The sequence below is a fragment of the Triturus cristatus genome, chromosome 10 (genome assembly GCF_964204655.1).
Source record: "Triturus cristatus chromosome 10, aTriCri1.1, whole genome shotgun sequence".
In the NCBI taxonomy this organism is placed as follows: Eukaryota; Metazoa; Chordata; class Amphibia; order Caudata; family Salamandridae; genus Triturus; species Triturus cristatus.
This window is the reverse complement of record NC_140593.1, coordinates 1,165,354,776-1,165,426,864: the sequence shown is the minus strand read 5'-3', so window position 1 is coordinate 1,165,426,864 and position 72,089 is coordinate 1,165,354,776.

Below are 72,089 nucleotides of genomic sequence, written 5' to 3'. Positions count from 1 at the left end.
AGTTGGGGAAGTGTGCTTTTTGGGGGTGGCCTTTCTGATGTTTTTGGGCCTGGCCATGTGGCTGGTGGCCATTTTGAAGCCTAGGCCTGCAAGCTTGCCTGTCCTTGTCTGCGAACAGGCCTGCTTTCATCCACTAGGATCAGAGCAGGTAGCCACAACTTTATTACTTAAGTGTTTTCTGTGTGGTCTGTTGAATTTAGACTTCATTTAGGGCATGGATGGCATTGGATTGAGTTGGGGAAGTGTGCTTTTTGGGGGTGGCTTTTCTGATGTTGTTGGGCCTGGCCATGTGGCTGGTGGCCATTTTGACGCCTAGGCCTGCAAGCTTGCCTGGCCTTGTCTGCCAACAGGCCTGCTTTCATCCACTAGGATCAGAGCAGGTAGCCACAGCTTTATTAATCAAGTGTTTTTTGTGTGGTCTGTTGAATTTAGACTTCATTTAGGGCATGGATGGCATTGGATTGAGTTGGGGAAGTGTGCTTTTTGGGGGTGGCCTTTCTGATGTTGTTGGGCCTGGCCATGTGGCTGGTGGCCATTTTGAAGCCTAGGCCTGCAAGCTTGCCTGGCCTTGTCTGCCAACAGGCCTGCTTTCATCCACTAGGATCAGAGCAGGTAGCCACAGCTTTATTAATCAAGTGTTTTCTGTGGGGTCTGTTGAATTTAGACTTCATTTAGGGCATGGATGGCATTGGATTGAGTTGGGGAAGTGTGCTTTTTGGGGGTGGCCTTTCTGATGTTGTTGGGCCTGGCCATGTGGCTGGTGGCCATTTTGAAGCCTAGGCCTGCAAGCTTGCCTGGCCTTGTCTGCCAACAGGCCTGCTTTCATCCACTAGGATCAGAGCAGGTAGCCACAGCTTTATTAATCAAGTGTTTTCTGTGTGGTCTGTTGAATTTAGACTTCATTTAGGACATGGATGGCATTGGATTGAGTTGGGGAAGTGTGCTTTTTGGGGGTGGCCTTTCTGATGTTGTTGGGCCTGGCCATGTGGCTGGTGGCTATTTTGAAGCCTAGGACTGCAAGCTTGCCTGGCCTTGTCTGCCAACAGGCCTGCTTTCATCCACTAGGATCAGAGCAGGTAGCCACAGCTTTATTAACCTAGTGTTTTCTGTGTGGTCTGTTGAATTTAGACTACATTTAGGGCATGGATGGCATTGGATTGAGTTGGGGAAGTGTGCTTTTTGGGGTGGCCTTTCTGATGTTGTTGTGCCTGGCCATGTGGCTGGTGGCCATTTTGAAGCCTAGGCCTGCAAGCTTGCCTGGCCTTGTCTGCCAACAGGCCTGCTTTCATCCACTAGGATCAGAGCAGGTAGCCACAGCTTTATTAACCTAGTGTTTTCTGTGTGGTCTGTTGAATTTATTTTAGACTTCATTTAGGGCATGGATGGCATTGGATTGAGTTGGGGAAGTGTGCTTTTTGGGAGTGACCTTTCTGATGTTGGTTGTCTTAAAGAAATGCTTTTGTTGTATGTGTCTGGTCACTGGTGTGTTGGTGTGGAATGCATGCACCCTGCAGACCTTTTTGGGGCTTGTTCGTATTTACATTTTGTTGCATTAAAAAGGCAGAGCAGTGTGCTTTATCATGCATCCTTTACCTGGCTTTTATAGGCCTTTTGTCAGCTCAGGGTGTTTCCCAGGCCCCCGGCTTGTTTGTGATTTGTGAGTGTCCATGTGGGTGGTGGCCTTTTTTTGTGTTTGGACTGGGAGTTATTAGTGTCCTGCTTTTGCCATAGGCCTGCATGGTTTTCCTATTGGCTATTTGGCTTACTGCCTCCATCCATCCACCCACTTTGCCAGCAGCAGCTCCATGGATGCTGAGATGCTCAAATAATTTATTGGCAAATAGGGTCCACCCCACTTCAATTACATTTTTATTTTGGTGGGTATTATTATTAACTTTCCTATCCTTCCTGAGAGTGTAGTGTGTGGCTGTACACAGTAGTATAACATAGCCCTAGTTAAAAAAGTCATAAATGGCTAGACTTTCTTTTGTTTGCACTAGTACAGTACTAAGTAACTGAACCACAACAACAAATGCAACATTTCACTGATGTTCTTCTCCTGGCTTATTTGCTTTTAGGTGCACAAAAGACAGAGTAGGAGGTGTCATCAGCATCACCTGGCTACCCGTTGTACTGCCAGCCAGACAGAAGTCCTGCTGCGCATCACGTCCACGTGTGACCAGAACTTGTTGTGCATCTGCATCCTGCCTGACATCTGAAGAAGATGGCCCCAAAGAAAGGTACCAGGTCCAGTACCAAGAAAGTTGCCGGTGAGAAGAAGGAACAGAAAAAGGAAGTGCAATTAACCACGACTGGTGGTGTGCCGGCCAATGTTTTTTTTGGCACCAAAAAAGTTACGCCTGCAGCAGCGTTGTCCGGGAACCAAGCTGGGAGCAGCACAGCGGTCCAACCCCACCAACCTAGGCCCAAGGGCTTTAGTGTCGCAGAGGTAGCCAGTCTACTAACGAGCAGCGATGTTGAAGAAATGTCATTACCGCAAAGTAGTACACAATCAAGTTCAACCCAGGCGCAAACTCAGCAGATCAGTGTGCAGCCGCAACAAGAACAGCAGCAGCCGCCGCAACAAGAACAGCAGCAGCCGCCGCAAGAAGAACAGCAGCAGCCACCGCCGCAACAAGAACAGCAGCAGCAGCCGCCGCAACAAGAACAGCAGCAGAAGCCGCCGCAAGAAGAACAGCAGCAGCAGCCGCAACAAGAACAGCAGCAGCAGCCGCCGCAACAAGAACAGCAGCCTCCGCAACAAGAACAGCAGCAGCAGCCGCCGCAACAAGAACAGCAGCAGCCACCGGAACAAGAACAGCAGCAGCCGCCGCAACAGCCAACCATAGTAGTTGTTGCTCCTGACGTAGGGGCATTTTAGGAAATCGAGCTTCTTTCAGACAAAGTGGAGCAAAGTGAAACCACTGTTTCAGAAGATCTATTGTCTTCCAGACAACCAGCAAGGAAAAGGAGGCTTAGTCCATCATCTTCTTCTTCAAGCCCCGCTTCTGATGATCGTGATGCCACTTGGCTACCACCAGCTCAGTCTGAGAGTGATATACGCCACAAGACAATGCTTCTGAAAAGGAAGGTCCCAGAAAAACTTAGAGTTATGGAGGTAGATGTAGACGAGGGGGGTGATGATGTTGATGAAGACGAGCCAGTCATCACGCACATTACGCCTGCCCCAAAGGGATTGGAGACCAACATTCTCACCCTATCCAGAAAGTCTGCTACTGAGCGGGATGTAGCACGGATATCACCAACACAGGTTGCACCACCACTACCTCCAGCTGCCATATTTTCCAAGGCCCGGCAGGGACCTACATCCAGCTCAAGCATCTCAGTAGGTAGTGGTAGTAAAAGTCACAGTCTAGGTGCACAGGGTCACATTTCAAGCACCCCCTCCAGTTCATTTGGTGTTGAAAGTGGAATATCTAGCAGTGCCAGAAAGTTCTCCTCCCCAGTTTGGGACTTCTTTGCTGTTAGCACCAAGGAGGAGAACGTTGCTATCTGCTCAATTTGTCGTCAAGGTGTCCGGCGTGGTAAGCTTGGTACAAACTATGGTACCGGAGGACAAGCAAGTCATCTAAGAATACACCACACTATCGTGTGGGAGCATCACCTACTTAAGTTAAAAGAAAGTAGAAAAACTCAACCCATTGAAGTTGGTCAGGATGAATCAGGGAGCAATATTATAGTGGTGGCAGGTGAAGAAGAGGGAGGCATTTCTAGCCCTGTCCCCAATAGTGGAGTGGTAACGCCCACATCCTCCTCAGTAACATCAGAGTGGCACCGCAGTAAGAGCCATACTCAGAGTTAGGGTGAGACACCAAGGTGACCGATTACCTCAATGAGACAATCTGTGTCGTTGAGCCCTAGTGGGTTAATGAAAACAGCACCACAAAGGAAAGTAATCCAGCCTACCATTGAGGGCATGTTTAGGTTGGAGGGGCAGTTCCAACGCAACCACCCAACGGCACGATTGTACAATGCGAAGCTTGCTAAAATGTTAGCGCTGGACCTTCTTCCTTTTTCATTTGTGGAAGGGGTGGGTTTTCTTGAATTTGTGTCTGCCATCTGCCCTAAATGGAAGGTTCCCAGCCGGTCCTATTTTGCAAGAATTGCTGTTCCGGCACTACATCATGATGTGCTGGAATTGGTTGGATAAGCTTTGCAGCAGAGTACTGTGCACAATATCCACCTGACAACAGACATGTGGACCAGTTGCCAAGCCATAGATTACATGTGCATCACTGCACACTGGATCTCTTTTGTAGGGGTTAGAGATAAGCTATCTGCACGAGGTGTTGTTGACACAGCTGCGATTTTTGAAGGTACTCGGAAACATGCAACTGTAGCCATGTTCGCCATGGAGAAATCTCATACGGCTGAAAACATTTTACACGAGTTTCGCACCAAGGTTTTGGAATGGCTGCGGCCCAGAGGGCTTGGTTTTGGTTTTGTTGCCACAGACCATGGCAGTAATGTACTTAAGGCCATGGAACTTGGTTCCTATTTCAGGGTTCCGTGTTTGGCGCACTGCATAAACATTATAGTTCAAGACTTTCTTAAAAAAGAACCCATAGTCAGCAATTTACTGGCCATCTGCCGAAGAATATGCACTTATTTCAGCCATTCTTTTAAAGCTCGGAAGCAGCTGAGGATCATCCATCGTGAACAAAGGATGCCAGTCAAGGCACTCATCCAGGAGGTGGCAACACGTTGGAACTCAACGTATTACATGCTTGATCGTCTGTACGAACAGTACAGGTCACTCCATGAATATGTCTGGAACAGAAGCGGGGATGCTAGTGTTAAAGGCATGAACCTTGAGATGGATCAATGGATCCTAATTAAATGCCTGACTGAGATGCTGTCTCCTTTTGAGGTCTTCACACGTGAAGTCAGCAAGGAGGACTGTACAATGGGCCAAGCTATCCCATTATTGCAAATGCTAGAGCATGAGCTGAATAATGTGTCTGAATCATGCAAAGGTGTAGAGGACAGAAGGCAAGCCCATGACTTGGTGGAGAGCTTATCCCGGCGCTTAGCTGAAAATGTAAGGATACAAAATAAAATTTTGTCACAAGAACATTACATTTGTGCCACAATTCTGGATCCACATGCAAAATTAGCACTGAAGACATTCTTTGCTTTTTCCGACATTGATGTTGCCCGCTACAAAAGTTGTATAGCTGAAGCAGCCAGGAAGTTGGAAAACGAACGGCAGCTAATTAAAAGCCCGCAAGATCAACCCACAAGAAGTACTGAAGCAGGCCATGCAGGATCAAGTGCAACTTCGTCGGCTGAGGGCAGTGCGTTTGTATCACAATCACAACACTCACCATCACTATCGACCACAGAAACAATAACTGGATCATTAGGCCGAGTACAATCATTATCATTACAGGATTGGTATCTAAAGTTAGGCTTTAATAAGCACAGTGCTGATGCACAGAAAAAACAGCACACAAGCTTACCAGCAGCAACCATGAACATTGAGCGGATGGTCCAGGCCTATCTGGACGACCCAACAGAGGTGTACATTGATCAAAACCCATTGCAGTATTGGTATAGGAAAAGGTCTGAATGGCCACAGCTCAGCAGGCTGGCGATAAGCTATCTGGCTTGCCCTGTCGCAAGTGTCTCTTCCGAACGTGTTTTCAGTGCTGCTGGTTCCATTGTAACATTGAGAAGGACCAGTCTATCGCCAAAAAACGTGGAGAGGTTAACAATGATAAAAATGAATCAGCACTTCATACCACCGAATTACACAATACATGAAGCAATGGAGGAAGATGAGGACAGCGGCTCAGGTGACGGAAGTATTGTATCAGATGATTACCTACTACTGGCTGAACCCCCAGAGTTTGAGGACGAGCTATACTTCCCTGACAATTAGGCTCGCACTTATTGTCTTCCTCCCTTTTTTCCCCCTTTGTTTATGTGTCTGTCGTTCCGGTTATAAACTTGTGAATCACAACAAATCCATTACCACTGTCTTCTACTCTTCTAATTTAATATACAAGTTTCAGGTGTCTGCTATTTGACAGTACAGTCCTCCGAATCCAGCTCCTCCGCTCCATCATACTGAATCTCCTGCTCAATTCCATTTCCCTCATGAATGATGATTGGATGATGGTAACAACAAATTCAAACTTTCCTAGTCCTTCCAAAAGAAGTGGAGCATGAATCAGATGACTACTATAGCTATCCTCCTTTCAGAGCCGAGAGAGACTGGCCATTAACTGAAAATAAGATGAAACAGGTAATGATTGATGCCATGCATTGGACGCAGAGTCGCAGACTGAATGATTTAGATTTTGTTGTGTTTGTTGTGCATGAATTTATGTAATTGTGCACTGCCACTAATCAACTTTCTTCAGAACACACTAAACTTAACTCAAGGTGAATTAAATTTTCCCCTTCTTGCAAATAAGAAATTTGTACTTCTCCTGCAGCTTGGTGATACATTGCTTTTAATTCAATACAGGAAGGGCACTCACTCAATCTGCGCAATGAGTATGATTGACACAAGAGACCCGTCCATCATGATGATGGCGAAATAGACGGCCCGTTAACTTAAGATGAGAAGGAACAGGTAATGATGACAATTAATGGCACGCATTGGACACCTGACTCTGAGCGATTGGTCTTTGTGTTTCCGATGTTTGTTTGTTGTGCACAAAGTGATGTCAAAGTGTACTAGTAATCTATCTTTCTGTACACAATAAAGAATGACTCAAGTCAGAAATATTTATATTTCTACTCTTGTTGTGTCATAAAAATTTTACTTATACTGCAGGCCGATCTTCACAGTCAGTCAGTAAAAGTATCGGAGATGATGATGAAGTCAGGAGGACGTTTCATGAGTGGCATAAAACGGAAAAGCATAAAGGTAAACACGTCAACAACAACCACAGCAGACACAAATGTCTGTGTAGAAGTGGAATAGAGTGTAGCGGTGGGAGGACTGCAGTGCATTGATTTTACTAACTGAAACTGCGAAATGCAATGTTTGGAATGGATAATGTGCTTTGCGTTTGTCCAACTCTTTGAGAGAGAAAAAAGGACTCTAAAGTGTTAACGTAGGATGTGCTACTGCTAAGCACTGTGGGCCTGCTCTCTCCTGTTACTGTTGAAGGTCAATGCTGTAAACAGACTAGAGTAGTAGAGATGATGCATACATGCCACCTCGGAAAGTGTTCTTGTTGCACTACACCATCACTTGTGCATTTGTTGTAACTTTCTGTCTCAATATCCCCTTTGGTTTTCCATCTACAATTACAGGCCGGGCCTTGCCCTAAACTTTGTAAAACATTACAATGCATATTAATTACCTTACCAATAAATCACCTTTTTTTTCCAGCCGGTCAGTGGCGAGTGGCGAGGCGACACACCCAAGATTGATGGACGAGAGGAGCAAGAGGAATGCCGAGATGCAAATCCAGTCCACATTTTTGACCAGGATAACACAGTAACAGTATCCACTTTTATCTTCTTTTAAATCATTTGATTAATATTTTGTATACAATCTTTACAACAGTGTGTTCTTGGAGTTGTTATTATCATCATTAGGTTTGCTCTGTGTTTACGATTCTTCCATACCAATATTTAAAATTTCTATTTGCTATCTGTAAAAGTATTAAGGCCGGAACAGAACAAGAACTAGAAGTGTATGTAATCCGGGTCTCACATCATCATGCATGCATTGCCTTTTTCTCCATTAACATATGGATATGGTAGTCTTCAATGATTGTCGTTAGTTTGTCTATGTATGCATACTGCTTTTCTATGTCAAACCTTTCCCAAAAAAACCCTTCCCATCCTTTCAACAAACCCTAACCCTCTTCCCCCGGGCTGTGTGACTTATTGTCGAGGTGTAACTAAATTAAATGTACACCAATACTTAATCACACACTTGCTGGGACGGATGTGGTGAAAGCAACATTACTTCAATTTCAAGGCAGAGCGATGATCTTCTTCTGCTTGCCCACCCATGAGTAGGATATTTCAGAGGTTATTTTATTTAACAAAGGGACATATACCTCAGCATGAATTGCCGGCATTGATTGGATTTGTTTGTTCTCATTCCTCATATACAGCACTAACTGTTAGGCTGTAGGCCTAGTCAAGTGACTCGACACAACTATAGTTTGTAACTCTGTCTAGTAGGCTATCCCAACCACCATTCTGTTTTTTTGTCAAATATTTGAGCATATTATTGTTGCTCGGTAAGTTCTGTACTGTACTTCATTCTACTACTCCTCTAACAGTCTCTCAAAGGCGATTGACTGTCTCCTTTTCTTTTTTTGCAAATGCTGCCGTCCTGCCAGTGTCTACTACTAATACTATGCTACCACCACCACCACCACCACCCCAATCATGGCATGTATGATAAAGGAAACCATCTTCACCATGCAGCCAGTGCTGTGCCACAGTTGGACATAAGCACCGGTAAGAGAGAAGTTTGGGGGAGGCAGAATTAATAATGGAGATGTTGTCAATGATTTCATTTTCACACACCAGTACAAAGAATGCATAGACTAGAGGACAGACTGAAAGTACTAGAAGGACAAGTCAATGGGGGAGGTGTGTCGCATCTATCTGTTTATGTCTTATACAGTCAGCCAATTATTTAAATCAAACACAGGCTATGGGCGGCCATGCACCAGCAAGGAAACAGTGTGATGTAAAACAGTTACCCCACCTACAAAACATTAACAACATTGCATGTAACATAGAAAAATATATTTAATTTACCCTGACAAAAATAAACTAAACCCACAAAAGCTGACCCACCCCCCTTCCTAACCCCAACCAATGTCCATAGGAGAAAAAAGTCTGTAACGCCCAAACAAGTTCCCACCCACCCACCCAAACAAGAATTAAAAAAAAGGGCAGAACAGGATGACAGGGACTAAGTGGTGGGGCGGGACTCGAGGAGGACACGTATCTGGCCCTCTAAACGGGCGACGCGGCGTCTAAGGCCGCGTCAGTTGCAGCCACAGTGGGGGGGCACCGGAGATGGCACGGTGGCGGCGGGCAGCCTCCAGACGGTGGCGCCATAACGCTGGAGGGCGGTGGCTGGGGCCGGGGCCACTGGAGGAGGCATCAACAATTGCAGCCGCAGTCTCCTCCTCCTCCTCGGCTAAGACCACCAGCCGCCGGTATTCTCGCTGGATTGCCTCCAGCTTCCGGCGCCGTGCCTTGGCGGCCAACTCCTTCGGATTTTGTTTCGGAGTAGCTGTGTATCAAAAAGAAAAAAACAAGACAATTGTAAAATATACTCTTAGAAAAACAGTAGGACAAGGTAATTATTTATACACATAAAGGCATGGTAGAGTAGCACTATAAAATAAAGCACAGTAGTACATAACATTTTAAATGACGCCCGTCCTTCTTCCTTCCACCCGTCTTTCACTTTTTAGTTGAACAGTGCACCAGGTGCTCTTCTCCATAAAACTTTCAAAGCGCAGTTGAAATCAGATAGATGAGGCCATTGGTTACTCAATACTCCGGCTCCTAGTCCTATGCCAATTAAAGGGAATTCTAGTCTTCTAGTTCACTCTTCAAACGTCCCAAACAACTCATACTTACATACGACATCGGAAAAGGGTGGGGGTCCCGTGGGGACAATTAATTAGGATGATGCGCCCGGCACAGTGGCGGGCGCATCCTGTTTTTACATTCTGGTTGGCGTTGCCGAAAGCAATGCTAAAATATTGTGCAGCTTTTCCAAGCACAACATGACGGGCCTCGCACGGAGCCTGTCATGTTTTGCTTTGAAAGGCGGGGGGGTACCATAGCATAGGTAGGTACCCTCCATGGGGGCACCAAAGCATACTCTGCAATGCCTGCATGCCTTTCCGTGGCGGACGGCAATGCCGCCACGCAAAGGCATTCCAAAATGCAGATTATATGGCTGGCGGTGTGTTCAGAGAGACACCACCGGCATATTGAACCCTTTTCCGCCTGGTCCGGGGGGTCTGAATATTTTCTACAGGGATGGCCGGAGGTTTGCCCCTGCGGTGTCGGCAGTGAATTCCAGCCGGCCCGGCGGGGGCAATACGCCCACCATCCTAATGGGGCCCTAAGTCACAACTGTAGAGTATACATATACATACAGTACACCCTTGCAGTGAGTGTACTGTCAAGTTCAACAATAGTTAAGGATTATGAATCTAACTTACCACCGCCTACCACTGGTGCTGCCACTCCCCCTAACACTCCATCGTCGGTATCGGCAGCAACTACCGCATCCTCGCCCTCCGCGTCGCCTTGTTCGCTGGCCCCGGCAATGGTGGTCGGTAGTGCGCCTAGAAAACATTACACATTTATTAGGCGTCATATACACCTCCCCCCTATTGATCAGTAGCAAGGTTGAAAAATGAGTTAATACTAACATACATTACTAGTACAAATCAGGTAGTAGTAGAGTAGACACTAATAGTTATATATGATCATCGTAGCCTTTGCTTAATAAGCCCTAGCCATGCTACCATTTTACCTTTGTGTCTTTTATTTTTGCACATGTGACGTTACCTTGCAGCTTCTTAAGACACCTTTGAGCCCACATGACCTGCCTCACACTGCTACTGTCTAGTCTACGCGCTGCGTACAAGCGGTCAACAAAAACATTAACAAGCCACTTTTTTAGGAAGTACTGGTGTACTACTGTTACTGTTAGTCCATATTGCTTATCCATAAATGCTACACTTTTTGGCACGGCTGAGAAATGCTTGCAAGTTGCAATATACTAACGCATACCATTTCATTTTTCGCATTGCAGACGCAAGATTCCCTTCTACGAACCAGAGCTTCTGAATGATGCAACAACTACCAGTACTAGGTTCTTCTAAGGTGAGGGGTCCCTTCACTCACATCTTCATTTATAAATTTATATCAACTAAATTCCTAGGGGATGGTGGTGCTGCCTTCCACCACTGTTCAGTTATCATTATTTAATTCCCAACTGTAAAGGTGTAACAATGTATATTGTTTTAATATTATTGATTTTCCGGTTGGTGCTGCATTTATAAGAAAACAGTGTACAGACCTTCTCAAATTGAAATAAACATTTTGAACTTACATAGACTTGGTGGTATTTGGTGTGGACTAACTTACACGAGTGAGCAAATTAAAGTAAGGGTGTGCATGTGCATTGCTTCCACGACTGAGAGGTTGGGTGTGTTATGTTCTGGGTTGTCTACTTGTTGGGTATCTTGGGGGGAGGGTTCTGAGACCTAATAGTTATGACAAGACAGTACTATAGTCAAGCAGTGGAATTGTGGTGGGTGCGGAATTTCTGATTGAGGTGTGCGAGGAAGGTCCAACCTACCATCACCAACATCCTATTTTCTGGTGCAAATGTCTGTGTATGTGCATGTGCAAGATCCCTACAACAGTAGTATGTCCTATAGGGTATCATATCAAAATAGTAATAAATCTGGTAGGGCTGTTGTTGCTGTGAATTTTCAAAGCCTCAAGATCAATAAGAGTAAAAGTAGTACAAGACGACGACCCAACGGATTGGACTCAATGGCTAGAGCTACTGGTGAATATGAGTTTTATATTACAACCTTACACAAAGAGTGGCACTGGCCAACTGGGCAAGACTAGCTACTACAGTACAGAGAGACTGATAGTATGTAGTAGTAGTAGTACTGAGAGTCATCATAGCGGAGGCAGGGATAAGATTTTTGAAACCGTACAGATCGAAGGTTAATTGGTGATAAAAAAATAGCATTTGGAAACAAACAATAGTTCGTGAAAAATATGGGGCAGTAAAATTATGGAATAAGAAATATTATTAAAAAGTAAAACAAGACTTACTGGGGCCAGCAAAGGAGCCCTCAGCGGTGTCCTCCTGGTGGTGTTCTGACTGTCCCGCCGACTGCCCCCCAGTCCATGTCGGTCTGCCCCTGGGTGCTGATGAACAGGAAAGATATAAGAAAGAGACCAACATTGATGGATGGTGTCAAACAAATACAATATTTTTCAACAACGGTCAAAAAACACTTATGTAAACAACAATTGCAATAACTAAATTGACCGATCTCATCTGGTCAACAAGTAATATCGGGGGATTCGCAGTTCGACTACTTAAGTTACTATTTATCAACAGTAATCCAGTCTTCCATTCTGATTCCAGAATACTAAGTTACAACTAAGCCTAAGTACAACGTACCACCCAACCTAGCCCACCTATTCCAGGGATGCCAATTGTACATTAAGTATGCATTTCCACTGTATTCCTCAACAATGCATATGGTCAAATCATGGAGGACACATGAACATGACTACATTTTTTGTATACACCAAATTTTGGTTTGATTGATTGATGCTGATCTGCTAGTGCTAAGTAACTGCTAAGCCTACCACCACTCATTGAACAAACTAGAAAAGGTTCTAATAAAGACTGCTGTACTAGCAGCACGTCACGTAACTGAGTGAGGGGGCATCACGCATACCACTAACAAATTAGAAGCTCATACAAAGTACCTAAACCTAAGTATCAATCCGCCCCTATCTATTAGTGACAGGACAAAGTAAGGAGTGGACTAGTCACTGTAGCATTACGTAACTTAATTTCTCTAAAATAAACTCGTAAAGAATCACGCTAAGCAAGCGCAAACGCAAAGCTGCAAACAAGTAAGATTAGTAATAGCGCAGAAGAGCACCTGTGTCAAAAAAATCACAGACTTTTAAACGTAATTACCTGGAATGTAAGCAGCAACATTCTAGCTGGTTGGAAGAAAAAAAAGATATTCACAATATATAACACAGAGCAGAAGAACAGACACAAAGTAGTAATAATTAAGTAGGTACTCACCAAGCCCCGGGACCTCCACTCCTAGCAGGTCCAGCAGGTCCTGCTCACGGTCCAAGATGTCGGACCACCGGTGCGTCAGCTGCGCCTGGGTGCGCCGGACACCAGAGAAGCGTGACACTGCCCAGCGCACCTTCCCCCACCGCTGCCGACTCTCCCGGAGGCCGTACCCGGACCCAGGCCTGCCACCTGCTGCCAGGGTTGAGGGGAGGTGGCGCTGCACAAAGAAAATTAGTGCAGCCAACTCCACCTCCCCAAATAAGGCCCGTGCCTGCACCCCTTGTGGGCGCCGCCTTCCGCAAGGAAGGCGGCTGCGGCTCTGGCTGCACCGGCGAACAGCCCTACCCTTAGACATGGTTCTGGGGACGGGGCGGGAAAGAAAAGGTAAAATAAATAAAGGAGTAAAGGAAATAAATAGCAGGCAATAGAAAGAGAAAAAGTAGCTAAAAAACAAAAAAAAGTAGACAAAAACAAAAAATATAGAAGCAGGAAAATAGTTAGAGAAATAATAAGTAATAAAGATCCAAAAAATAAACAAAGGATTGAAAATATTTTGGGAGGACTCAAAATCAGGCCCCAGAACCATGCAATAGACTGAAAAACAAGATGGCCGCGCCCATTGCGACCACGTGCGCAAGTTCGCGTGATATTTTCTCCCCGAGCAAACAAAAAGCAACGTGATCAAGTAAAAGCGGTCGCGAACAGGAAATATCGACCGCGAACGGGCGCAAACATGCATTGCGCGACCCGGAACAGGAAGTAAGCATCGCGAGAGGGCGGGACAAGTGAAAACAAGATGGCTGCGCCCATGAGCAACCGCATGGGTAAGTTGGCGACCCGCAATCACGCAAAAAATATCGCAAATAGGTGGGAAAAAAACTTCCGCGTCTTCGCGATATTTCCGGCCTGTTTGCGGTGATTTTTAGCATTTTCGCGATAATTTGCGAAAGTTAATTACGCAAATTCCGCCCACCCCTAATTCCCATATCATTCAAAAGGAAAAACTTGTATTTGTAGCAAAATGGGTGCCAGTTGGGGAAACCATCAAGTTTGCTTTTGCGGTCCACTTTGTTGCATTTCTAAAATATATATATAAGATTATATTTGGGTGCTATTTTATGCTTCACTGGAAGGACTAATTCCTGATGTTAATATACTGTTTCTCATGTGGAGGCATTTCCTCATCTATACTCCTGGGCTTGTAGGATTACATTAAAGTAAAGGATATTCTGACATCTAAAACTCGTCATTGTTATATTAAGGGTATCTCCGCTGTGTGAGCTCGTAATAGTGGTCTAATCTGAAGAATATCTCAGTTTCCTACCTCCTATGATTGTGAGATATGTGTAATTTCTAATTCTCCCAACTTGCATTTTCCAACGAAGTTCTCAGATATATAAATCAGAAAATACTTTGAAGGGTAGGATAACAAAATGAATGGGAGCAAATTTAGCATTGGAGTATTTTTTTCTAGAAACAGATAATCAGAGGGCATGTCAAATTACATAGAGACATGCTTTTGCCTCCAAGTAAAAATGAACTACCCATGACCCTTCTCGTTTGTAGTGTGGGAAAGGCTTACGGTTCATTGCACCATCCAGCTGAGCCAGTCATTCCTGGATGCCTATTTTAGGTGCAGATCCTTTTAATCATAGGACCATAAGTTGAGTGACCAGTATCAAAATAATTTACATTAGCAGGATCAAACACCTCTTGCTGATGGAAAACTGAAAGCAAGTAGGACAGGTAGGACAAGACTATCTGGGAGACTCTCTAACTTATCAACTCATAAATATTATTTGACCATACTGTGTTCAAAATATCGTGACTACAGAAATATTGTGGAAAAATGGAAGGTGAGTTTATCTTTTTTGTACTTATGTACAATTGTATTAAATAAATGTATGAAGATGCGCACACCTATATGGACTTGTCAACAAACTATACAGGTTAAAAAACATGGGTGCTGCTGTGTGACGCTTGCTGTCAGACCAAGCGTTTAGAATAAGACGGAAAACTACACAACCAACGAGGTTATGAACACTGCACACTGTTCCGGAAGGGTTACTCCCCTTGGTAAAGTGTATGTACATAAACAAATTCTTGCTTAAGAATTAGAGAACAAAATTATAATTCAAACATAACTTTTTAGTGCCATTGACATATTGATGCATATGTAGCGGTCCAATGTGAATACACTTCAGGCTTATACAAACATCGATGATTTGCTCATAATATAACGTTATAACATTGTAATGGCGTCAGAAAAACATTCTTTGTTTTCAAGATGACATTTTTTGAAATCATGCCCAATGCATTTCGGGACTGCAGCGTCCCTTCTTCAGGGGAAACCTATGAATTAAAAATCTCACATTAGTTGAAGCATGTGTGTGAATATCTACCAGGCACCAGGAGAACACCATGATGTGCAGGAGGTCGGCAAAGATAGGAATACAAATGACATGAGTGTCCAATATTCAATTATACCACATCTTTGGTCCTAGAAAAACCATTGTGAGTGCGGGCAGAAACTCTGGAGCCCCTGTTGGAAACGGAAATGTGGTAGTGCACAGGTTATTGGAGTTCACGGGAGTAGTGAAACAGTTATGAGGACAGATAGTGTTAAGAAGATAACAGACTGCAGAAGGATAAAAGCTAGTGCGGAAGTTGTCCAATCGAGTGAGAAACGTGCAATGCTGCTCGTAAATAGCAAAGAGGAGAACAGGTACTCATCAATTTCACTGTCCCATGTTTTTACGTTCCCATTTTTTGCAGTCCATCCGGCGATTTCTATTATATTTATATACTTTTCTATTTTTCTTTTTTTAAACCGGGATCTCATTTTGTTTGTTTGAGAACTACAGCAACTATTTTTCTATTTAACGGAAATCCGCCCTTACTGCTAGCTTTGTTCACCTCGTCGTTTCACAACTATTTTGGCATTAGCCACGCGTTCACTCATATAGTTTGATCAACACCACAAGGTAAACATGTTCAAAGATGTCTGACTGTTGACGCCACGTATAAGTCCTCTTTCTAGATTTACCAGCGTCACGCTTTAACTGAACCGCTCAGCGCAAGGCCAGCAAGATTTCTGGCAGAAGTAATGGCGTAGCGTCCAGTTTTCTTCTTTGCATCTCCTCAGGTATGCAATCATATTCACGACCTGAATCCATTGTTCCTACATTTTTTATTCATTGAATGTTGTTCACTAAGGCTCCCATTACCAGTGTTCATTTTGGTTTTCCCACAGAATTCTTCATGTTCGCTTGCAGTTTTCTGACCCGTTCGGTCACGTTGACTTTAACGGTGAGCATATACCGCACTGTCGCTTGTATGTTCAAGTACCCTTTGCAGACCACTAGAATTCATTATGATTGCATATTATTTCTTTATAGCTTTTTTTTTCCAAGAAGGCTGCCTATTCTCAACCCCCACAACCGGTGAGCCTTGACTCAGTACCTGTTCTCCTTTTTGCTATTTACGAGCAGCATTGCACGTTTCTCACTCGATCGGACAACTTCCACACTAGTTTCTATCCTTCTGCAGTCTGTTATCTTCTTAACACTATCCGTCCTCATAACTGTTTCACTACTCCCGTGAACTCCAATAACCTGTGCACTACCACATTTCCATTTCCAACGGGGGCTCCACAGTTTCTGCCCGCACTCACAATGGTTTTTCTAGCACCAAAGATGTTGCATAATTGAATATTGGACACTCATGTCATTTGTATTCCTGTCTTTGCCCACAAGTTTTTTCTCGACCTCCTGCACATCATGGTGTTCTCCTGGTGTCTGGTAGATATTCACACACATGCTTCAACTAATGTGCGATTTTTAATTCATAGGTTGCCCCTGAAGAAGGGATGCTCCAGTCCCGAAATGCAATGGACATGATTTCAAAAAATGTCAACTTGAAAACAAAGAATGTTTTTCTGACGCCATTACAATGTTATAACGTTATGTTATGAGCAAATCATCGATGTTTGTATAAACCTGAAGTGTATTCACATTGGACTGCTACATATGCAATTATATTAAAGACTAAAACATAATTTACTATAATGTTGATTTTATTTTGTTGTTTTATTGTATTACATTATGTTTTTATCTCATAGTTTATGTTATTGTGAAATGAATTCTTGTTGATTCATCCTAATTGATTTATTTGTCCTTCATTTGTCATTTGTTCACATGTCCAATAAATGTTTACAATATTTATTAAATTTTATTTTGATATGTAAGTATTAATCCATGTTTTTATTTGTAATATTCAATACAGATTTATTTTGGTGTTGAGCTAATAATCAATGTTTGCATTATTATTTATGTGTATGCCTGTTTATTAAATTTTTGAATTATTTAATACTTTTTAATTCTGTGTTTTGATGGTAAGACTGCCTTTGGATTGTGTAATCTTGCAGACTTATTGATGATATTGTTTGATTCCACTACAAGGAATTACATGAGTTACAGCCACATCTAATTTCAGTCTACCACACCAGATGGTGAGCCCAGTGGAGCAGTCTTTAAATTGTGTCCTCAAATCTGGGTCCTCAAATTGAGACAGGCATGAATTATGGTGTGCCAACTAATCTTATCCAATTCGATAAATGTTTAGGAGAACCTTGTTTGTTCCAAACATTTTTAGCACAGTGCCAAGAACTCTTTGAAGTTAAGGTAAATGTTTTCCTTTGGATACTTCAATAGTTATGTGTACCTTATCTCATTTAACAAATTACAGCCTAATATGGGCCACTCCACTTATCTTAAACCAGTCTTCAGTCATAGAATTAGCAATGAAAGAGGGTGAATTATTAAAACAACATCTGCAAGAAAACTTGGGAAAGAGGTTCATTTGCCATTCCACCTCACCTGGAGGTGCCTCAATAATTTTTATCAAAATCAAATGGAAACTAATGCCCATTCTTAAAGAATCACTTGTTAAAGGCCATCAAACTCAAAAACCACTACCCTCTCAATCTCAAACATTATACTGTTGGAATTGATTCCAAGGAGGCTAAAATATTTTCCAAGCTGAATCTTCGGGGAGCCTACAATTTGGTCAGAATCCATAAGGGATATTGAGTGTGAAACAGTTTCAATACACAATGAGGATCTTGTGATGCTATTCAGTTTAATGTAATGCCCCTGCAGCAATCCAGAACTTTGTGAATAACATTTTTAGAGATTTGTTATAACTTTGCTCCTAGGATATCCAACAGCATCAAACACATCTTCCAGGAAGGAATGTAGTCTCAGTTAATGAAATATTCATTCCACGCTAAAGCAGAAAAATGTGTATTTAAAACAGATCCGTTTTTGGGCTTTAAAAATTACCCCAATCACTGTCAAGGAAATACAAAAATTCTCAGGCTTTCTAAATTTTCATAAACATTGTATTAAATAGTTTTCTACAATATTGAGGCTAATCAAATTATTTGCTCTAAAATGGCAATTTCTTACTTGAGGCATGAAATCTGAGAAAGTCTTTCAGACCTTGAAGATGTCATTTACTATGGTGGCCATTCTCCAAAATGCTAATATGCAACTTCCTATCATTGTTGAATCAATGCTTCAGAATTTGCAATTGGAGTTTGTCCTTCCATAGAGAGATCCAACAACAAAAGCTGTTCTTCCAGGGGCATTTTACCCAAGAACCCTTACCATTTCTGAATACAATGATACCATCTATCATAGAGAACTTCTAGTGATTAAATAGGCTTTCACACAATGACGCCATTACTTTAAAAGACCAATACATGATATCACATTCTAGACAGACCAGAAAACCCTTTTATTTTTGATACCTATTAGGTTTTTGAATGCCAGACATGCAATATTGGTGTGTTTGGGACCTGATGTCAATGCACAGTCACCTGCATACCAGGAGATAGAAATGGCCAGGCAGATAGACAAGGGGAAGACGGAGAAGAACTGGTGCCTGCTCCTAATATTTAATTGGATACTATTCAAGAAAGCGGAATTTGACATCACTTAAAGAACCAAGTCTGAATCAGACAAGGACAGATGAATGATGAACAATTTCAACAGAAAGATGTGCAAAATTGTAGAAAAGAGGCAGAAAAACTATACAGGAAACATCTCTTATATTTGACTCATTGGGAGTTGCAATTTCAAGTCATAAAATGGTGCCACATTTATCCCTTTATAGTACACAATGGGCTAAGAAAGATGTAAGGGTTGCCTCAAATGCACCTTTGGTGTCCATATTAGACCAGATCTGTCCGTATTAGCCTGAAGAAATGTTCAGTTTGCAGTCAGGCAAAAACAGATAATGTTAAACCTGTATGATTACTGCAACATCTTGACACCTCCGCCCAGCTGTGGTTCATGATCTTTATGTTTTTTTTTTTATTGAATTACAATTATCACAAGGGTTTAATATTCTATTGGTGGTGGTTTGTGGTATATTTTGTGCCTCTAGGAGGATTGCCAACAGTTTTAAGACTAGCTCATCAAGGTTTATGAATTATCTGATGTTATCATCACTCACCAAGGAGCTCAAGCCATTGCCAGGTTTTGGAAAAAAACTGATAGACACTTTAAATGTTAAATATTTTCCATTTACCAGCCATTATCCAATTCTTGCCAGAGAGACAGAAAGACTTAACCAAGCTGTGGAAAGGATGCCTTCAGGAAGATTTACTAAGATTTTACGCCGTACAAAAGTGTTGCAAATCAGCGCAAAATCTTTTTTTTCCATTTTACTTTTGATGTAGCTCAGATTTCATCTGGAGTCAGGCATTGCTTTATTTTTGTGCTTCAGACAGACTGCATTTAAATGATGCAGAGTTTGGTGCAGGTGGAAAACACATGGCACATGAGATTATGAAATGAGGCCTAGTCAAATGCTTTTTAAAAGGTGCACTTCAAAATGAAAGACATGAAATGAGGCCTGGTCAATGCTTTCAGTCTGAAATGCTTGTGCTGAATTAACATGTGTTTTTGCAGTGTAGAGAAAACTCGTGATTTAGTGGCCTCTTTAGCTGTGAAAAATAATCATTGAATGTGTTCTCTCTTCCCAGCTCCTTTCCCTTATAAATTACACTCCCTATTCCTGTTTTAAGAGACTTTGGCTTTGTTGCAAATTTAGACCATGTATATTTAGTTCATAACACATCTTTTTCTAATGTGTGTTAATTAACCATGCACCAAACACTACATGCGGGGCTAAAGTATTTTGCATGAAAAGCCATCTAAAACATTAGAGCATGTTGCTATGAGTGTGTATTAACTGCTTGTGGTTTGAAAATTTGCACTGGTGCATGTTTTATGCTATGTTGTACATTGCACATTTTGCATGTTGTGCACAAATAATAGAAAAGCTGCTTTAAACTAATAGCTTTTGCTAGGAAAAATAATAGAAGGTATTAATTAGTATGGGGAGGTAAACAGAATGGGTTCTATTTCGGAAATTAAAACTGGTTTTGTGTTTGTTTTATTTTTGGGCCTAAGATAAAATGGCTGCCTGTGAATCCAGCAAGGCTGTGAATATTATTGAATGAAAGAGCATGCGCAGAAAACAGCTACATACTGCCAAGTGCCTCGAGTGAAGACCTAGTTCAAGGCCACTGTGAACTGTAAATTCTTGCTATTCTGCCAATGTACCAGTGTTTGTGGAATGTGCTTATCCTGCGTGCGATGTCACAGGATGCAGGAAGCTGGACTGAAACATTTTTTCCTATTAATTGTTGCTGAAATATATGATTATATTTATCATTAACACTTCTTTTGTTAAAACCAGTATGGTTTGGAATTTGCAATGAGAAAAGGATGGTGAGACACTCATGTCATCTATGGTAACCAATCACAGTGTGAGTTTCACTGAATTTGAAACAATTATTAGTGTAGTCTGCCGAGAATTAGAGTATAAATAATGCCCTCTTTGGGGGCGTGTGCTTGCTGCTTTTAGGAGGAGGAGAGAGGAGAGGCAGCAGATGAGGCCAGACATCATATGGGTTAGGTACGTGAAACATCGCGGGTGCAGCCTGGGTGGAGATTGCGTCCGAGGAGAGACAGAAAGCGGTGGGGGCCTTTTGCTCATATTTTTTCAGAGAGTCCTTGCACATCATATTTTTGGCAAGGTAGATCACATTCCTCTGATGGTCTGTGAAGGAGAGGCTGTCTTACTCCTTGTGTAGCACAGAGACACAGAGGATCAGAATAGGGCAGAGAGTGGAGCTGGATAGAACAGGTTTAGATTTAGATGCTAACTTTTTAACTTCAGGCTTTGACTAATTAATTAGTTTTGAAAAGATTTATTTGTCTTATGCATTTATTTCTCTTTATGGGAGATTTTTGCAAATTATCAATTATTGATTAGCCATGCATAACTCATTCCTGAATTATATTTCCTGAACTCTTCAAAGAATTCTGACTGACATTTGATACCTTATTCCCTTCTTTATGGAGGGCTTTGTATGCAACCTATAATATGTTCTCTATTAATTGTATTTTTCCTGTTTTCAAAATTCTGTAACCCGATTGATATTTGACTAATGAATAAAGGGTCAGAAAAAAATTCATGTTTAACTAAGAAAATAAAACCCTTTAAAATATTCACAACTCTCTTTATTGGCTTAAATATTAAATGCATTTTTGATTTTTCATGTTTATGTAAAGTCTCCTGAAGGTAATATACAGTGGCAAGGGTCCAGTACCTTTACTGCGGTGAATTAGAGGTTTTGCATTTAGAAATTACCGGGAAAGTACCGCTGCATCACTTTCTAGCGCTAAACTTGTTTAGCGCTGGAAATAATGTGAAAATGCAAAGCAGCTGTATGTGCTGCTTTGCATTACTTAGCGCTAAAGGGGCAAACCAAGGGTGGAGCATGGAATCACCCAAGGTTTCTGATGCTAAATTCAAATTACTAAATAAAGTAGACAGGGTCTAGCATCATAAAACTGCGCCCTTTTGAAGTGGGAGCAAGGAAGGAGAAATGCTTTCATTTGTCCTTACTTTTCAGACTTTGTACGTTTGCTGCGCTGTACAGTACACATAGAAAGTGGGAAAAGGGTTAAAGTCAGTTTATGCATAGTATTTGTGCTGGTGCAAAGGTGTCTCTGTGGTGCATTGCAGCTGATTTTAGTACCTGCGCTGGGGAAAGGGAAGGAGAATGCCATTTTCAGTGATCATATTTACAGGTGCTGCACGGTACTGCGTGCAAAAGTGGTAAATCCACCCCCTGGAGTCTTATGGGTCAGTGATTGAAAAAGTTCAGTGTGAAGATTGGGCTGGTTGCTGGAAATTTCTTCCAGTTTTTTTAGTTTACTTTGCTTCTGTCAGCTTATCACTCAGCATATGCGAGTCCTCACTATTTGTTATTTTTACCCTACTCATTTTCCCATCTTTGCTTGTGCTCTAAATTCCTGTCTCTCTATCCTTGGTTTTCTGTTTAGCCGTTGGTGTCTGCAAAGTGCTTTTGCTCCATTACTTATTTGTGCTCTGTATCCAGAAGCATGCTACTGCTCTCCATCTTGGCAGCACCTCTGTGGCATTGGTATCAGCTCAGTCAGTAATATCTGCAGCCATCCTGCAGACCAGGTGTGCTACCTCGCTACTTTATGGCACTTGTGTATCATCCTGTTGGCCTTTCGGCTCTAGGCCAGATTCCTGATAGAACTGGGGTTAGTCACAGTATTTTCTCATCAAGTGAGAGCTAAATCATAAATACCTTTAATGTGGTATATTTAGTCTTTATTGATTTACAAAGTCTCATGCTGTCACTTTGTATGTTTCATTCTTTACAGCAAACTTACAAAGTGGGAAAATGGGTTAACATGTCTAAGCATGGTATTTTGTACTGGAAGGGTGCACTCCCAGCACACAGTCTACGCTTCACATAAGGCACACAACCTTGCACTATTTAGAAAAGGTGTATATGTTAGTGCAGTTCAGCCTAAAGTACACCAGCCCAAGGATAAAAGAAGACAGAACTATATCATACTAGGTATGGTGCTGTTCTGTCCTCTCCCTTTCCTGCAGCACCTTTTATTCTGTTGTATGTTTTATATAGCTTACTAAACTAACAAACTAACTGTAGTGTTTTAAAAACCAGGGAGTTTTCTGTTCATTCCTATTTCAAATGACAGTGTGGAGGTGGTATAGATGAACTATATGGTAAGACAGATTGTAAGTGATTTTGTTTTAAACCGCACAGGTAATATGCATTTACTGTGAAGCAGATTTACTTATAACACCTTAGGATGGAGAACAGAGCTACAGTCACCATGCAGCTCTAGCTTTTACTCATCCTCTCATTGCGACCTATGCAAGGAACTGGGAATATCCTGTTGCCATTGTGACCAGTTCTGGTCCAAGTTTAGCCTTCACAAATTCCATGCCTATTTGTGTATTACTGATTTTGTGAATACAAAGTTACTTTGCTCATCTCATTCTTTACACTCTAAAACAGTGCTAATGTGAAAAGAGTCACAAACCAATAGTAAACCAGTCTTTAAGTGGAGCTCAGGAGAATATCACAAAATTCTGACCTCGGTGTTCTTTCCACCCCAGTGGATGCTGCTGATGTTGATAGTCATTTGGTTACCAGCTGGGGCCTTTCCATCATAGGTGCCTACATTGACAAAGCTGCTTGTGGTGCTAGATGTCATGTGCCAGTACAACAGATCAAGAAAAGGTGGTGAGTCCCCATTGGCATCGAAGAATGCCTCACTCCCAGCAGAGTTCTTCATGTGGGCATTCTTCACATAGTGCAATAGCTAGATACAGATGAAAACATATAGTTAGGAGTGATGCTTGCCTTTTTATCCGTTTAAAAATGTTATATACTCTAGATGTATGTCATTTCAATTTCACAATCTATCAACATGCCAAAGGGAAAAAACAAGTTGTGGTAATGCCCACTGAATCCACAGCTACCTTTTGATACAAACCTAGATATAAATGGGACAGCTTGCATTTGCATATTTAAATGACACCTTTTTGCATTTTGAGAATCAAGGATATTATAATGTTTTTGCTAAATCTCAGGCTCATTAACAGTGCTTGTAATCCAGGTCACCCTGTTCAAAGATTAGGAGTTTAGCCACATATATATGTTTGTATGAGCACTTTGAAAAAGGTGTCTGCCGAAAGCGTCAGTGTGTTTGGAGTGGTAAATAAATGTGATTATACCTCACATCCTGGAGTGCCCGCTGCCTTTTTGGTCTCTGACTGAAATGTGGAGGAAATATATATATATAAAAATCTTCACAAAATATTTTGAGCAGCGATACTGTATCAACAGCTGGAATTTAATCAAATTTGCCAGAAAGCTGGATTTTGGTCTAAAAAGCACGCTTTTTGTAGTTCATGTAGATCTGTTCAGTTGTTTTTGAGGAATTAATCTTCAAAATGTATATATCACACAATGGAGGATCCATGGATCTAACAGTTCTAAAGATAAGATTTGATTGGCTGCCACCACATCAAACAAAGATGTTGTGACAGCCATTGCAGGACTTCAAGACCAGTCCCCTCTCCTGAAAAAAAGTTTTTTACAAAGGTTTTAGGGAGCGTGGTTGGAATATTCTGGCACATTATGCCTTGTGTAGGAGGTTCACTCTGGAAGGGGGAGCCAAAACCTTTTTGGACTGGACCGTGGATCCACAGAGGAACCAAGGATTCACAAACTTGTGGTTCCATTAGAAAAAGGTTTGGCTCCTGCCCATTTTAGTTTTACACCCCCTAGGTGGGCTAGCACTGGGACAGTTGTATTTAATAACATTTAAGAGGAGGGAGTGTATAGCACCTATCCCTAAGCCATTACCAGGCCCTGGAGACCCCTTCCCAGAAGACGCATTACATTATAAAAGGGGAGGTGTTATGTGGTCACCCGCCACATGTCAAGATGAGGCCCTGGGGACCCCATTCCATAGGATAACATGGGACTTGCAGCCAAGCAGACCCAGGGTGCAAACTTCATTAAGATACCACCTAAATATATCAAGTTTTGTATCAAACAACTTGCATGCTCACCCCTTACATCATTCTAGAGTTGAGGGCTCAAGTTTGTCAAATCTCACTTCACCGACCTAGATTTGGAGCACTCCTTCTATGATCGGAGCCCGCACTAAGGGCACAGTTAAAACCCCCTTTCTGGGATAAAAAAATGAAGGAACACCATCACAAAGCAAAATCGTGGGGCTTGACTAAAGCATTACTAGTGCAGAAAGTATCACCTGCCAAATAAGCATACTTAGATGAGATCCAACCACTTATGGAGCATACATTTTACGTATAATTTAGATTGGGAGCACTATCAGTCAAGCTATTCACACACAGATGGAAGCTCCATCAACCTACCTCAGTAGACTGTTACTTTGGTAAATATGCTAGTGAGGATTTTGAACATATCCTGTTTTTTTGTCCAAAATATGCTGGGCCTAGACCGAGATGAATCAAACCAATGTGTAATCTATGGAGGTTGAGAAGTTATCGGGTGACCTACCGTATTATGAGATCGATACAAGCCAGGTTATCAATTAGTTGATTCCTTTGCATTGTTCTAAAGGCACATACACTTTTGCCTGTCCCTGATCAAGTTGCAAAATGTGAATCAAGAGTTTTACTGTTGATATCATTTTTTAACCCCTTCGCCGCGGAACGAGTTCCGCCGCGGCACTGGGGGGGTTCGGGGTCAGCGCGGCGCCGCCATGCTCGTGACGGAACCACTCCGTCATGAGCCACGGGCACGCTGTGCTCATGACGGAGTGGTTCCGTCACGACTCCGCCCACTTGCATTGATCGCCCGCACAGGCGGGGAATCAGTGCCGCGTGGGCGAAGCGGCCGCCAACGGCTGCAGCATGACGAAACCACTCCGTCATGAGCACACGGCGCCCGTGCTCATGACGGAACCACTCCGTCATGAGCAGGGAAGGGGTTAAATCCCTTTCTTTTATGTGACTTCTGTGTTTGATATTTCAACTTTCTGCTTGATTGTGTATAACGGTATTTCCTTTCACCTATTCCAACGGATTGTCTCTGATGATTGTTGTAACATGTTTTCCAACTCACTTTTTTTATTAATATCACAATTGACTGCATTGTGAACTTGTTTCATAGGGATATTCATTATATATTTTATATACTATGCTTTTATGGTCTAAAGAAACAAAATAACATTAAAATTGAACAACACCACAGAAAGTCACCAGTTACAGTTATCTCAAGTAACTGTAAATTGTCCTGTAAAATAAATATACACACCCTTGCCATGCACTGTTTCCACCCATGCATGTTACATCACTCATGACATATTCAATGTAATTGAAAACAACATTGTGAATGGTGGGGTGTAAATTGATGTTACTTTAGGGAACCAGTCTTGGTTACAGCTGCCACATACTTTGAAGCATACTGTAGATACACTTGCAACATAATTTGGTCCTCAATGACACATAATCCTAGTTGTCCTGACAATGGTAAAGCTCATCAGAGTGGTTTTGGAGGCTAACATGATGTTGAAGAAATCTATGTTTCCAAAGGAACCATGTGATATTTTCCATATGTCTGTGTTCATTGAGAATATGTGTTTTTTTACCCTGCATTTTGTGCAATAAAAACACCCAAACATGTAGTGTGTGTCTGTGCATGTGTGCGTGTGTATGTGTGTGTGTGAAAAAGTACGATGCTGAGGATTCAGTTGCAGCATTCCGCAAACAGGCTGGTGTCAACCTAGTAGCAACCTTGACACCCGCTAACTACTTGCACAGTTGTCAAACGGGGGTGCTCGATCAGCCATTAGGATTGACTTTATCCAGAAAGGATATCTAAAGGTTAAGTGTTTGTGACTGTGGAGGGTAAATTGGTAATTTGATTGTTTAATGAGGACAGACAAACCAGAAGACTAAAGAGAGTTTACGGTGTAATAAAAGGCTTAGGAATGTGCTGACTAGGTGACAACAAAAAAGTGCACACCAGTTGAACGCTAATTATTGGAAGAGTTGATTTTGGTTTAGTAGATTTATGAGCATAGCATTATGAACATTTGCCATTAATACAAAAACACTGCCCTTTGCAATGCTATATTTTTTCTGTGCTTGACACAAGTAGGCCCAAACTTGGCCTCAACTCCTTGATTCCTAACGAATCCATGATGAGTGTTTTAATTTCTCTGCTAATTGAAAGTAACCAAAATGTTCACTATGTAATGCTCTGTATTGACATGCTGTTCTATAAGAACCATGGAGGAAGTCTTTTGCAACATTCAAGGCGCTTTCTGCCAGAAATACTGTAGGCCATTCACTTATGAGATTCTATTGTCTTGTGTAAGTAGATTGCTACTGTCACATCCAATGGCATTAAGTCAGACTAGGGGGTATCAATATTCATGTAGGGGATAGTACTGGGATGTTGGAAATAAATGATGTTGTATAATTCTGAACTGTAATTCATTTATCTTTATTTGCCTTATGCTGACTGTGTAATTTGCACTGATTTCAAATGTGAATTTTCCCTTAAAAGTTAGTACATTTTGGAGGTGAGCCAGATTAGTTTACCCCTACTCTATGAGAGCAGAAATTTGCCAGGCTGACTCTTAATTTGGACTTAGGATAGTTTTGCTTTAAGACTTAACTTTAAGTCAGACTATTTGCCACATATGATTGAGGATTTACATAATTGCTTTATTGATTTACCAAGCTTCTGATTGACCTTGTTTGTGCCTTCTGCGTTGCTAGTTTAATTTTAAAATTAACCTTTTGGTTTCAAAATGTTACTGGACACCATTCTTTTTGATTTTAGGCTTATTTGATGACTATACTGATTATTTGGTGGCAGAGTTGTAATCTGTTGGAACACATTGTCTCATATGTTCTTAAGGTTTACACCATAGGTAAACATGCCAAAGCATTTTATCTTAGAGCCTTGTGTAACATAGTGTCAACAGCTTGTTAATCTTCCACTATATGATTTAATGTCTACAAACTATACTAGTTGACATTAAGTTACATATATTGATAAATCATTAGACAATTAGTGAACTGCTTATTGATCTTAAATGCTGTCAATTAAAGGTGGTCACCCAACTGCCACAGGGTCATCATCTTTCAGGCGTCAGGTGGTCCGCCTTATTAGGAGTGGTCCTCCCAAATCATATCAAAGCTTTTGATTAGTGTTTTACATTTCCTTGAAACATTTTTAGTGTATCTTTTTTCACCTTTACAGCCTTTAATCATTTGGAGTACCACATGGTTTCACATGGTTGATGGAAATGTTGAGCAGCACAAAGAACCAGAAGATATCAGTGAGTAAGCAGTAGAAAGTCTGTACAGCTATCACACAGTTAGTTGGCAGAAGCACCAGGAGTACTGATTGTGAAAATTATAAGGTGATGCTTCTTTCATGTTCTGATGGACTTGCCATTTACAACGGTTTACAAAGTTATATGGCTTGGTGGTATCTCCAGGTAATGGTAAGTTTCCTTTATCAGTGGCATAAAAATGAGATGCAAAGATAGAATCTAGGGTAGGCAGGCTGACTTAGACTGGACACTGGTTGTTGGAGGTTCAGGTCTTCTAGCATACTTTAAAAGAAATTTAGTTTGTAGTAGGTTATATGTGAGTAAGTAAGTAAGTAAGTAAGTAAACGTTTATTGTTTAGTTAATTAAAACCGTAACAAACGATTAAAAGAGAAATTGTCCTTTACAATAAAACAGATAACAAAAAAAATAAAAGAAAAAAAGAAAAAAACAATTTTCAGGCATAGTTTAAAAAAAGCAGAATTTCTGAAGATAATAACAACTTTAACAATTGTACATCAGTAATCAATCATTAATATAAAATGCCTTTTTGTTTTGTGATTTCATATTGCTTTCAAACGCTTTTCAAAAGCTAACAGGAACTTTATCAGCTTGCAATTAATTATGGGGGATGTTGAGTCCAAAGCACCAATAATGGCAGACCTGCAGGTACGTAGTCTCTTGGCCCTAAAAATGTGCTTTAAAAAGTACGTACGCTCCTGGTTCAGAGTCTTACAGTGGCATACAATGTGGATTAAATTTACTTTTGTAGTGCCACATAGACGACAGGCATCTGAGTCTGGTCGTTTCCAGACCGGTTCGTCTGCCAGAGTTGGTAATTTCCCGAATCTCACGGCCATTAGCCTCTTTTTGATGAAAACCGAATATGTTGTTTCTAAATAGGCAGCCGGGGTGAGTTTTATAGGTTACATGTGTTAAACCTGGGCCATGATGTACAACAACTTTGTTCTGGCACAAAGTAACACAAAGCAATTCAAAGTCTTACAGGAGTATTTACTTTCCAGTGCAAAAGGTGTTTTGTGTGGAATAGAGCATGTTTCTGAACACAATTATCACTTTGTGCTACATTACACCACTTTGCATCATGCAGGCTTTATTTGGGTGCAACTTGAGTGGAGCTGTGCACACCTACTTTATTTTTAAAGCCCAGTCTACAAAGACACCCACTCTGGGCCCTGAATTAAAAACCAATGCCTTCTTGAAGCCAGTTCTAACAATAACTACCGTTGATACTACCAGTGTGCCCAAATCTCTTTTCTTAGACCTATAGATGTCAAGGTCAGATACTGAACTTTCAAATCTGGCTAATAAGCTGATCCCTCTCACTCCAGCGCTATCATATAGCCATTTGCTGCGCCACCCACTGCTGCCTGTAATAACCCGCTCCACCTATAACCCTACCTCGCCTTGGATGGCTCCCTCAGGCCAACATGTTTCCAGCAATATTCTCCTGAACACCACCCCCACACAACCCTCGGCCTCAGCTGCTCGCCAGCGCATGCACATTTCTTGCGAGAAATGCACATGCGCGGGCTTGAGCACATACAGAGTTTTCTCCAGTATTACCGATAGGGCGAGGAAGTGGAGGAGGGCAGCCCAGGGACGCCGCATGCCAGGTACGTGGTTTAAATTTACTAGTAAGTAATATAGATTTACTTGTTAATATGGAGGGGGTGGAGGTGGGGCTGGCCAACTCCACTCCATTGTGGAGTGTGTGGAGATTTGCTTTCTTTGCGTTCTGTACAGAATTCAGAGGAGGCAAATCTCCACACACTTTGCAGGCGGAGTAGAGGTCTCGGGCCGGGGTTAGCCTCAAGTCTCTGATCCCTGCACCTGCTCCTCAATTGGACCCAAATTGGTCCAGATCACCCTAGCCATTCAACCACTGAAGGTAGATGTTCCAAGCATTTTACTCCTCTTCTCTGAACTGGCTAATAAGGGGCGACTAAGCAATTCTCTGAAAGCACACATTCACAATCACGCCCATTCGACTAACTACTACTCCAGGCCTCCATCAGGTCACACATTCCCTTTGCCCTCACCAATCCTGACCTCCCCCTTCTCTAGATGGAAAACCTCTCCCCTCCCAAAAGACCACACTAAACCCATTAGACTAAATGACCCAATGACCGATATGTATATTCACTCTCTCGTATGCTCTTATGACCCAACATGTGCGGACAATACACATAACAAGCGTCAAATTGAGACAATCCAAGCTGACCCGCACAGAGAACCCAGCATTAATCCCAGAGCCTTAAACAAAAATAACCTCATACAAGTCACCACCTCACATGTTACTCCAGCTGACACCAACTCAAAGCTTAAATGCATGCTTTTCAATCATAGATCTGCAGTAAGACACACAGTAGATATCGCCGTCCTCACCCCCGATCATGATGCAGATCTCTTAATGTTGACTAAAACCTGACTAAATGACTCATCTGCTCCTATCCTTGACTTACTAGTCCCTCTAGTTATGACATCATTAGGTAAGTTAGATCTAGTGGGCAAGGGGGAGGTATTGCCTGCATATACTGTAACAATCTTGTAGTCAAACAACTTCATTACGCTGCTCTCCCATCATGTGAATACCTATGCATGGAGGTTGCTTGTGACAACTGGCAAGTATGCAAATTCCACCTGCTCTACCATCGCCCATGAGACAACCTTTATTTCATCGAACAGATTATGGAGATTATCTCAACTAATGCAGATCATCCCAGCACCCAGATCTACCTTGGAGATGTCAACCTCCTCTGGAATGACATGAATGGCCCTTCTATAAATAGCGTTAAAACTTTCCTCATGGACTTCAATCTACCTGAAATATGTGATAGCCCTGCAGACGTCAAGGGAGCAACCTTAGATATAATCATTGGTATACCTAACTCCATGCAACTTGATTCTATCGTCCCTTGCAACTGGACAGACCACCACTGCATCACCTTCTGCATCACAGAATCTGTAATTAATAATAAAACCCAACCAAAAAAAAACTAAAATTGGAAAAGAAAATTGCGAATCATTAACCTGGATGATCTGACAACCCTCAGTAATAACAATTCCCCTGAAGACATGTCTGATGTCTGTGACCTCACTGAACACTACAACGATCAATGACAAGCATTCTAGACATGGTCACGCATTTTCAGTTAAAAAGAATACCTTCCAAAGTCTCCAAACCCTGGTACAACCATAGTCTGAACATGGAAAGAAAAAACCTGAGACAAGCGGAAAGATTGTGGAGATTCTCGCCGTCCCTTGATCATCTCAAACATCTGAGATCTCTAAGGAAGATTTATAACAAACGCATTTGAATTTAACTATTTCATTAACCAACTTGAGCACGCTAAAAATTGACCCAAAAAACTGTTCTAAATTGTTAAGCTTCAATCAAATAGCAAACTCAATCTCTCCCCACTGAGACCCTGCCCACAGATGAATTGCAAAGATTTCTCAACTTTCTTAATTGAAAAGACAACAAATGTGGAATATAATTTCTGTTCTGCACTGGAGCTCCTGCCGATCTTGCCACCTATCAGCCCCCACCCTCCCCAGTCGTTGGCACCTATGTTTGCACCAATGCATACCCCCAAGAACAATTATTCTTGGAGCTCATTTGAAATCTTGGATGATAACACCATTCTAAAATCTCTCATAGAATAAGGACCATCAACCACTTCAGTCACCCTTTGCCATTGAATTTCTCAATGAGATTAAACTTTTCTTACTCCCACTATGGGCCAAGACAGGCAAAGCCTCACTGCTCTAAGGCTCTATTCCAGATTGTCTTAAGGCTGGACAAGTTACCCCTATTCTTAAAAAAACAACGGCAGACCAAACTGACCTACACAACTTTCGCCCAATCTCCAACATTCCGACCCTGATGAAGCTCATAGAGAAATGTGTCCACTTTCAGCCACTTAACCACATAGAACAATTCCAACTACTTGACCAATTTCAATCTGACTTAATTCACGGTCACAGTACCAAATCTGCTCTTACCCACATTGTAGATGATGCCCTCAAAATGCTGGATCAGAACAAATCCTGCCTTCTAATCCTTCTCGACCTATAGTCAGATTTCGATACAGTTAAACATGACTGCTTACTAGACATACTGGAATACAGGATGGGGCTCTCAGGGCCAGTCCTAAACTGGTTTGCATCTTTTCTCCACAATAGAATGCAACGTTTCAAGGTTAATGAGTCCCTATCCAAACCCTCCTCGGTTAATCTAGGAGTTCCACAAGGTTTCACACTCTCAGCAACTCTCTTCAACTTATGTATGGAGCCCTTAACTAAAATGTTTTAACTATCCAATATCCACTATCACATCTATGCCGACGAAAACCAACTGTACCTAAAAGTCTCCTCCTCAAGTGACATCAGGGTCCTCAACACCACTCTAATGAAAGCTCAAAACTGGCTGATTCTACTTCATCTTACATTAAATGCACTGAAAACAGAATGACTTTTAATCTTCTCACCCAGTCACAAGTCATCAGTGAATGGATGAACCTGCTAACAGCTCTTAACTGCATGCCACACATCATTACCTCCACGGGCTCACTGGACATAATGCTAGACAAGAGCCTAAACATGCAGAAGCACATTAATGATCTCACCAAGGGAGAGAACTTCTAAATGAGCATTTTAAGGAAAATAAAACCTTTTCTTCCCCCAAAGGACTTCAAATATGCTGTGAAATCCATGGTGATTTCCAAGTTAGAATATGGTAGCGCAACCCTCTGTGGCATCCATAGATCGAAGATGGCTCCACTAAAGGCCTCTCTTAATTTAGTTGCTAGACTCATCACTGTCTCAAAAAGACACCACCATATCACGCTGGAGATGAAATGCCTACATGGGGTTCCATATGAAGCAAAGATGCAACCAAAAATTGCTTGCATGACCAAAAAAGCTTTACATTTCAAAACCCCGCTGTACCTCGCTCAACAACTTGTACTATCTGAAGGTTCCAGATCCTCCAGAAGTTCCAGCATTCTACCGCTGAAGCCGCAGAAATTCCAGAAAAAGAAAACTTACCACCGAGATTTCTCTAGTTTTGTCCCGAGAATTTGGAACTCCCTACTCCCTGCAATCAGAATGAACACCTCACCAATAATGTTAAAAAAGGAATTCAAAGCAATATGTATGAACACATTCCTGCCCTAGAACCCCCTCTCCTGACTATCACTCAAAGACTTGCGTGCTTCTCCATTGTTTATTGCCATCTTTTTATGATTGGATTTTGATTTGGGATTTCATACATTCTTCTTGATGCACTTTTCGTACTTACTTTGTTTTTAGATCCCTAGCTTCTTCCTCTGTGACATTTATTATCTGCTTTGTCTACTCTGTTTCTCTATTCTCCAAGCCTACTCTGACTCATGCACCCACCTTTAGTACATTCTTCCATCGTCTATGATCATGATCATGCCTTGTACTGCTGTCCTACAGTGTTTTCTACCCTTGTACTTTCTCCCTGTTGTCTAATCTATATACCCCAAATCTATTGCTGACCTGGGCCAGGGACCTGCTCTCTCCCCCTGTAGTGCCGACTGCTGTGCTGTGACTCTGCCCAGCAGGACTCTGTGCAGGTAGGGGTTCGAGCCTCGGCTCCTCCCTAGGTTGCACCCTCTGTAACCACTGCCTCCCTTGTTGTACCTCTTTTCTCCATTATTGAGCCTTAATTTGTTTTTGTTTTTGCTTGTTGTGCCTGGTTTCTTTGCAGAATGTGCCCTGCTTGCCTGTTGTGCCGTTCTGCCCGTTTTTCCCACTTCCTACTCCCCCTGCCGCTGCTGCCCCTGTGGCCCCTCCCCTCCACAGCTTCCCACTCCCGCCTCCCAGCTGTGCCTCCCTCCCACCTCCCCAAGCCCGTCTGAACCCGTCCGCGACCGGACTCCGACCAGCGCCAGGAACCCTAGACTTCCAACCCCCCAATGCTACGACGCCACCAACCTCCTCGCACTCATCCCAGGAAGACATAGGAAATGCCACCACCCACGGCCAGCTCTCCTGCCTCCACTGCCGACAGACCCTCACTGCCACCCCGACCTCCAATGCCACCAACACCGACGACACCCTAAAATGCATCCTCCTAAACGTACGCTCCATACACAAGCACACCATGGAAATCTGGAACCTACTCGACTCCCTCTCACCCGACATCACCTTCTTCACAGAGACCTGGACCAACTCATACTCCGCACCCGACATCAACATTTCCATCCCGGACAGATACAAGATTCAGAGGGAAGACCGCCCCAACCAACCTGGAAGGGGCCTTGCCATCATCCACAGGAGCACCCTCCACCTCACCACCTCCAGCGTAACCTTCCCTTCCGCTGAACACCTACACTTCCAGATCCAGACCACCCCAAAGCCACACTCCGAAGAACCCTCATCTACAGACCCCCTGTTCCCTGGACACACTTCGCCACCACCGTCACCGACTTCATCGCCCCCCACACAATCGCCTCTTCCAACTACATACTCATTGGAGACCTGAACTTTCACCTCGAGAAACCCAGCGACCCCAACTCCACCATCCTTTGTGACAACCTCGCCAGCATCGAACTGAAACAACTCGTCAACACACCAACCCACAGAGCAGGACACACCCTCGACCCCATCTTCGCGGCAGGAAACAGCGTCCATTTAAGCCACACAATGCAACCACCATGGACCGATCACCACTGCGTACACTTGGCCGTCGACAAATCCAAGGCACCCAAATCAGCCCCACACCCACCCTAAAGGAATTGGAGCAAGGTTACCGATGAGAAACTCAACTTTACCCTCACATGACACAACCGCACCTGGGCATCTGACACAAAGCAGCCATAGAACTACACACCTGGATCTCCGACTGCACAGACGAGCTCGTCCCGCTGCGCAACCTCGACATACAACGTCCCAGGAAAGCTGCCTGGTTCACCACCACTCTCCAAGAAACCAGGCACACCTGCATATGCCTGGAGAAGAACTGGAGAAACACCAAGTCACCCGAAAACCACACCACCTACAAGGACGCCATGAAGGACTACCACAACCAAATCAGAGCCACCAAGAGGAACTTCATCCACAACAAAATGCTCGCCAACTCCACCAACTCCAAGGAACTTTTCAGCATCATTCAAGAATTCACCAACCCAAGCAGGGAAGCCACAGCCATCACCTCATCCCAAGACCTCCGCAACAAGCTTGGAACCTACTTCCACCTTAAAATCAAAAACCTCTACAGCAACTTTGTCGACCACTCACCAGGCGTCATAGATGGCCCTCCGCCCCCCAGAGACTCTAGCCGGCCCACCATCTCCAACTGGACACCAATCACATCTGAAGACAACACCTCGACCATGAAAGGCATCCACTTGGGAGCCCCCACCGAACCCTGCCCCCTCACATCTACCACGGAGCCACGGCCACCATCGCACCCAAACTACAATGCACCATCAACACCACCTTCAAAACAGGAACCTTCCCAGACGACTGGAAGCGTGCAGAAGTCAGACCCCTGCTCAAAAAACCCACAGCTGACCCCACCGACCTCAAGAACAATCACACCATCTCGCTCCTCCCCTTCACAGCCAAAGTTGCAGAGAAAACAGTCAACAGGGAACTGAGACGTTTCATCGAAGAGAACGCCATCTTCGACCCGTCCCAATCTGGATTCCGAAGCAACCACAGCACAGATACTGCCCTACTTGCCACCACAGAAGACATCCGCACCCTCCTGGATCAAGGCCAGTCCGCAGCCCTCATCCTACTCAACCTATCAGCGGCCTTCAACACCGTCTCCCATCACACATTAGTCAGCAGAGTACATGATGCAGGCATACAAGAAACAGCCATGGACTGGATCCGATCATTTCTCACCGGAAGACGCCAAAGGATCAGACTACCACCCTTCCTCTCCGACCCCACGACAATCACCTGCAGACTCCCACAGGGATCATCACTGAGCTTGACACGCTTCAGCATCTACATGGCTCCCCTCGCAGCCATCGTCCGACAACACAGCCTCAACATCGTATCCTATGCTGACAACCCCCAACTCATCCTCTCCCTCACCAAAGACCCCACCACCACCAAACTCAACTTCCAGGAAGGAATGCAAGACGTCACAATCTGGATGACTCACAGCTGCCTTAAGCTTAACACCAAAAAGTCCTCATCCATGGCACCACCCCTACAGCATGGGAGAACAATTGGTGGCCGACCGCCCTCGGAAACCCACCTACCCCCTCAGATCATGCCAAGAACCTCGGCATCATACTCGACTCATCACTCACCATGAACCGCCAGGTCAACACCGTCACCTCCAGCTATTTCAACACCCTCCACATCCTCCATAAGACCTTCAAGTGGATCCCCCCGAGTCAAGGAAGACAGTCACCCACGCACTCTCCTGACTATTCAGAACACCGCCGCCAGACTCGTCCTCGGCATCTCCCGGCACAAACACATCACCCAGCACCTATGTAGACTGCACTGGCTCCCGGTGGAGAAGAGTCACCTTCAAAATCCTCACTCACAACTACAAGTGCCTACACAACAAAGTACCAAAATACCTCAATGACAGAATCAACTTCCACGTACCCAAAAGAAACCTATGATCCTCCAACCTCGCACTGGCCGAATCCCCATGCATCCACAGAGCCAGAGCAGGTGGGGGATCCTTCTCCTACGTTGCAACCAAGACATGGAACAACCTACGGGCAGACATCAGATGAGCCCCCTCCCTGAACACCTTCAGGGAGACCTTCAAGACCTGGCTCTTCGGCTAGACAGTTCTACGCCCGCCGACACAGCGCCTTGAGACCCTCACGGATGAGTAGCGCGCTTTACAATTCCCTGATTGATTGATTGATTGCTCAAGTGTAAAGTGCTCTGATACCCTCATGGGTCGTATTCGCACTATGTAAACGTTTTTACATCAATAAATAAATAAATAAGAAATGTTTAATCTCTTCAAACATTCCACACATTTTATGGTGCTGCACTGGTCAGCACAAATACAATGTGTTATATGTTTCAGAATTGTCTAGTCATAGGATTTTGCATTATAATTAGGCCTGGGCTAAAATTTCGTTCCGTTCGCAGAAATTGTGATAATTTGGTATTTTGGCGTTCCGCAGAAAGCGCAAAAATGTCAAAATTTCCGCATTCCGCAGCTTAGCGATAATTTGTTTCTTGCTCGCGCTGTAAAATAATACATTCTCGCGTGCACGCGATCGCCTTACCTGAATCCCCACGTTCGCCGACAAGTTTTCCTGATCCGGTCGCGTTCTCCACGAGATGTTGGATTGTTGGTAGCCATTTGCGCTGTCTCGCGACAGTTCGCACCCGCAGTAACGTCATGCGTCGCGCGATCACGTCTTTCTTCTCGCGAACATGGACTGCGAGACAAGTGAAAACAAAATGGCCGCGCCCGCGAGCAACCGCATGGGTAAGTTGGCGAGCCGCGACCACGCAGAAAATACCGCGAACGGGCGGGAAAAAAACTTCCGCATCTTCGCGTTATTTCCGCGTGTTTGCGGAGATTTTTAACATTTTCGCGATAATTTGCGAAAGTGAATTTCGCAAATTCCGCCCACCCCTAATTATAATGGTATGCTTTCAATGCAAATTCTAGGCTAGACAGTATGCTCACCCATCTGCGTTATTGTATAAAGGTTGTGCATGGTGCAAGGCAGCGTTTATAGTGCACAGGGGATGACAGCAACAGCAGGCCATTTTTTATATGACTCTGCACTGCTTTCTCACCATTGAACAAAACAGTACATTAACTTTAGTTGCTGTGCTAGTTGCCCTAATAAATAATAAAACTGCTCCCTACTGGTCGACTTACGCAGAATGCAGGGGATGGATTGATTGACTGAGACATTTGCAATGAAGTCAATGAGAGCTTCAGAGACGGCTGAATCATGTGGGTGTGTAGATCAACAGGAACAATCAGGAGAATGTAGGAAAAAAATGTCTGACAAGTAACGATTCATGATAGTAACTTATTTTTATACAGCACTTTAGGTGTTGCTATTTCTCAAGTTATTGGTACTCATTTTAAGGATGAGAAGTCTTTTGATGTGGTTAGTAGAGTAGGGGGAGGGAGACAGGGGAAGGATGCTGATTGGTACATTAAAAGAGCTGACCAGGAGTGAAGAAGGGAGTAAATAAAGGCAATGGAATGGGGTGAAAGGAGGAGTAGAGAGGCTAGAGTAAGGAGAGTTAAATTGTTCTAAGTGGTCAAAAGAAAACACTGAGTGGAAGGAGAAGATTTACCCATCTCTAGTATTGGTTTTCATGTCATGCACAAGGGATATGGATGTGGTTGGTGGAAGAGGCACTGGAATTTTCAGATAGAGATAGCAACCAAGAGTAACATGTTGGGTCTGCAGAGGATATAGGGTCAAGGTAGAATGAGAAGAGGCTGGATGGCATGTGCCACCTTTAAGGGGTTGGAAAGGATAAAGGTATGAGAGATGATCTTTGCTGAGAGAGCAGAAGGGGACAGAATATTGATCTATTTATTTTGAAATGTTGGTAGTGCACATTCAAGATCAAGGGAATCGGAGCACTTCACATAATACATAATACAGTGTCCAGAACACATATTATTGGGAAACATTGTCATTGAGCACCAGGCTTCGTACCATTGACAGTAGAGAGAAAATGTGACAGTGTGAGGAAGCCTTGGGTGTTTTAGTGCAGGACATGTATTTAAATCCATGGAACCGTATACACTTTGCAAGAGGCTGGTCAAAGGAGTTAAAAATCATGTGTGAATATAAAAACTCTGGGAAAACCCTACATTTGAAGAGACTATCTTTAGAGGTAAGAGATGGAAGAGAAACAGCCTGAGTGAGACTTGTCTATCAGGATGACATCAAAGTCAGCATAGGGATGGTCAAATAGATTAACTTCCAACAACTGAAGTAATGTTACAAAAGAAGGTGACAAAGACTTCCAATTGGTCAAGCAATATCAGTGCTATAACAGCATAGACATCGACTGCAATCAGAGATGTGCCAAAATGGATACAAAGATCATTTCAGTTCTTCTATGAGAGAGACTGCCAACCTGGTAGCTATCCATATGCTTACGATTTTCAATAAACTCAGTAAACTTGACAGACTCAATGTGCACCATAATCCTTGCAGCCACAGGAGCAAAAGAGGGGCGGGTAAATTTTGTGGCCAACAATGAGGTCCAGGCATGAGTGACCATGTAGAAACAATGGTTTATCTACATCATATAACAATATGGTATGGGAAAGAAATATCCTGTATCCAATTGAATTGGTATGGTTTTCTTTAAACGCAGGATCACTATTGCAATTTAATTCCCATGTGAATCATTCTAGACTAAAAAGCCTGACACTTGTGCTAAATTCATATGTTCACTATATAAATGGTCTAAAGCAAAATTCATTTCACTCGTACACTAGTGCTCGCACCTGCCATGGTTTGTATTTCTGAGGATCTGCACATGAATTATTGGCAAATGGACCTTCCTGTGGTTTGCAGGACATCAAATCATGGAGGGCTTGTGCCAAGGCATAGATGGCATTGTATGCAGCAAATGTAAACTTTGCTCTAAGCACTGAAGAATCAAGCCCTTGTAGACTTTCTGCCCCAGAGCAGAGCTCCGTCCAATTTAAAGAATTTCCTGGGCCTGTTTTATTCAGCTCTCTCACCCAGGTGCAGCTAAAGACCTGCTCCCAGATCTTAGTCAGAAATATGTCCCCTGGGTTTCTAGATGGATGGATTGCATAGATGAATTCTTTAAACCCAGGAATTTTTCTATTTGACACTGCCATCCCCAATGTGCCATTGAGCATTTTCCATAATTCTCTTGGAGAAAACATAGGAGATGCCATCAAGCTTGTAATTCCAATCCACATTTTGCCAGAGAAGCCAAGCATAGACATTTCCTTCAGTACTGGGAGAATATGAACATCATAGGCATAGCAGACAATCACAGTGGCTGTGGATCGAAGCAGTATCCCGATGAAACGGTCTAAGGAAGCACGGCTAGGAACTGTTGGCAGGGTCTCAAAAAACTCAACACAGATCCACCTTTTCTCTGCCTCTTGTTTCAACATCTGGCTGCCTTGAAGACAAATATCATTGTTGGAGATCAAAATTCCAATCCATGTCCATCTAAATGTGAGCAAAAGCTGAACTATTGCGAAAGGCTGGATTTCAACACTCGTTACTGTTCGGAGGAATGATGGGAATTGGGTTTTGTCACTTAGGGCAGGGATTGTTGCTCCATGACTGATCTGCTTAAGATGAAAAAGAGGTGATTTAAAACTTTTCAGAGTAAATGGTTTGAAATGAGCTTTAGTCATGAACACAAATCTGTTATAAAATATTTCTATAGTTAGTGCTTTTACCAGTATCATGACATGGTATGCCTTTGTCTAGTGTATACAGCATAGTATATTATTTCTACCCTTCTTTGTAACCACCTTATTTTGATTTTAAAAACAACAAATTGTCATGGACGATTCGATAATGACCATTAATTACACTATTACACTGTCCATATTGCTGAGTTTGTTTTTCTTGACACATAGCTTGGCAAACCAAAAGTTCATACCCTTGTATTTATGAGGGTATCAGGTTTAGAGGAGCTTTCTGAGGCAGACTCCATCACATTGAGTCCAGTTGAGGGACCAGACCTGGGTTAACCTCCACCATCCTAACCCGTTCCATGAACGTCAGAAAAGGTAGCTGTGAGAAAGTGGATTATTAGTTGGAGTGGATTTTAGTCCACCACAAGTAAGTTATCTCACTGTTCATGCTAGGTCTAGTAAAGGTTTCAGTTATATAAATCTGAGATCAATCCTGGAAGCTAAGGCAAAGAGAAGACAAGTACAAAAACTGTTAAAAAGTCAAAAACAGCACAATAAAAATCCCATGGAATTTTTAATCATAGAGAATATTTTAATGAAAAAAATGACACAAATATAACAAAACTCCAATGAGGGCAACTGGAGATAATAATTTGTAAAGTTTGAAATAAAAATAGTACCAAAAAGCGCAAAGCGCCAACCGCATACAACTGGTCGCAATAGACAGAGTCAAAGTAAAAAATGAACACAAATTGTGATGTATTGCCAGTCAGATACAGGTACCATGTTTTCTCCGGTGGAAGGTTTACTTTCTGAATTAGAAACTTTTAAGGAGAGTAATTGGTTGACAATCAGTTGTCAATGGGCTGTGGCTGTTGATGAAGGCAGGAAATCAATCAATCACAATCAATCAGGATTTGTATACCACTGTTCATCACCCGTAAGCCTATACAGCCGCTGGGGGGAGGGGTGGGGTGGGGTGCTGCTACTGAGGTCTTAGTTGAAAAGTCAAGTTTTTAGGCCTTTCCTGAATTCCTGCAGGGTGGGAGCTGTTCAGAGTTGGTAGGGGAGGCCATTCCATGATTTTGAGGCAGATAGTTGAAGGCTCGGCCGCTACTCATGCTGCTGTGGATGTGGGTTGCAGGGCTAGGGAGAGGAATGCAGAGAGTAGTTATCTGGTGGGTTGGTGGAAGTTCACCCTGTGTGTGAGTTATGCTGGTCCTTTGTTGTATAAGGCCCTGTAAGCATGGGTGAGCATTTTGAAATGGCACCGTTTGCTTATGGCTGAGTGCACAGATTTGAGGTGGGAGATGAAGTGGGTTCATATTGGGAGGTCGAGGATGAGCCTGGCTGCTGTATTCTGAATGGCCTGGAGTCTGTTTTATAGTTTTCAGATGATCCGCACATAGAGAGCATTGCTGTAGTCCAGGTGGCTGGTGCAGAGGGCCTGGGTATTGGTGTGTCCGGTGCTGAGGAGGAGCAATTTTTCTGAGCAAGTGCAAGGTGAGGAGGCAGGTGGATGAGACCGCATTCATCTGCTTCCTCATCGTAAGCTCATTGTTGACTATGATGCCAAGGTTCCTTTCAAGTTCTGTTGGTGTGGGTGGGGGGCTGACTTCGGTTGGCCACCCGGAGTTGTCCCATGGGGAAGTGCTGCTCCCGAAAATAAGTATCTCTGTTTTGTTGGTGCTGAGTTTGAGGCATCTGTTCTAAATCCAGTTGTGATGCTTGTCATGCATCTGTGGAAGTTAGCTTTGGTATTAGCAGGGTCTGAGGATAGGGAGAGGATGAGTCTAGTATTGTCTGTATAGGAAATGTTCATGCTGGTAGATCTATGCAGGGTGGTCAAGGGAGTCATGCAAGTGTTGAACAGGGTTGGCTCCACGAGGATCCTTGTGGGACACCGCAGATGATGTGGGAGGGAGAATGAGGAAAAACCCTGGGAGGAAAGTGTGAGAAAGAGAATAGACTGTGTAAATGTAAGGAAGGTGGTTAGAGAAGCCAAAAATGGAGAATTGAGTTATGTGGAGAAAAAGGAATACATGGAAGGAAGAAGGTTTAAAGGAGCCTGAAAGGGAAAGATGCACTTGCGAGGAGATAAAGGGTTAATTGGAAGGAAAAGGGTTAAAAGAAGGAACAAGGAGCCTGGAAAGGAAGTATGTAGTTACAAGGAGAAAAATGGTTTAAATGGAAGTAAAAAGGTTATAGCAGTCGGAAAGGAAGGATTGAGTTACGAGGAGAAACAGGGTTAAATGGAAGGAAATAGGAGCTTGGAAATGAAGGATGTGGTTACGAAAAAATTGTTAAATGGAAAGAAACAGTTAAGGAGCCTAACAGGAGGAATGCAGTTAGAGGGGAGAGCGGATTGAATGGAAGGAAAGTTTAATGCAGCATTAAAGGAAAAATCAGGTTACGAGTGTGGAATGGTTTGGGAGCCAGAGGGTGGGTGCTCAGAAGTTCAGAGGCTCTGCTGGCAGAGCGAGCAGCAAGAAGATCTGCCCTGGGGACCTTCTCAATGGGGTTACGCTGTGGCCTCCACTTCCAGAGAGGGGGGCGGTGCACTGTGTGGGTCTGTGGGAGGCGACAAGCGGGAATGAGAGGGAGCACAAGGAAACAGCCTGGGAGGGAAGCGGGAAAAAGAGATTAGACTGAGTAAACAGAAGGAAAGTGGTTAGATGAGCCTAAAAACTATAAAAGGCCTCGATGTTGATCGGATGGTTCTAGGTGTCGATCCCAGTGAAGCCCTATATGTTTGGACTTAGAAACTTGTCTGGAAGTCAGATCTCCTTCAGCACGGCAATTTAAGAACAAACAGCAGCTCGATCTCAATAGTTGTGACTTCGATGGTGACACTCATCTCTGTTGGTTCTCCAGGCAGATGGTTGACAAAAAGATTTCAAGTCCCTCTCCCGAAGTTTGCTGACTTGGGAGGACGATCTAACACTAGATCACTTGAGGGTTTCTGTGTGCCCTACTTCAAACAATCCCAGAGTGCCCCTCTCTTCATACTTTTAACATGGCAGAATCTTTCTTCCCCTGTTTAGAGCTCCTATGCCCACCCTAGAAATGTAACCAGGGAAGTAAGCAACTCCTTCTGTTTGATCATTCAAAACTGGCTCTGGGTGCAGATCTTCTCACACTGGAATTGGTGCCTGCCTGCTGGCTAGGAAGACAAAAGGGAAAAAATGGGAGTGAGGCCGAGGAATGAGCTACACCTGTCAGTGACAGTACAGGTATCCTTTGAAGATATGCATGGGCCATGGTAAAGCTCCCAGGCCATTCTTTTAAGGGTCTTTAAACCTGTCCCCACACCCAAGTTCTCAGCTCTAGGAGCCAATTCATGCTTCATGTAGGAGCTATTCAGCTCTCAGGTAGCAGATGGAAGCTCAGGCAAATGGGCTTAAGCTAGGTTACAGGTGATTTTATCTATTTAGTACAAATCTGATATTTCAAATAAATTGTATTTGTAAGAAATATTATAAACAATGTTATACAAATTTCAAGAATTAACTTATTATCTGGTTCCTAAACAGAGATAAAATTATTTACCTTTAGTAGTGTTACCCAATGCTTTTCTATGGAACAACTAACCCTGTTCCAGTGAAACTAGCTTTTAGGGCATTACCACTGTAAGGGCATGCTTTACATTAAGCTTTTTTATGTTCTACTTTTAAATATCATGCACCCTGCCTTAGGAACTACTTAGGGATGACCTATTAATATTTAAAAGGAGTATTTAGGCCTGTCAGAAGGTTTTCTTTTGACAGATTGAATATGCAGTTTAGCATGCACAGGCTGGTTAATTGTGACAGGCCCGTGGTCATGTTTTGCATTGTTACATATGGGATGCAGTCTACTCGTGTCCACTAGTGACATTTAAAACTTACAGGCCCTAGATATACTTTCTAACATATACTAGGGACCTATTGGTATGGTAAATAAGAAAATCAAGAGTATAGTCAATTTCAACACGTTTAAGTGGCCAGAATGCATGGTCCAGGGATTGGATTGCAGAGTCCCACTGCACAGAATGAAAAAACTAGCAGCATTAGTAAAAAGAAAATGGGTGTGATCAATACAAAAAGAGGAATATTTTCTTACAATAGCCACATGGTTTCAGATTTCTCCATTCTGCTGTGGACCATCACAGTAAGTTTTTCAAGGGTGTAAGAGTTCCATATTTTCCCCACCACATTTAATGTGGGGGCAATTGGCTGTTTGGTAGACCTGGGTCAATGCCAAATGAGCAGCCACCAACAGATATGTGATGAGTCTGCCCAGAGGTATGATTAAAGGGTATTTGTTATTGTCCCCTGAACCACCCAGTAGTATTGGTAGCGGTTGCAAAGGGGGTGCTACTGGTAATATTGCTTTGATATGTGAGAGGATTTCTGTCTAATATGCTTGGATGAATCTACATGGCCACCAAATGTGGAGGAAAGTTTCCCTTTCACCACCATTTTTCCAATGTTTATCCATACTGCCAAACAGTATGGAGTGAGCCGATCATAAGCAATTTCCATATGGGAAGTACAAATAATGGTTTTGATGGCCTGCTCCCCCAATATTTTCCAACTACCATCCCCGTTTTCATGTCCTAGATCAATTTCCAATTGAGTCCTTTAACTATGTTTAGCTTTGAGGACTAGATCTGTAAATGCCCACTGTAACCTTGTTATTTCCTTTTGATGTAGTTTAGAATAAAAAATCTGTTCTAGTGTTGTTGCCCCTTCTCTCACCTCCGTAGAACCAATCCAAAGCAGGAGTTGTGTGATTCTAAAGTAGTCTGACCAATCAAAAATGCCATTCTTCCTGGATTTTGGCTTATGGTTTACAATCATTATGTAGGCACAAGTCACATAAGGTGGGGGATTACCTTCATTTCAGCTTCGGAAGCAAGAATCATTAATCATTGCTACTTTTTTCAAATTAGTTCACCTCCGAATATATATTTTACTATGTATCTTAAACTATTATTTATTTATTTTAGTTATTGTGTATATGTTTTCATTATTATTACGAATATTTTGTGTTTGTATTTACAATCAATTATTATTAGCAATTTTAGCTTATTTATATTTAATTAATTGTATTTTTAAAAATTGTTTACTACTTTTTGGGAGTTAATTTTGAAGTCTATATTTTTGTTTTATGTTTGTAAGTTGAGTAATGTTCTGTATATTTTTCAAATGTAACATTATTCTCAAATTTAATATATACTTTAAAGTTAATAAAAAACATTGTAATTAAAATTCGATATACTTACTTATTTTATTGCAATATTATGGTCTTCTATATTTTCGTGGTCAATATATTTGGCTTTACCTACAAAGTATTTAAAGTCAATATTTCTGTCCTTGTTGTTTTTGTCACTGATTTTGTTGTCGCCAATATTTTTGTTACTGATATTTCGTCATACAACCCATTTAATGTCACAAACAAATACAATCAACATTTTTACTTGAATATCGATGTCTTACACCCATTAATATTTCTATGATATTTAACAGCCCAACAAAATGGATGTGCCAAAAAATCAACAAGCATACAATACATTATAGACCAGATATTGGCATGAAAGGCCATACTATTTCCAGTTTATACACCTTAGACACACACCTGAGGGAAACTGAAAAATTGAAAGGCATGCCAGGCTATATTTTGGTGCAAATAAGTATCCCATTAGTGTGCCCTGTGAGCAAACCTGTCAATGCTGACCCTTAACAATAAAATAGACCAGGGTTCTCTTTTGTGCTGGCGGAACGTTAGTGTGCAGCATGACTGTTCATCGCACCTGGGCTGTTGCTCCAGATGGTTCAGATTCCTAGGCACCCTCACACTTTCTAGCCTTTTTAGCACGGTACTCCACCACTTGGTGGAGTAAACTTTCTGCCAAACTGATGATTCGCCCGCTCTATTTAGATATGGTCAGGGACTACCGAATTAACCCCCTCCCCCTGCGCGTAAACCACATTTCTAATGAGGGACATGAGAAGGTAATTACTTTTTGGAGGCGGGGGTCGTACATCCCCCGGCCGTATTTCTTAAAATATGAAAACAAAATTAAAATTTTGAAATAAACAATATTAACACAATTATACGCAGAAACATAACACAACATTTGATTACAAATCATATGCACAGATATCAGATGGCTAACCTTAAACTATCACTAATACATAGTTGTTCCTATCTGAATCTAACATCTGGACATAATCATACATTAATTATTTTCTGCGTATCCTATTTGGCCCTACGGCAAGGTCGCTAACCGGTGTCAGATCCTTATCAATTAACCACGCCCTCCCGTAGGAGTTGCGCATGCGCAGAGGGCCCGCTTACCGAGAGGGTACTTCCCCCCCCCGTTACCCCCATACGTTCCCTGAACTCCATTTCCAATTTGTGGGGTCTTGCACTCTGCGCCATTTAATGACGCCGATACCAGTGCGGGGTGGCCAACCAGCCTAAAGAAAGCGTGACTCCCCTCCTTTCCCCGCACCCATCCATCCAACCGGATGTACCGCCCCTGGAGTTCTAGGAGAGACCCCTTGTCCCTCCTCCTGGGCGACCCCATCCGTGAATGGCGCCGCCCCCTAAGGACCTTAAATTTACTGCTCACCAGTCATGACCTTACCGCCTGACCAAGGAATAGCAATAAATACGACGATAGATGACCTGTAACGGGAAAAACCTAAGGAACAAAACAACACCACACCGTAATTCATTACCCAATGATCATATTGCAACAGGGGATGGTGGGTGGGCAAACAAATAGTTAGCAGCCCCCCAAGGGCTGCGTCCGATTGCCTGAGAGCGTGGGACCAAGAGACCGCGTCCCGCGCTCCCGGGCCTTTTATCCTAACACTGGGGGCAGACCAGTTCTAACTGGCCTGTCCCCCGCCGCCCCCTTGACCTGGAAGCACCTTAATTGCTTCCGGGCCAAGGGTTCCCTGCCACCACCCAATCCCGGCCGTGGCGCGCCCACCGCGTCACACTGACGCGGTAGAAGCGCCAGGCCGGACGAACAGGCGAGGGGGGGGAGGGGGTCGGAGCCCCGCCATATCCACGGCGGGGCCGATACCGGCACCCGCCTTTCTATATGGTCAGGGACTACCGAATTTCCCCCTCACCCTGCGCGTAAACCACATTTCTAATGAGGGACATGAGAAGGTAATTACTTTTTGGAGGCGGGGGTCGTACAACCCCCGGCCGTATTTATTAAAATATGAAAACAAAATTAAAATTTTGAAATAAACAATATTAACACAATTATACGCAGAAACATAACACAACATTTGATTACAAATCATATGCACAGATATCAGATGGCTAACCTTAAACTATCACTAATACATAGTTGTTCCTATCCGAATCTAACATCTGGACATAATCATACAATAGTTTTTTTCTGCGTATCCTATTTGGGCCTACGGCAAGGTCGCTAACCGGTGTCAGATCCTTATCAATTAACCACGCCCTCCCGTAGGAGTTGCGCATGCGCAGAGGGCCCGCTTACCGAGAGGGTACTTCCCCCCCCCGGTTACCCCCATACGTTCCCTGAACTCCATTTCCAATTTGTGGGGTCTTGCACTCTGCGCCATTTAATGACGTCGATACCAGTGCGGGGTGGCCAACCAGCCTAAAGAAAGCGTGACTCCCCTCCTTTCCCCGCACCCATCCATCCAACCGGATGTACCGCCCCTGGAGTTCTAGGAGAGACCCCTTGTCCCTCCTCCTGGGCGACCCCATCCGTGAATGGCGCCGCCCCCTAAGGACCTTAAATTTACTGCTCACCAGTCATGACCTTACCGCCACAGGCCAGCATAGTTGACCGACTATCTGGCCCCCCCCCATCCTAACTCAGAAAGGTCATGCCCCTGCCTCAATTCCCTGACCCATCCTATGAAAATTCATTCCACACTATTTCATCACCTAACCTAGTCGAATGAACCACGACTTCTATGAAGCACAGTTCCCCCTGACACCCCATGTGACCAGACTATGCTGCAGCCCTGGATCCTTTGTGCTACCCAGGCAACCTTGGAGATTACCTCCTCCAGAACGACCCTTCTGCCTAGTGGTATCAAGTCGTTACCCCACTAACTAAGAACTATTGTGGCGAAGGACAGTGTCTCTTCAGAAGATCAGTGATAAAAAAACCCCTAAACTGACTGCGCCCAAGAAAAGATACTTGGAAACCCCCCTGCTCTCGGCTCTGTCAGTATAGTCCGCAGGTGTAAAAAACACTAGCTAGCCTCCTCCCTACTGAAATCTCTGCAATCCATGCAGAGGTGAACCGCGGCCTAGACGCGTCACTATCCCACTCCCATACGAAGTATTCCCACTGCTCTACCCAGGCGTAGGGTCCGCGACCCCCTTCCTAGTGTATGATAACACAAATACCAGGGTCGACTGCATCCGACAAAGTTGACATACCGCCAGGGAGCCACTAAATGGTCTTGATTGAACGCATCACGATGTAACACGTTGCAACCCACACCCCTAGTATTAGTAGCACCATGCTGTAAAACAGTCAGGGTTAACCGGCCACTCAAAATAGCCCGGCACTCATTGCCGACGTGATTATACGATTGTGATACTAACCCAGTAGTGTCCCACAGGCTCCCAAAGAATTCCCATAAGCCTACCATGGGCCTCGTGACCCATTGCAACTGAAACAATCTGCTCTAAGATAGTTTCTGTGTTGACTGCTGCCCCTATTACAACATCCCAACATGCCTAGCGACCAATTTAATGAAAAAAGGGGTGCTGAGCAATAGTTTCGTACCCGGTCACTCCACATTTCCAGGATAATAATGCTACGGGGCTGGCTTCATCATGGGAATGTGCTTGCCGTTTTGGAGCCCTAGACCGTGAACTACCTGCAACCAAGCACAACGTTCTGGGATAAGCTCCGTGCCAGCCTATTCCCCTACATAGAGCATCCCAACCCTGCTCAATGTCCGCACTGAAAGGCGCCTGCGTGGACATGCGCCCTAATGGCAGTTAGCCATTCCATGACACAGGAATTGATGCGTCGCGTCTGCCCCAAATACTTGGGTTTTATACCGCCGGTAAAGGTATACACCTGCAAGGCAGCGAACCGCCACCATAACTCTAATGGCAACAATAATGGGTGACAACCATACCCTCCCACTATAATGCATGAGCAACTCTGAAGGTATCCACCTGCGAGGCAGACGTACTGCCGACTTACCACAAATTGCAATAACAAATGAGTGACAACTACACCTTACAACTATGAAGCATATGGAGCACTGTCCCAGGCTAGCACCGCAGGAACCACTGGGTTGATCGCCCATCCCACTGGAGGCCGCCGCTTGCCACTCGCGTTCCGGATCCATCAATCCCCTTAGTTGTCCACCTCTTGAAGTCATAGCGGTGCGTAGCACTCCCAGGCATCAGGCGTGGATCCCGGCATACATATATGAAAATCAAAGATCCATGATTAGTACCTTATGCTGTGAGATGGCCAACAACAATTTTTTAAGTCATGCTCTACTTCGTGAGACCGTACTCTCGCCCTTTCTAACCCCACCCCCAGGTTTTAAAAGTGTGCAAGTACTATTCTTTGGGCCGCCGGACCAAGGATGCGTTGGTACCGCCGACACTAAACCCCTCTCGAGGTGTGACACGACCAGGTCCCATAACCTGCCGGCCGCCGGGTGCAGTATTACTGCGTGGGTCGGACAACCTAGGCCCCCAAATACCCCTAATGTGAACCAGCCCCATGGAGTCGGTCCAGCGCGACACAACCCAACAATAACCTGCATCTTTTACAAGTGCAATGCCCGCCAGCAACGTGTGACCCCACACTTACATTTAACTGTGCAAGTGCACGGGCCATGGTGCATATATACAACATAACTCACCCCCAGGCATATAATGCCGTAGTGTACACGCACTAGGGATGCGACTGTACTGTGTGATGCCATACGCCGTTCAAATGACAAGTGCACAAGCACATAAGTGCAGAGATACCGTGTGATACAATAAGTCATTGTGCCTACATGTATGCGCATAAATGGGTGTACAGACTGTGTATAAGCGGACCGGCGCATAGACGCCGTGTGACTTAATGCCCCCCTGCAGCTTACTTCCCTTGCACATGGCGCCTAGGGCCTCTTGAGCCAGACCCCTCCTTCCTATGTTCCCCCACACCGCACACACTGATACCCTTGACGGTATGACAACAAAACCTGATATGTCCTGTGTTTTGACATCATGCGTGTTGAGAGTTTCTCCCAAGTGACCCTCACCTCAGGCCAGTACATTTTCCCTGTGTTGCTGAGAGTGTTGGTACAAATACGTTACACATCGCCTTTGGTAGCCTAGACCGCTCAGGCCAAGCTACCTAGAGGATGAGCAGGGGTTATCTTAACTGTGTATCTCCCTTCTCCTGACTAGAGACAAGCGTCCCAACTTGGACCGTAGTACCTACCTCGACAACCAGAGACCCCCAATCTAACATCGGTCAGCCCGCTGGACCAGACCCACCTTGCATGGCTAGCTTAATACCCGAACATAGATAAACTAAAAGGATGCAAAAGCCCTGCCATTGATGACAAAAGGCAACAGTGACCAGAAAACCGGCCTTAATAACAAAACAGTCTGGCGAGGAACCTTCCCCCCAATTGTTTACCTGTTACGGCGAAAGTCAGTAGGTCTCGCAACGCACCCACCGAAGACAAATTGTACATATCCTTTGAATCAAATGCCTTAAATATTGGTGGAAAGATCACCCTTTGCTCGAGGTGCTCAAAGTTCACTGTGAACTAATATTTAAAAAACACGTTGTGGTTAAAATCATGACGGAAAATTCAGCCATGCCCACCTTAGGCCCTAGTAAGTGAACAGCATAGCTGCAGATACTTTACATTTTATAATCCCATTTAAGTAATACCCCCAGCATCGATGCCCACGTAACCTAGGGCCATAATAACCCGCACCCACGAGCTATAGATCCCAAGGGGTGCTCTTCATTGTACCTTAGTGGACCCTGTCAAACACTACATGCTGCACGGTTCTAACCTCTCGAAACCGAATCTGGAACATGACCATTTGCTTCAGTCCTATGTCCACAGAGCGGAGCCACCCAGATGGAAAGAACTGAGCCGTTCAGCGTTAGTCTACTCATAGACTAGTTTGGCCGTGCATGGCAGAGCCCAGCCAACTATGGACCTTCTGCACTGCACCTGTAGACCGCCCCCACTCGACCCACTGTTGCCAGATGCCACTTCCTGCAAGTAACGCCTGTAAGCACCAGTAATCTCAACCCGTGGTCCACCTACATGAAAGTCTGTTTAGGGTAGAGTAAAGCAACCTATCCACCATGTCCACACAGCATCTAGTCACAGGCCAGTCAAGTAATATGCATGCATATATTCCAGCGAGATGGACACCCCTCCCAGGTTCCCATTCTAACTCACCAATGTTTAATATTTATGCGTCAATATGTTTCGCCTTCAGATGTATTGACAGACATACTGTACCAAGCCTTCGGCATGATCTGTGTTTTACCACAAAAAACTTCCCCGATAAGTAATAATGGCCTTCCTGCAGAGGGAGGATGCGCTGTGTTGACTTTCTAATGCTGGACTGAAGCCCAGATACAGAAACTTCACAAGCTGCCGGAGAAATTTAGCAGACTCCTGTGGTTCACCCGAGCCAGGGTTTGTACATCAGAACCCTTTCAAGTGCGTCCACCCTCTGTGCGGAGAGGACCACCCTAGCAAGAAACCCCTGTAGTTCCAAGTGCCAAATGTGGACTGTGTGATCGACTTTCCCACCTCAACCATAAAGCTCTAGTAGCAAAGTATGCAGTTCGGTGGCTAAGGAAACAGCATGCACATAATCTGCATACTGCTTATCAAAACAAATGTGTATCAATAACAAGCCAGAACCAGGACCAAGCACCATATCAGCAACCTTCCCCCCCCGTCCACGTACAGGAACAGTCAAAGATAAACGAAATACCTAAAATCCCTTGCAGCAGTCACTGGCTACCAGAGGTGGTAGCTTTACATGTATTCCGATAGTAAACATATAAAACTAAATATCAGTTAAAAGAATGACGTGTTTTCTAAAAGACTGGTGGACTCCAAATGCCTGCTCGATACCCAATCGGGAAGCAGCACAAGTCGCAAGGTAGATTTTGGGAGATAGCTTGTCAGTAGCTTCCCCTTATCTTCATGAACTGTGCACCCTCTTGGAAAAATAACCCGCACCACTCTTCTACTCTCTTTGTGGTTCCATCACGCACAACATGGCCGCCGTAAATGCCATGTAAACAGAAGCCATTGTGGCAGCAGATCAAAAGTTAAAGTATTATCAATGAAACCCCAGAAACCAACCCATGCTCTCTGCCCAAAAACCATAAAAAACCTTTAAGAAGGTTTATGATTGACGGGAAAACTATCTCCATCAGTGAAGCGTGGACATATCCCGTGGCATTCTCATTACACATTTTTTATGGCACGGGGAGATTACGTAATTAGCCCAGAATCACAGGATGGACGCGACCATGAGGCTCTAGCTCAAATTCCCCGTACCAGAGTTGGACCACCTCCCCGCCCGAATCGAATCCTGAAACAACCTCTCCGGGTGTGCTTCGGATCACCAACCCTAAAGTTAAGCAGGCGAACGTGCTAACCATTCGCACCACAAGATTCGGAAGAGTTCGAAATGTTGCCAGCTTATGACATTTTGACAGCGTTTGCGGGACCCGAACCCTTGTCCTGTGAGACACTCTATAACAACAGGCCCCAGACTTACAATTGAGCTATAACTCCTATTCATTATAGCTCCTAGTCATTAACCGGCATTTTTGCCGCTTGATATTCTTTCCAACATTTCCGTGTATCGTGCATGATCACGCAGCATGTATTCGCCACAAAGAACCACAGCATTAGCGATCAGGAACCTACGCGTGTATCACAATGGGCACCCTCGGTGCACAACAGCATTCAATTACGCGCTCCTGTCCACCCGCAGTGAGCCTCGGCCCCCTTCCAAATAATACCTTACGGGTGCGAGCGCGCGCCATGCGCCAAACCTAAGGCGCCTCTCCCATGGAACTCCCGCCGCCAACCACGTAGAGAGACCGCAGGCCTGCTTCCGCTGTACTCGCGCTGCCCAGAGAACGCCTCGCCCACGACTCCGACGTAGTAGACAGCCACCGCCGATGCATATACTGCTCTACCGATGAAATCCCCGACCGCGAACCTGCAGGGAAACAAAACAAACAAATAGTTAGCAGCCCCCCAAGGGCTGCGTCCGATTGCCTGAGAGCGCGGGACCAAGAGACCGCGTCCCGCGCTCCCGGGCCTTTTATCCCAACACTGGGGGCAGACCAGTTCTAACTGGCCTGTCCCCCGCCGCCCCCTTGACCCGGAAGCACCTTAATTGCTTCCGGGCCAAGGGTTCCCTGCCGCCACCCAATCCCGGCCGTTGCGTGCCCACTGCGTCACACTGACGCGGTAGACGCGCCGGGCCGGACGAACAGGCGAGAGGGGGGGAGGGGATCGGTGCCCCGCCATATCCGCGGCGGGGCCGATACCGGCACCCGCCTTTCTAGTCCGGCAGACAATCAAGTTTCTGCCTGCGGTGCCACAGCTGGCTCTGCAGGTGGAAACGTTGCACTGATGACCGGATGGGTTTGGGGCCATCCACAGTAGCGGCTGGTGTGGGGGTCGAGTGGTGTGACAGACGACGGGTAGGGGGGTAAAACAGACAACAATATAAATTAAAAATAAAATGCAAAGAACTTACCTGCCGACCGACTCTCTTTTCTGTGTCCTTGCTGCTGCAGGCTCTGAATGCGGTCTCCTTCCTCCCGGTGCTCTCCTCGGCTCAGGCAAAAAAGTGAAGGACTTCTGCCCTAAACGCAAGGCCAGCCAATCCTGGAGTGGCGCTGCAGATCCAGGATTTTCTGGAGCCGGCTAACCCAGCACTCATTTTGAGGCTGGGGGCCTGCGGCTGCAATCCCTCGGCCGTTTCTCAGCTTTGAAGTATGCATGTGAGATTTTTCAGCTGTAGGCAGGCAGCCAATCTGACCTGCACACTGGTGGGGGACTGCATTACTAGTGCAATCGCACTGGTCAGCCTCACGCCTGCCATCGCGCTGATCCTTAGACACATTAATAAAATTGTATTTAATACCATTTTATTAATGAGTATGCCTGCTGCACTTGCAGCAGGTGGGATGATGCTTCTCCGCCATAATGGAGGAGCCGCCGCTGGCCATCCATGTAAACACATCTCTCCAGCCACACTATTCAGAGCAGATGGTCTAATGTCATTTTATAAACTCTTTTGGGTCAACTGGAAAAACCTGTGGGTTCTGGTGAGAAAAAAGTAAAATGACACCAAGATTGCTAGAAAATTCATCCTAAATATTAGAATTGCTTTGCCCCTCCTGTAAGCGGGCCATGTGCTGTGAAAATGTAAATAAACTGTTGACCTCCATAATATGTCTTCAGCCATACTTTCTTAAAGGAAAGAACTGGGGTTCTTGGCAGATTGGCCCAAGTCCGTGGATTGTCACTCAGAACTCTGAGGTGAAAATCATCCTTTCTAGAGACTTTTATTCCACCCAAATATTTAGATTTAGGAAGCAAAACAACCTAATACCAAGAGAAAACTTCATGGCTCTTTCAACAGTTTGTGTTTTATTGGAACCACACACAAAAAAATGCATTTTGTGATAAAGACAGAATTTTATAACAGGTAGTTTGTTTACCACTTTATTGTCTGTAAGGGTTTTCTTAGGTTCGTAGATCACCGAAGCCCTTTTAAATGCACCCAATTATTAAGCTGGTGCCGTTGTTGGACAATCTCCTTCTCATCACTGAACACCACTTGACTTGGTATGGGAGATGCAGGGCAAACGGGATCTTCTGCTGACCAATGCTGGGGTCAAGATTTGTACACTGTCACGCGCTGTGAGGGAATGATGCCCCCATGTCACACGTGCTCTCCAGATCCCTCACCCCCCTATGGGCAAGCAAGCTCCCTGATGGATTGCACAGTGTGCCTGTCAGTGGAGGGGCTGGACCGGGAGGACTGATAAATGCAATCACAGCGAATGCACTACGTGAGCTGTGCATTGTACACTTTGGAAGCGACAGCACGAGGGTGTGATTGGAGGATTTACCCATCATTGTTTCCTGATGGTTTCTTCTAGTCATAGACGTCAACTCAACAAAATGCTAGGGGTAGAGGAAGTGACATAACGCAGGTTTTGAGCTTCGCTTTCACTCACAAACAGCTTACACATAAACACACAGTCACTGTCTCTCTCTCATGTAAACACACTCTCACCCGCAAGCATGCACACAACATACATTTAAAAGCATTTGTCACTCACTACAGCAGCCTGAGAAGGTCATATTCCAACTAATTTTACCCTATTTTTATTATACCAATAGTGAATCATGTAATATACTTCACTATCAGTGTAATGGAACCATCAACAGAAAACAGAAAGTCAAGCCCCAACCAATTTCCGTAAGGACATGCTGACTGTGTTCCTGGCACTGATTTTGCCACCTCTGTAGCCAGGGGTCGCAAAGGCAGTGCCAGGGTCGCAAGAGGAAAGCCATGGGTCACAGCTACTACCCCTGCTGACCCCTAAATGACGTCCATTCTTCTAGTCACACTGCCAAATCACACTGTACTCCTTTGTGAAGCATGTTATCGCACCCCTACACACATTCTGCAGGTAAAGAGCTGATATCCCCCAGTGGCACAAAAGAAGAAATGGACACCAATGCACAGAGTGGCTTCCAGTGTGTGTTTCAAGGCCATGCACAGCCAATGTCCATTCAGGGGTGTGAAATGTGACCGAGTCCAGGACATCAACTGTGAGCTGGGAAGCTTTATTTTTCTTTTCTCTTTTTAATCGAGGGATTGGGGGTGGGTAGAAGTGCCCGTGGCAGTGCCTAGCTCTAATGCCTGCCCTCTCAACTGTCCCATTATTATTGATCTTATATTTGGTATCTCTCTGATAGTTGCAGTCAATTCTACCTGCTTTCTTACTCTGTGGTTCTTTAGGAAGGTCTTCATTTCCTTCCAGCCTAGAATCATTTTGATATTTTGGTAATTCTTGCATGTCACCTTTAATTAAGGATATGTCTTTATCTTGGTCTCCCCACTACCTTTTGCAGCACATCCAACTAATTCAGATCTCTGCCCCACATTTGCTCTTAGGTGTACCATGATGTATGCCAGTTTATAGTCATCTGGCCATTGTGCACTGGTTGCTGATGGTTAAGTGTTCAACATTCAGGAGCTGCTAGGTTTTTTTTAACTGCACTGTTTGATCCTCCTGTGTCTCTCACCTGAAGATAGAAAAGTTGGTAGAATCTGCAAAGGTAGCTATTCATTTTCATTCCTACTAGCTAGGTAGAACTTAATTCCTTGGACACTTCACATCCCTGTTGACCAACTAGACAAACTGTCAAAGACACAATAAGTGGTCTCTCATGGTTGAGTCGCATCAGTAGTGTCAAGCAACAGGATTCATTGGTGTTTGTACACTTTACACAATTTCCAAAAAATGAAAACAAATAAAATAAATAATACATATATATGTTGAGCTGGTGTAAGATGCAATTTAACAAAGGATCCAAATAAGGTTACATTAAATTCTGGAAAAGTCAGAACAAGAGTGCTTTTGGATATTTTCTAAAGATAAAAGTGTGGTGTGAGTTCATTTAGTTATCCTCACCAGCAGGCAGTAGAAATGGTACATACTAAAATGAGACCATGATGTAAACGTTGATAGAGCCTTTCAGTACGCATGAATTGCAATCCAGGGGGGAATGTGGGAATGTGGGGATGGCACCATTAATATGGTATATTGCTGCCTTTCCTCCGTATGTCAATCGTCAAGTTAGAATCAGGTGCTCAGTTTTCATATCGCCATAGCGGAGGAAGGATGTGGTGGTGTGGTGGTGGAGCTCAACAGCTCTGATCTGCAAGTAGCCTCCTGTTACCATTCTCCACTGGGTGCAGGGAACACCTGTGGATTCCTTAAGCAACAAGGAGGGTGAGACGGTTTCCATCACTCCTGTAGCCTAAGGCACTATGATAATCCTTAGATTTAGTTCCTAGAGGTGCACAAGTGAATCCTACAGGAATGTAATCCCAGGGAGTTGCTGTTACATATTCATTACCAGTGTTTAATGTGGTTATTAGAATATTAATGCTATAGATGAAATTCACAGGGAAGTCTTGTTTTTTATCATATCAGGTATATGCCACTGTTGTGCCAGTAAATAGAAGAAATCCACACAGCTCAAACTGTATGCTTGGTGAAAAGAATCAACACACAATGTCTCTCTGTCACTGATCCAGACTCAACAATGATTAAACTCATTAGTTGAATGTCAACTCCATACCAAAACAAATGGAGCCAACCGTGTCTGTAAAGTGAGGAGTGTTATGATAATGCCAAAACCCTGTCAGCAACTACCTCTTGTACACCCACTCCTCTTGACTTTATAAAATGCTTTCAACTAATGGGCAATTATGGCTTCCCTGGGGCAACCTTGCCTTATCATTTTTCCTTGAGCTTTTTCCGGCAACTATCATTAATCACAGTGTCATTCCCATTCTGCAGTGTAATGGTCTTATCCGACAATGTCACTCCATCAGTCAATCAAATCACAGATTCCTCTTCATTGATCACACCATCATCCTGAACTACTTCCAATGGGCACCTGGCCAAAAAAATCAGCCCTACAATTTTTCGCTCTGTGAATATGCATCACCTTAAAATTGAATTCATACATCTAGGAAAGTAAATGAATTAACTTCAGACTAGCATTTCCCAGAACTTTATCATTCAAGAGAAACACCAACAGCTTACCAAAGAAAACTCTTTTCCCCACAAATGCATGGCAAAATGCTGTGCATCCCAGACACATGACAATGCCTCCCTCTCCATCAAATTATAATTTCTTTCAGCTGTAGATAAACGTCTAGAGGCAAAGGAACTAGTGTTTCCCTTCCCTCAACCACTTGACTAAACACAAAATATTTCCCACTGGCATCCATCATCACTATGGAAGGTATTTTATCTCTGAATGGTTGCAGAGAAGGCATCTGGATTAGAAGAGACTTCAATGCTGCAAAAGCCTCAATTTGTTCTTACTTCCAAACAAATCATGTATGTTTCCTCACCATCTTCCTGAATGATCCAGTCTGCCATGCAAAATTCTCAACAAAATGTGGATAGCACTCACACAGCTCCAGGAACTATGTTGGTATTTCTCCATTGGGGAGGGACACTTTTTAATTGCCTAAATGCAATCTTCCTTAGGTATGATTTTCCGGGTTGAGATCTTGTGCCCAAAATACTCAACTTTCTCCACCATAAATCTGCATTGTTTTCCTTTCACTGTGATTCCATGATCTTCCAAAATGCCCAGCACCCTGTCAAGTTCTGTAGATGAGAATGCTGACAATCATGACAAATCAAGATATCATCTCGATATGCCATCACTCCCTTCTTCTTGCTGAGGAGCTGGCACATCAACTTTTGAAAAACCGATGCAGCTGTGCCAAATGACATGCGTGGTGGGACGCACTTGGCCAGCAGACCGGAGGAAGGAGGACTTCAGTTCCCAGGAGCCTCTGCGGCAGGAAGGGCGGCCAACGCTGTCATCATGCCAGGAGGCGAATAAAAGCACCCGCACACTCCCGCAGGCGGGCCCGTCTGTGGGTGGAGGAGGCCGGGCTGGGCCACATCCCCTGGCTTCATTATTCAGAGACATCATCGAGCCTAAAGTAAGGAGTGGGGCCTGGGTGGTGGGGAGATAACCCTCACCCACATTACAATTCGCTCTGTACACCCCAAGAACTCCCAAGATAAACTAGGATGGGTAGGAAGAAACCAATACCCATATCTAAGGGTACTGAAGCCACACTAGATGGCTTCCTTCAGAAGGCTGTCGGGGCCCTGAACAAGGCTGTCGCTGGGTCCATCATCCCCATTCCCAGCCATGAACACGCGCTCTGCACAGTCTTACCTCCCAACAACTGTAGAGGACCCTAATCGAATAATACCTGTATTCCCATATACCCCCGGTAGGAACAACCAATTGCCCTTTCACCCACCATTATTAACTTGAGCCAGGGAACTACGGATGGAGAGCCACAAGGCAGGGGAGTCATAACCCCAGCAACCACGGAGGACCACAATGTGGCGGGGGAAAAAGGAAGCGCATTGACCCGAATGAAACCAGGACTGATCAACGGACCCTGGGTCTCATGCCAAAGACAAAAAGAGCTATGCAAAATCCCCCTACCTTAGGGGGAAAACCCCGTGGGGGAGGAGGGTCTGTAAAAACAAAGACTTTGTCTGATATGGACATGTCAGAGCATTTTGGTAAATTAGTGTCAGACACCCTGGAACCTATCTTATCTCGGCTGGCCTGTGTAGAGGAGCAACTGGCCCAACTCTTGTCGTCTCAGGGGGATACATCCGAGCAAAGTGGTCGCATTGATAGATGTCCCCTGGGTAAAGGCCTGCGAGGGAGAGAGGCGTTGAGGCCACCTCCGGAGCTCCAAAAAGTGGGAGGTTAACCCTAGAGGGTACCTTAGACAGAGTTGCAAAGGCCACCACATTAAATCTACCCCGGGATAGGGCCATCTGCATAGATCCTGAAATAGAGTCACAAACCAAGGCAAGGGGTGAAGAGAGGAGGGCTCCTAGTAGTCTGGTGGAACACAAGGAATCCTGTTCACTGAGCATTGAAAGTGATCGTAGAGCGAGTTCAGGGAACAGGAAAAGGTTAAACAGGGGCTTTGAGTCTACAAGGCAGGATGAAAACATCATATTAAATCTCCCTCCGGAGTGCTCCCCCTACACATTGGTCCTGACAGGGGTACCACATTTACCACCTGTTAGGCACGAAAGCTGTCAGAGCCTCATTAATAAATACGCCCACTGGTGCACCAGTAAAATCGGGCCCCAGGTAAACTGGGGTAACCACATTATAATGGCAAGAGGGGTAAGTTGGTTGGGGAAAATGAATAAAGACAGAGAGAGAGATTGTGTGGTCCTGAATTTCAACGATGCAAGATGGGTGGACTTTGCCCTTTGCCCCCTTAGAGACTCCTCTTCGGAGCACATACAGGCCCACCCATTGTTTTTTCTACCCGAATGGTTCCACCCTAACCGTTTTGAGGTATTATCGGGGTTATCAGAAATTGACTGACCACCCTTGGACACACATAGCTCAAGCTGGATGTTAAGGACAGGGGGGGTAACTAGGCATAACCTTCCCCGAGAGGTTAGAACAGAAGGTAACAGTCTGGGGAAAAAAAATTAACACTATCCTAAACTTAAATTACCTGGTACTCACATTGGCAACGAGGAGGGGGAGACTGTGAATGTTGTATCTAGTCCTTCAACATCTCACAGTCCAGGGATGTGGGGGGCCGGTTTAAACCTCTCGATTGTTAGCAAGAGGAAGAACCCAGGTGTAAGTTCAAATAAAACATGTCCCTTCAGAATTTTCTCCAGGAACATTGCAGGTATCCACTCAAAACTAGAGGATGAAATGTGGTTAGAGTATATAAATACTTTTGATATTATCTGCACCCAGGAAACATGGGCTAGGGAGAATATTGAATAAGATGACTTCTGTTCCATTAATGTCCATGCGATTGCCTCACCAGCAGGGAGAGCGAAAGGAGGATTAGCGACATTGCTATCCCTTAAGTATGTGTCAATCAAAACGAATTCCGTTAAAGTCTTACCCTGGTATCAATTGATTTTAATTTCTAATTTGTTTCAGGTCAAGATTCTTTTAAATAATTGGCATTACAATGTTTTTGACACAAATAATAGTGACATTATTGTAAATCTTAAAGTGGAAATTGACATGATCACGGGGAAGTGGTAGCCCCTGTGTATCTATTGGGTGGGGACTTTAACTGGGCTAACCCCTGACGCATTTTGTACGCACACCACAGGGAGATGCCTTAAATGAAATAGTTATTGTGAATGATTTACTTTTTGTTGATACTTTAGTCAGTAACACAATAACCCAATATCCAACCTTCATGGGCAGAGGGAATGGAAGTGTTATTGACTTCATGCTAATATCCAGTAAAGTTTCTTTCCTGGTGGACAGTTTTAAAGTGGAGCCCAATAACGCTAGCAACCATGATCCCCTCACTGCCTCCTTATATGTAATTGCCCAAGAGGAGAAAGATGATGGTTGCCCCCTCCAGTATAATCGAAATAAGGGGGTGAGAATGAAATGGAACAAGATAAATCCTCCCCAATTTGAGGAGAGCATCGTTAAAGCAAACCTAAGTTCCATACTGCAATCCTTAGATCATGACTCCCCCCAGAAATGATTATACAGGGATTTGAGGGAATCTGTAGGAATGTGTCCGAAAACTTGACAACCCCAATAGTATCAAGGGAACCTAGGGGGCCTAAATGGTTCAACACAGAGTGCACAGGGGCCCAAAAGGCGCTACATATAAGCTCCAGAGACAAATCCTTAATCAAGAGTGCAAGACAGGCTTACAAGAGCGCAGTGGTTAAGCGGAAGAATGAACTGAGAACGCTGGCTTGGGCGGACTTAGAGAGAGCGAGCGCATTAAAAGACCTTAGGAGCTTCTGGGAGGTAATAAACCGCCCCCTATTCACAATGGATTCAAGGGGGATGGATTCACTGATACCAGGGCAAGTATGGGAATCCCACTGTCAAAAATATTTTACCCCAAGGATATCATTGGCCAAGAATTAAGTCCAGACGTCCCATTAAATCCAGTAACTGACCACCACCTGAGATCTTCCCTAACTGTAAGTGAGGTTGAAGATGCTCTTATGAAAGGTATACAACTCAAAGCTGCAGGGTACCCCTTGATTTTTGTAAGAGCAATATGCAACTGGGGTCACCCTTTCTAACAAATGTTTTGAAAGCGGCAATCATTGACCCCATTCCAACCTCATGGAAGGAGGCTATAGTGGTACCTGTGTATAGAAAGGGTAATAAGGAAGATCCGGCCTGCTATAGGCCCATCTCCTTGATCGATGCTACGGTCAAGGTGATGGGAAGGGTCATTTTAGCATGACTGGAAGCCTGGGCAGATTCAACTGGGCTAATATCACAAACCCAATATGGATTTAGGAAAGGCATGGGGACAAACGAACAATGTCTCAACTTGGCCTTGATTATGGGCAAGTACATGAAGGCTAGGAAGGGATCAATCCACCTTGCCTTCATGGACTTGTCCAGCGCCTTTGATACAGTTAACAGGGGGAAATTGTGGTCCATGATGGGCGAAATGGGTTTAGAGGAATCTCTCATCATCCTCCTGTGTAGGCTACATATATCTACTACGGTAGTCATACAATATGGTCCTGGGGGTGAGAGGACTAGATGTATCATTTCCACTGAGGGAGTTCGACAGGGGTGCATATTGGCCCCCTTTCTCTTTCTCGTGTATACGAATGGTCTAAAATCAGCCCTGTTAGACCAGAAATTAGACTTTCCAAAAATCGGTGGCAACCCGGTCCTATTGTTGTCATACACGGACGACACCGTTTTAATGGCTTTATCTGCAAATAGCATACAGGGCTCCTTGAATGCTTTTACTGATTTTCTGTCAGCCCTGGACCTAAAAGTAAACTTTACTAAATCTTATGTTATGGTCTGCGGTCCAAAACACACCAAATCTAAAACATTCTCTGTAAAGGGCAAGTCAATTGATAACGTGTCTAATTTTACCTATTTGGGGAACGTTTTTAATAATAAACTGAACTGGGACACTCTTATTACATCAAGGGTGCTGAATACTAACCGTGCTGTGGAAGGCCCTTTTCATTTTGCATGTAAGTTAGGCCACAAACCAGTAAAGGAATTGCTCACCTTATATAAAGCAAAATGTTTGTCTATTGCTACCTATGGGGCGGGAGTATGGGGAGATTACAAAAGTACTCAACTGCAAACTCTAGAAAATACGTTTTTTAAAAAGATTGTTGATGATCCAAAATAGTGCACCGTTAGCATTTTGTCATCTGGAGGTAGGGATGGGCTTCATTTCAGATGTGATTAACATTGCCCCACTAATGCTTTGTGCCAAGTTCTGGTAGTCAGAAGACTTAACTCTCACAAGAGCGATCATTAAGGATTGTTTGACGCTGGATAATGCTGAGGCCATTTCATGGCTCTGCTATGTGAAACGAAAATGTAATGAAATAGGCCTAGGGCATTACTACGATAATCCATTGAGTATTGACACTAATATGAAACTCACCATAAAAAATGCATATTTTGCTGAGCATAACAACCTCCGGCAGCATCTTGGGCCGCACCCCCTCCAAGACTGGCATCTTTTTCAACAACAATTTTACTTGTCCCTTACTATGATTTCTCAGTACAGATGGTTATTGACTAGGTTTCGGTTTTGCACATTGCACTTTTTAGTGGTCTTTCCTAAACATGCTGGCTGGTGCAATAACCTTACTCCTTGCCCCTGTGATGGTTTAGCACAACAAAGCACCCTGCACTGTATTCTCTTTTGCACACTTTACAAAGTGCCAGGGTCATGTTTCCTTATTCCATTTTTAGGAAAAAGTTGTCCCCGCAATTATCAGGAAGGTTTCGATTTCCTGCGATCCTTGTCCTCTGAAGTTATTCGCGCTACAGTATTAAATTTTATTAGAATTGCATTTTTAATAAGGAAACGGTATGAAATGTAAATAAAATGACTGTTTGATTTTTTTTTTAAAATAATTTTAACTTTGAATCTTTTAAAATAGGAAAAACTCACTATGTAGTATTTGAGCCATATGATGTACCGAGGAACAAATTTAATATGTAAATTTTATTCCTTTCTTTTTGTATGTACGTCATACTTTTATGGTCAATTCTTTGAACCGAATAAAGTTATTCTTGACATGACATGCGTGGGAAGAAACAAACACTGAATAGTGTATTGAAAGCAGTTGAGAATTGTGAATCCTTACTAAACTCAACCTGATGATAGGACGTCTTCATAACAAGAGTCGAAAATAGCTTAACTCCCCCGAGGTGTGCCAACCATTCTTGTGTCTCTGGCAAGTGGAAGCAATCCACCTGTATATTCTTATTCAAAGACCTTGGATAAATATAGAGTCTGATCCACTAGATTTCTTCAAAGATACAAATATAGGTGAAATTCACTCTGAGGAGTCCATTGACTCAAAACCCCCTTTCACATATAACTCATCCAAATGCTACCTCAATCTATTCCTACTAATCAAAGGAACATTGTGAACCTTGTGTAGTACTGGAATTGCATTCAGCTTGAGAATGATCTTATGCTCAAAATACTTCACCGTCCCCAATCTGTCCTCAAAAATGTTCCTGTGTCTTTCCAATACCTCTAATAACAAAGTCCCTTCCACTTCACTCATCTCTACTAGGTAAATATGATGTTCTGTTCCCATGCTAAGGACCTTCCCAAAAGTGCCTTGATCCCTCTATCCCAGAAAGTTGTAAACTCTTTTGCAGCATATACGTTAGTGTTAATCAATCTGTCCTTGAACCTGATATGTGCAAGAAAATACCCCATCATGTAGATCTCTCATCCACAAAAAAACACTGTACGTATATCTGTTGGTGTTGGAAGGTGGTTTATTAGTAGGTATGGGTAGGTACCTACCACCAGCGGACAAAGGATAGTGGTGGAGCTCATAATCCCAATATAAGGTCCTGTCAAGGTCTCAATAAATTATTCCCTTTCCCTACCCTTGGTAATTGGTTGCGAGCAGGCAGGCTTAACTTAAGACACAGGCGTGTAAAACATTTAAAAATATCAATACACAACACACAATAAACTACAAAGACAAATAATTAAAATAGGAAATAATTATTTAATTAAAATGACACCAAAACAACAAAAATCCAATGTAGGGTATCAGATATATGAATGTTTAATTGTAAACACTTTCTAGTGCCTAAAGGTCAAAAGCACAACTTCAGGACATCTTACCATGCTTGACTGGGACAAAGTCAAAGTTTCAGGACAACCACGTTGGATCATAGGTCAGATACAGTGAGCTGTACTGCCTGGTCAAGTTTGTTCTTTCTGACAGTCACTTTTTTGAGCTTTTTCTCTCGACATCAAGTGGGTTTCCTCTGCAGGCAGGGTTTGGGTTTGACGATTGTGGCTTGCTTCAGCTTGATGCCTCGGTTGATACTAAAATTGAAGTCTCATCTTTGGGGAAGAGCTCCGGAGCTTCAGTGGAGCAAACCTGAATTTTTGTGCCAGGTCGCAGTTTGACATCACCGGCTTGACTCTGGATGACGGGTCGGTCAACTTCTGGAGTTTTTTATCATAAATAATCCAAATGATCTTAAGCTTCAGGATCTTGTTATAGAAGGTCCTTTTGGGATTCCAAAGTGTCCAAAACACCAATGAAAGGCTCCAGAATTCCTGAGTTGCTCATTGGGACATTGGAAATACTGTTCTGATAATGCACATGGCCAAATCCTTAAAAGTCAAGTTGAAGATGGTCAGCTGGGTACTTCTTTTTGGAGATAATGCAGTTGGAGCTCTTTTATCCTGTTGCTGAGTCCACTTCTTCACTTTCCAAAACAAGGCAAATTCCTTATGGTCTCAAGACCAAAGTGTGCAGCAGGTGCAGTCCTTAAGAGTGCAGTCCTCTTGGTGCAGGCCAGGGGTTCAGCAGGGCAGTCCTTCTTCTTCTTGTATTTTCAGGCAGGGATCTGAGCTGCTGGGCAGCTCTCCCATTATCCATGCTTCGTGGGTGCAAGCAGGGGGCACCCCTGACGAATGGGGTGCAGGGTGCCACTCTCAGATATTACAATTTCTCTCAAATTGTCGCACATTCTTGTCCCAGAAAGAACTATTCTTTAACATCCAAAATGTAGAGTCTCTACTGGAGCTTAGGGTCTGGCTAATCCAACCTACTGGTGTGGCTACTTTTCCCTAGCACTCCTCTTCCAGGTCCTGCTTATTAACTTTCTGGGGCTCCCATCTAGCTGGGGAGACAGGAAATGTGGTTGGTCTGTTCCTGCCCTCAACTGTCATTCTCTCTTTAAAGCCCAGTTTGGCTACCCAGCTGCCTTCCTGTCCTGTGCTTGGCAGCAGCAGTTCTCCTCCCAACAGATGTCCCCTTTGTCTCAATGCAGGCCACTTCACCCCTCATCAGAGCAGTTTGGCTCAGCCTGTCAAAGGGTGGTCAATCAGAAAAGGCTGCTAGATGGCTGGATTTTTCCACAACAGAAAAGCAAGTTCTATAACTTATTTTCTGTCATAGTTACAATAAATCTGACCTTGGCAAGTTGTTGGATTTATTCTAACTAATACTTTGAAGTATCTTTTTAGCTCACTCAGCCAATAGTTTATTAAAGTTCTCGCAACAGGGCATATAAAACATATTTTATATTGTCCCTGTTTGTAGTTACAAGGCACCATACCCCTGGGGCACCTTGGATGCAGTTTTATTTCCAAAGTTGAATTTGCATATGATTTTATTTTAAAAGCTGCCTGCAAAGCAGGACTGCCTTTAAAATGACATCTGGCAACACAGCAGGAACACTTAAATCCATTAAATCCCCTCAGCCTCTAAACCTACATGCCCTACCATATACTAGGGACTTACAGGTAGGTGGGCAGTACCGGTTGTAATTACACCTAAATACCAAGTACCTTTTAGTTCTAGTTAGCAGAATCCATGATACAGACAGTGTCGGAAAACCAACACTAAGTAGTCAAAATAGGGGCAAAATGTGGGTGACACTGCAAAAAGCCCTGTTTTCTCACTGTTGGTAACAAAATGATGTGTCCCCATTCTTGCGCATACAGGTTATCAAACGCTTTTTAGAGATGAGGGGTAGGCGGTCCTGATCCCTTACTTGCCATATAATGAGCAAAGGATTCTCTTCTTTGATTCTTGCCCTTGACAGGGGGGAAAAGACCCTGACCCCCTAATATGTGCAAGTTTCAACAGGATTGTCAGGGCAAAATTAGTTTCATGAGTCCTTACTGGAAAAATTCCAATCACGCACTGTTTTTTTTTTGTAATTTGTTTATGATAATACTGTCACTCTATCCGTAAGAGTGAGTGAAGAGACAGCCAACACGTGTTTCACCCCTTTACACGGCCATCCGTTATCAAACGCTATAGTTGTGGGGGAACCAGAATCCACGGTAACAATCATATCTACATTTCAATTCATATCTCACACACAGATCTCTTTTACTTTCAACCTTTTTTCCCGATGTCAATATGTGAATTGATAATACTAACTGCTATTTTGATCAGTGTCCTCTAGACTGTCAAGAGATTTTGAATCATCCTGCAGAAACCACAGACACAAATGTCTGAATATTCTTGCAAACTTGTGCAATGTGACCTGTTTTTCTACACTTCAAGCATGTTTTTCCAATGCAGGACATTTACTTGAATTTGCCATGTGACCTTTATTTTCACATCTAAAACAAACCTCTGTCAAATTAGCTCCTTTGTCAACTTTTATTGAATCTCCTACAGTACTCATACAATTTTTTTTTCAAGGAAATAGTGATATAGTTTTCAGCTGTGAATTATCTGAATTGTCTCAGTTCTCAACAGACCTTTTTATCCTTCTAGCAATTTTGAAAGTTTCTTCTAATGTAGGATTTCTAAAGCACAAGGGGCCACATGTATCAAGCTTAAAACCGTTCGCAAACGGGCAGACTCGCAGAATCTGCACCTTTGCGACCGGTATTTTTGCATTTGGGATGCATTATCCCAAATGCACAAATTGCAATTTGAGAAATTGTAAAAATAGTGATTACTTAATTGCGATTGCATTTAGGCAATCACAAATTGCGATTCCCTGAATGCAATGCAAGATGAAATCGCAAATAGCGATTTTGCACCTAGGGGTCACAAATTACCGTCAATTTGAACTTGATGGTAATTTGCAAAAACTTTGAAAAATGCACTTAAGTGCAGTTTTCAAAGTTCCTGGTCACACACACACATGCCCTTGGGGCATGCGTGTGTGCAACGTGCGTTCACATTACAATTTCAGGAGTGCAACAGGGTGTCCTTTTGGCACCCTTGCACCCTTGAAATTGCATGCGCTATTTGCGAGTACCTATTGGGTACTCACAAATTGCGCATGCAATTCCCATTCAATCCTATTGGCCTGTAGGAATCGCTATTTTTATAGCAATTCCTACATGCATAGGCTTTTGCGATTCCTTAATTGCGATTCCTTAATAATCACAATTAAGGAATCACAAAAGCCTACCTTGATGCATGTGCCCCAATATCCTTTCCTTCATTCTGCAATCAAAGCAGTTGAATACTAGCTAATCTCTTCAATATTAGTGAAGTGGGCCAACGAACTTGCATGTAGAACCCAACCGTCTTAATTTCCCTAAAAAGCTGTCAATGGAGTCATGCCTATTGCTTGGGAGTGAAAAACGTGTGGCTTTCAACAATCACGCTGGCTGCAATCATCTTTAAAGGGGTTTTCCAATCTTCCCACAGGTTCAGAGAAATCATCCCATTCCACAGATGGGTGAGGAATAAGCTGAGGTTGATGGTCAAAGATTATGTGTTTTTACTATACTACTTTCCTTCCTTATGCTGGTTGTAATCTTGGTACTCTCTTTTTAATTCCAATAAAAATAATTTACAAAAATATCCTACCCTGAAGCAGGACGATAAGTAGGATATATGAGCGCAAATCAGCCCGATGATGCAGAAACCTAATGAGGCATGAAGATCTGCTGGTGTTTTCTATTGTCCAAGTGCTGAAGGTGATCTGAGCTGAGGTTGATGGTCAAAGATTATCTGACCTGTTCCCAAACAGTTCTATTACATTCCGTGTTTCCTCAATGCAGTAAAGTTTACAGGATCAATGACTAATAGGAAAGTCTCAAAGAATCTGTACCATTGTTGCCACTTCATTATTGCAGTACCAGGATCCGAAAAAAAAATAAACAGGTAAATTGGCAGTTTGTATAAATGCTATGAAATAAAAACTTTAGCAGAACCCTGTTGGTGCACTGTGAGTAGCTAATACAAGGAGGTTCCTAACATGTATCACATATAAACATCCAGTACCAAGTCAAATAATCATATGTAAAGGTGACTACCACGCTGCGCTAGGGTCACGCGTTCAGCGCTTTGTCGTGGCTTGCACATGCAATTTTTAAACTTCCTGTTTTCTTATCTGATTTGGCTTTATTTTTGTATCCCTGCTTATATGATAGCTGCGCCCCCCCCTTGGCCCTTTCACGCACTATAAAATCTTACTTGCACCGCATTTTGCGGGTCCGGGCTCACGGGGTCACGTGACGCGCCGCCGCCATCTTGGATAGGTCTATTGACCCTTCCTGGGTTCGGGGGTTAGCGCTCCATCGCCGCCGCACCGCCATACTGCCTATTTTAAGGTGAGTTGGAACGTGGGTCAGCCTTGTAAAGGTGACTACCACGCTGCGCTAGGGTCACGCGTTCAGCGCTTTGTCGTGGCTTGCACATGCAATTTTTAAACTTCCTGTTTTCTTATCTGATTTGGCTTTATTTTTGTATCCCTGCTTTTATGATAGCTGCGCCCCCCCTTGGCCCTTTCACGCACTATAAAATCTTACTTGCACCGCATTTTGCGGGTCCGGGCTCACGGGGTCACGTGACGCGCCGCCGCCATCTTGGATAGGTCTATTGACCCTTCCTGGGTTCGGGGGTTAGCGCTCCAGCGCCGCCGCACCGCCATACTGCCTATTTTAAGGTGAGTTGGAACGTGGGTCAGCCTTGTAAAGGTGACTACCACGCTGCGCTAGGGTCACGCGTTCAGCGCTTTGTCGTGGCTTGCACATGCAATTTTTAAACTTCCTGTTTTCTTATCTGATTTGGCTTTATTTTTGTATCCCTGCTTTTATGATAGCTGCGCCCCCCCCCTTGGCCCTTTCACGCACTATAAAATCTTACTTGCACCGCATTTTGCGGGTCCGGGCTCACGGGGTCACGTGACGCGCCGCCGCCATCTTGGATAGGTCTATTGACCCTTCCTGGGTTCGGGGGTTAGCGCTCCAGCGCCGCCGCACCGCCATACTGCCTATTTAAAGCTCGCTTTGGTGCGCAGCGGTGACGCGCAGCGGTCGCGCCCTCGCGACGCCTGAGTCAAGCCAGAGTCCTGCCCGTCTGCGCCCGTCAGCGTCCCGGAGGCGCTCGGGCGGCGGGACAGGCTCGGCCACCCAGCATGTGTCATACAGGTCCACTCGTGCTGCGTTATACTGCTGGGGAGCTTCGCGCTCTCCTCACTGCTTCCAGTGGCTGCTGTACTGTCTTTCCTGGGCGTCACCGTGGTAAGTCCATCTGTCCCGGTTGCGGATGGCGTCCCTCCCGTGCTTTGTCTTGTTCCCCTGGCAATAACATCGCCAGTGTGGGATATCTCTGCATGCTACTAAACACCAGATCGGCGTGCAGACATGCACAAGACGTCTTTGAGCTTCTTGACACGGCTAAGCCACTGTGTCTTATGCTTACCGAGACATGGTGGGGAGAACTTTCGAATCCTGACGTCGCCATGGCAATTCCGCCTGATTATAACGTCTTCAGGAAGGACAGAGCGAAGGGTAGGGGCGGTGGAGTGGCACTGGTGGTGAAGAAAGGCACGGCTTGTACTATCCTGCCAGTGGAGGATATTCGTGGCTCGGAGTCCCTTGCTTTTTCTATCGCTCTGGTCCGCATCAATCAGTCAAGGGATTATTGGTCTACAGATCTTTGAAGATCTTGACTCCGTTTTACTGGGACTGGCCCTGAAAGCAGAACATTGCATCGTGGCCGGAGATTTCAACTTCCGGATGGATGATCCATCCGATGCGGCCGCTATTAAAATCTCTGAGGCTATGGCACCGCTGGGTTTGCTCCCCTATTTGCAGGGGCCGACGCACGACAAGGGGCACACTCTTGACCAGGTTTTCTCGACTTCCCCTTTGGAGGTCTTAGAGATTATCTCGGTACTATGGTCAGACCATCTGCTGGCTAAATTTTCGATCAAAGGCACAGGTAAATTGGCTGTTGCCGCCCCAGAGCAGCATGGTCGCACCCATAGGGCGTACCATCGAGTGACCCCTGAGATGCTGGCTCAGGCTGCCCTGGATCACCCCTGCCCCCTTTCTGGCGACCTGTCGAAGGATCTGGAGTCCTTGCAGGCATGGCTTTCTGACAGGCTTAACGATCTTGCCCCGGAATTGGCCCCCCGTCTTACTCCCAAACGAGTTTCCGCCCCTTGGTTTACCGCAGCACTGTCGGCTAGGCGGCAGCAATGCAAGGTAGCTGAAAGAGCCTGGCGGGTAAAATATGACTCGGATGCTAAGTTGACCTATAAGAGCGTGGTTAAGGAGTATCACCGGGACATTCGCCTGCGTAAGAAAGCCTACTTGGCAGGGAGGATAGAGGCTGCCTCCAACTCCTGTAAGGAGATCTTCTCTATAGTTAGAGAATTTATTTCTCCACGGACTAACATCTTTGAGGAGAGACCCTCTGATTCTTGGGCCTCTGATCTTGCTAGTTTTTTTACTAGCAAGATCCAA